The sequence below is a fragment of the Lathyrus oleraceus genome, chromosome 7 (genome assembly GCF_024323335.1).
Source record: "Lathyrus oleraceus cultivar Zhongwan6 chromosome 7, CAAS_Psat_ZW6_1.0, whole genome shotgun sequence".
In the NCBI taxonomy this organism is placed as follows: Eukaryota; Viridiplantae; Streptophyta; class Magnoliopsida; order Fabales; family Fabaceae; genus Lathyrus; species Lathyrus oleraceus.
Window position 1 is genome coordinate 47,313,023 of NC_066585.1, and position 72,089 is coordinate 47,385,111.

The window sequence follows — 72,089 nt, forward strand, 5'->3', positions numbered from 1 at the left end:
CGGCTGGCACCATAGTTCCTAAACCAGAAGCTGGTTGGAATGAGAAAGATGAGAAAAAGTGGTCGTGTGATTGGAAAGCTCGAAATATGCTAATTTCAGCACTTGGCGTTGATGAGTATTATCGAGTATCTCATTGCACGACAGCTAAAGAAATGTGGGATGCTTTAGAAGTTGCCCATGAGGGTACTACTGAAGTAAAACAGTCCCGCATTAACACACTAAATCAAGAGTTTGAGCTCTTTCGCATGAAACAAGGAGAATCTATCTCCAACATGCAAACGAGATTCACTCATCTCACAAATAGGTTGAATGCACTTGGAAAACCTGTTTCCAATGAAATTGCTACTAATAAAATTCTCAAGTGTCTTAGCAGGGAATGGCAACCTAAAGTAACAACAATTAAGGAAGCAAACGATCTAACGAGACTTACGATTACTACTTTGTTTGGAAAGCTGGAAGAACATCAGCAAGCATTGGAAAGTCTTGAAAAATATGAGAACAAAAGTAAGAAGGAAAAGAAGAAGAAAAGAGACAAAGAGGGAGAGAAGAAGCCAATAGCTCTTGTGGCCTCTAGCTCTAAGTCCTCACAAAAAGAGCAAAGTGACAATGATTCTAGTAGTGACAAAGATTCGGATGATGAGGAAATGGGACTGTTTGTAAGGAGATATAATAGATTCATTCGAAAGAATGGAGTCAAGCATTCCGACAAAAACCTCATGAAGTTTCGAAGACAATCTACAGATGCGAAACAGGAAGAGAATAAGAAGAGTAGAGGAAGAGGATCTTGTTTTAATTGTGGTAAATCTGGACATTACAAAACAGACTGTCCTATGAAATATAAGGATCAAAGAAAAGCTTCACCAAAAGGGTACAACAAACAAAGAAGAGCTTACATTGCATGGGAAAGTGATAGTGATTCATCAAGCACACAAAGCTCAAGTGATAGTGATGAAACCGCAAATCTGTGCCTTATGGCTCACACCAAAAATATGTCCTACCACAAGAAGAAAAGCAATGACAAAAAGGTAAAACAAGCCTATTACAATAATTTCTCTTCTATGTCTTTTTCTGAACTGAAAATAGCTTTTGAAAAACTGCATAACGAATTTGTAGGTGCTTTTAAAAGACTATCTTCCGATCAACAAATTTTTTCATTTCTGGAAGGTAAAGTATACAAAGCTAAAAATGATTTAGAAGCGTTAAAAGCTAGTATTGCAGAAAATTCAAAAGATATTGACTTTGATGGATGTAGTAAAGTTAGGTACTGTGACGCTTGTCATATTTGGCAAAAAGAGGTAAACACTCTCAAGGTCAAATTAGAAAAAGCGTTACAACCTAAGGTTACTTATGTCGTTGACTCTAGGTTGTTTAAGAAGTCGTTAAATCCACCATATGCAAAATACTCTTTCATTCCAAAGGATTTAATGAACAAGAATAAACAACCACATCATCATGGTTTATGTCATTATTGTTGTCGTGCTGGCCATACCATTGAGAAATGCAAGTTTAGGAGATTTCTTGTTCCTAAAGGTATTTATCAATGGAAGCCAAAAGGCAACCATGTTAGCACTTACCCACTTGGACCCAATGAAAGTTGGGTACCAACTTCTCTCTTTTGATATTGTAGGATGAGTGCCTTGCTTCCGTAGATAGAAGGTGGTTTCTTGACAGCGGTTGCTCAAGGCACATGACCGGTGACATATCGCTTTTTATAGACTTCAAGGCAAAGAAGAAGGGATATGTTACTTATGGAGACAATAACAAAGGAGCCATACTCGGCAAAGGTAGTGTAGATAATCCCTCTACCACTACTATTTCTAATGTCCATCTAGTAGAGGGACTTAAACACAATTTGTTAAGCATAAGTCAATTGTGTGACAAGGGCTATAAAGTATCTTTCACAAAAACTTGCTGCATAATTGAACATGCTGAACAGAACGTTGTGTTTAAGGGTGTAAGAGTAAACAATATCTATATGCTTGATCTTTTTGATGTATCTTTAACAAGTACTAAATGTCTAGTTACCTTGAATGATGATTCTTGGCTTTGGCATAGACGTTTAGCGCATGTTAATTTCGATTTGCTTAATAAGGTTGTATCTAAGGATCTAGTAGTCAGTCTTCCAAAAATAAAATTTTCAAAAGACCACCTATGTGACGCGTGCCAAATGGGAAAACAAACAAGGGTCTCTTTCAAATCTAAAAATGTAATTTCAACTTCACGACCCCTTGAGCTTCTCCATATGGATCTCTTTGGACCTTCTAGGACAAAGAGCTTAGGTGGAAATTATTATGGTTTTGTAATTGTTGACGACTATTCTAGATTTACTTGGACTATATTCCTTCATAGCAAAGATGAAACTTTTTCTGCTTTTAAGAATTTTGCAAATCTGTCCCAAAACAAAATGAATTCCAAAATAGTTACAATCCGTAGCGATCATGGTGGTGAATTTCAAAACTATCACTTTGATAAGTATTGTGACAAGTATGGTATTGAGCATAACTTTTCAGCCCCTCGAACTCCACAACAAAATGGCGTTGTGGAGCGTAAAAATCGTGTTTTAGAGGAGTTGGCAAGAACAATGTTAAATGAGGGTGGATTACCAAAATACTTTTGGGCTGATGCAGTTAGCACAGCTTATTATGTTGTAAACAGGATCTTAATCCGTCCTATTTTAAACAAAACCCCTTATGAGCTTTTAAAAGGAAGAAAGTCAAACTTGTCACATCTTCACGTGTTCGGTTGTAAATGTTTTGTTTTGAATAATGGTAAGGAAAATATTGGGAAGTTTGATGCAAAAGCGGATGAAGGTATCTTTCTTGGATACTCACTATCAAGTAAAGCATATAGAGTGTATAATAAGCGTTTACTTACTGTAGAAGAATCTGTCCATGTTTCTTTTGATGAGTCTTATCCGAAAAGTGTCGGAAAAGGTATTTCTTTTGATGACGCATGTGTATCTACAGAAGACATACTCAAGGAAGCTGTTGCAGAAACTGATCAGTCCAGAACAGCTGCCCTTGAGAAGGAGGAAGATACTAGTCATGAAGAAGATGAGGAAGAAAGGATAGCTGAAGTAAATGACCTTCCACCAGCTTGGAAATCTTCAAAATACCATCCTATCGACAACATCTTGGGAGATATTTCAAAGGGAGTAATGACTCGTTCTAAGATAAGTAACTTTTGTTCTCACTTCGCTTTTGTTTCCCAAGTAGAACCTAAAAATGCCAAAGAGGCCTTGATTGATGAATTTTGGCTAATGGCCATGCAAGAAGAGCTTAATCAATTTAAAAGAAATGACATTTGGGAATATGTCCCTCGTCCGCGAGATCATCATATCATAGGTACTAAATGGGTTTTTAGAAATAAGCTTGATGAAAACGGAGTGATAACTAGGAACAAGGCACGGTTAGTAGCACAAGGATATAATCAAGAGGAGGGCATAGACTATGAGGAAACTTATGCTCCTGTTGCTCGCCTCGAAGCTATACGTCTTTTGCTTGCCTATGCTTGTTCTCACAATTTTAAGCTTTACCAAATGGACGTAAAGAGTGCTTTCCTAAATGGTGTCATAAATGAAGAGGTATATGTCTCACAACCTCCTGGTTTTGAGAATGCTGAAAATTCAGACTATGTTTACAAATTAAAACGAGCTTTGTATGGTCTCAAACAAGCCCCTCGGGTTTGGTACGAAAGGCTTAGCAAATTTCTAATTGATCATGGATATTCAAGAGGTAAAGTGGATAATACTCTCTTTATTAAACATAAGGGAAAGCACATCCTTTTAGTTCAAGTTTATGTAGACGATATAATTTTTGGTTCAACTAACATACACTTGGTCGAAGAATTTTCTAAGGTTATGCAGGGTGAATTTGAGATGAGTCTCATGGGGGAGCTGAACTACTTCCTAGGACTGCAGATAAAGCAACTTGATGAGGGTACAGCAGTATGTCAAACAAAATACTGCAGAGAACTACTCAAGCGCTTTGGAATGAATGACTCAAAATCAATTGACACCCCTATGCCTACCAACGGAAATCTGGATAAGGATGAGCATGGTAAGTGTGTAGATGTCAAAAAGTTCAGAGGTATGATTGGATCTCTTCTGTATCTTTCTGCTTCTAGACCTGACATCATGTTTAGTGTTTGTATGTGTGCACGATATCAATCAAATCCTAAGGAATCACACATAAAAGCTGTTAAGCGCATATTTAGATATCTTCATGGAACACCTAAATATGGGTTGTGGTACTCCAAAGGAAGTGATTGTAGTTTAGTGGGTTACTCCAATTCTGATTTTGCTGGCTGCAAATCAGATAGGAAAAGCACGAGTGGTACATGTCACCTGTTTTCAAACTCCTTGGTAAGTTGGCATAGCAAAAAGCAGGTATTTGTGGCTTTGTCAACTGCAGAGGCTGAATACGTTGCAGCCGGTAGTTGCTGCGCTCAGATTTTGTGGCTAAAGTAACAACTACAAGACTTTAACATTCAACTCAAACGTATTCCAATAAAATGTGACAACACTAGTGTCATAAACCTTAATAAAAACCCTGTTTTACACTCACGCACTAAACACATAGAGATTAGACATCACTTTCTTCGCGACCATGTTGAAAAAGAAGACGTTGTATTTGAGCATGTTGACTCCAAAAATCAGCTTGCTGATATATTCACTAAATCTTTGGCAACGGAACCGTTCTTCAACATTCGTCGTGAATTAGGGATCTTAGATCTTTCTCAATTGATGTCCTAAGCATGTTGGTTCTTATTTATATTATGCCTCACCTTGGTTGATGAGATTTGTTTTAGCTATCATGTATACGTCACAAGATTACACCAACAGAGGTAATATCACTCCTTTTTACACTTCTTTTACAACTATGTGTATGTTAGAACAAAATTCCTTACTCTCGTTCATGTAAATTTCTTTGCATATATTGTTTGAACATTAAGAAACTGATTTATGAATCATACTTGGGCATAACTACCATGACATACTTCATAATGCATATCCATACTGCATAAAAATTCATTAAAATCTGGTTTGGCATCAGTATGTATCGATCCAACATGTATGCATCGATTCATATCTTCTGCATTTCAAATTTTTCAAAACTGGTTCAGGATGCATCGATCCATCCGTCGCATGTATCGAAATCAACACTCTTGGCACCTAGACTTGGTTAAGTGGCACCAAGTTTTCTACAATGAAATGTCTGGCTTTATGGACGACTGCCGTGAAAATCCTGGTATTATGGACAGATTTAGAAGTATTGAAGTTCAGGACCGGTTTAGGCACTACTCCTTCATGGGCCAAAATCCAGACACAATGCCTCCTCCTCCGCCTCCGCCAAGCTTCAGAGATCCTGATAGAGATGATGAGGAGTCCTGTGGTGGCCACAATCCCCATTAACCAATCATCATTTCATTTCACTGCATTTCATCTCATGTTGCTCAAGTTTTATTTGAATTGTTGCACAATATATGGTTTAGCTTATGTAATTCGTAAACTCGTTCTACTCCTTAAATGCTTTTCACTTTCTGTTTACCTCTATTGTTATTGCCCTTATTTGTCATTCCTTGTGAGTGATTCTTTACTTTGAAGCTTCCTTCTTTGTGATTGCTAGCTTTTTTTATCAATTTTTTGCTATGTCCTGCTACAACATGTTGCCTTGATAAACCTGTTTCTTCCTCTTTTTGATGTTGACAAAGGGGGAGAAATGCAGATATGCACAAACTCAGGGGGAGTATCACACATCTTGCCAAAAATTTGCCATCATCAAAAAGGGGGAGTTTGTGAGCAAATTCTTTACTTTGAATAAATTTTGAATGATAGCAAATTGTGTGATTATCATCCAAATGTTGGTTGTGCATTATCTTACATGATTCATCTGTGTTTTTATCCCATTCTATTGTTGCATGACTGTACATAAAGACCCACATTGATACATATCTTAAAAGAACTCATAAAATCTATTTTGTGTCAGTATGTATCAACACATAATCCTATGCATCGATCCATACAGTATGTTGTAAACCACAAAATTCTTTTGTTCAGTATGTATCGATCCATACGAGTCATGTATCGATACATGGACAGGCAAAATGCTCTATGGATCGATCCATACGAGCCTTGCATCGATCCATGTTAGTTGAAAATGTCCTATGTATCAATACATACGAATTATGCATCGATCCATGTTAGTTGAAAAGTCTTGTGTATCAATACATACGAATTATGCATCGATCCATGCTTACTTAATTTCCCCAAAAACTCATTAATCTTACAGTATGTATCGATGCATAACCTCATGTATCAATACATAAGTCTGTTTTATGTTCTAACAGCTTCTGTTTTTGCATATATAAGAAATGTTGTGACAGCAGTGAACAATAGGAATTCTGCGAGGGAACAACAGTTGAGACACCAATCAAAGGAGTGTTTAGCAGCAATTGTTTGAGCAATTAGAAACCTGAAAGAGACTTCATCTTCTCCATCTTCTCAATCTCTTTTCTTCAAGAACATCAACACATAATCATTCTTGTTCTTTGGATTAAAGAATCAACGAGATTACGTTCAGTGGTACGATCAAGGATCTAGCTGAGGTTTTCAGTGGAACGATCGAGGATCTAGCTGAGTTGAAGATTGAAGGGGGTTTCGAGGAAAAACCTACTGGTTTGTCCTTCAAGAACTGGAGTGTTCTTGCGGGTTTGTTAGTCACGTTTGTAGAACAGATTCAGTCGCAGCGTTGCATTTGGAAATCGGGGGATTTCGCAAACAGGTCGTGGAACCGGTGAATTGTTTGCAATTTCTTGCAGGAAATTCTTGATCGAGCTCAGATCAAGTGAAGGTTTTATACAAGAAGAAGATCTTGGGATTTAGAATTTTGTCTGTGTATTGAAACCTTGTATCAACGAATTCGGCATTATTGATAATTACAGTTCTCAATTTCATTTGAAATTGAGAGGGAGACGTACCCACACGCGAGGACGACGTGGGGAACTTCCTTACAAATCTCTGCGTATCGTATTCTTTCCTTATCTCTCTTTACGTTTTCAACAGTTTCGCAATTTCAGATAGTGTGTTGTGGCTGCACTTTTTGTGATACAATAGTGGCAAGAAAACTTCTTTAACTAAAGTCCATTGTTGTTCATTATTGATCACATACACATCAACTATTTGACAAAACTGTTAGCTGAATTTTATTCATTGGAATTAAGATTTAGTGATAAGTGCATTCAATTTGATAAGATTCCAGTGTTAATAACTTCTATCATTCTAATTCAAATCCAGCAATAAATTCGCGTGTCCGGTTTTCTAGTAGCGGTTCAGAATAGACGGAAGTCGATTCGGGACTGAAATTTTCCGCCAAGTTTAAAAACTCTGATAAAATTTTAAATCCGTTTATTTTCGAAGAGGTGATCTATTCACCCCCCCCCCCCCCCTCTCGATCACTAGCCACACCGTCTAACAAGGCAAGGCAAGCTAGGTAGGTGTGCATTGATGTAGGTTGCATGATGTTGATGTAGAATGACATGGTTCAGAGCTTGTGAACATGATGACTTAAGGATGATGATCTGAGGTAGATAAAGTCATGTTGCATGGCCAAGGTTTTGATGCAGGCAGGGTAAGGTCATGGTTTACCAAGGGAAACATGGGCTGCATTTGTCATGTTTTTTGCTAATTATTTGAATTATTTCTATATGAGCCTGAAATATGTTGAATGCTTGTTCATGTATTCATAATGCAGGATCAATGGCTGGTGAAATTAGGCATGATGGCAAGATGAAACAAGACAATAACTTAAGCATGATTAGGCCAACCAACCAAGTTCAAAACATATTGACCATAACATGAAAAAACCAAGTTCAAATAGCCATCTCAAGGTCAAAAATGGGAATGGTGGATGAAAATAGAGCTAAGACTAGTCATTTAGTGATTAGGGATGAAAGAGGACTTAGGTTGACTTTGGTCAAAGTTGACCAAAAAGTTAAATGTTGACCAAAGTCAACAATTAGTCGACATGTGATTTCCTTTTGGAATTTCTTGATATCTAATGAACATTTATGTGCAATAATGAATGAAATTGACCATTTGAATAAAAACGAATGAATTAAATGTATGAACATGTTTCTTGATTTTGAATTTGAATGAACATGATTTTTAATGAAATGGATTTAAGCATGAATAGGCATGAACATGTTGAAATGACTTGGATAGAATCAAAACAAAGACTACAAAGGATAAATGCAATAAACCATGAAGTTCTTAACAAGGCCAATAGTATGCAATGCATTAGATTATAAACAAAACCATGGACCAAACCATGATGGCATGACCATGACCAGATGGATGAATGGAAATATATGAAGTTTGTAAAGTCAAGAACTTGGTTTAGTACCAAGGGACTCAAGCACAAATGAATAGAACTAAAACCTAATCAACCATGTGAATGAGAAGCTGAGTGAAACACACAACACATTAACTAGGGTTATGAGGCCCACCAATGAAAATAAGGCCACATTAGGGTTTAGATGGCCTGAGGCATGTCATAATAAAGTCTCTTGAATTAAAGATCAAGAAACTAGGGTTTTAAATGTCACCATATGAAATATCAAGTCACACATCACACTAGGACCATACCCTCCCTGATTAGGGTTTCAATGTGGCATATCCCTAAAACAAGGCCTTTGAATGAATCAAGATGCTTTACAAGCAAATCTCCCATGTATGAGCCCCATAAAGTCTCATATAAACATCATCAAGAAACTAGGGTTTAAAAGCCCTGAGGAGTGCCATGATGAGATCTTATTGAATCCATGCTTCTAAGACCAAACAATTAGGGTTTCATATCCCCTATGCTCAGATGAATAGTCATTGTCATGCCTTTGAAGATCTGATCCACACACAAACCCTAGCTTTGCAAGCCAAGAGCTTTGAATCTATAATTATCAACTATCAAGTACTAATGGATGAATGATGCACATGAGTGAAGCATGAAGGTAACATATGATTCCCAAGTCAAGGATTGAATGCGAAGATGAAAAAGGGTAGGGCAAATTTTAGGGTATGAGAACTGCCCCTATTTAATCTACTTAAACCTGAATGGTTAAATTGTGAGAGCTGTTCGGATATTCTAGGTATGAGTGGATAAAATATCGAAGTATCCAAAAAAAATCCCGTTGAGAGTGGTCATATGAAATATAGGGATGGCAACTTGACTTTTAAGGGTTCATCTGCTGGGATTTATTGATAGTCTGTGGGGATATGGAAAATGAGGAACATGATATGTATGTTACATGATGTATGTTTTATTTTCATGATGCATGAATTCTTCATATGGTCATATGGATGTCATTCACAAGGTAGAGTTTATGGAATAGCAAAAACTTCGACTTGTCACTAATTATACCAAAGAAACTGTCATTATGAGAACGATGTACGTTAACACCGTTGCTAGGGATCCCATATGGTCCTGTTGAAAAGCACAAATACATATGATCTAATCGGACAATCACCAAGACATTTCCAGATGTTTAAGCAAAAAACTTTCAAACCACCAATCATCTTTTAGGATTCTTCAGGGGGTTAAAGCAATGCATAAGGTTTTCTTTTAATTTAGCTTTTATTATTCCCCAATTTTATAGCATTAAGTGATAAAAAACAGTTATTTCGCAAACAAAATGTAGGAGAAATGAAAAGCAATTGATAAAATAACTAAATTTTATTGATTGTAAACAAATCTATACATATGATGCGTACAAGGATGAAAAAAAAATCCTTAAAGAGGAAATTGAAAAAAATAAAATAAATGGCAATGAAACATATTTTTGTATTTCTCCATTGATTACAACATTGTCTATCATCCACTGTAGGATCTGAATCCCAATACTTCGCTTCGATTGGAGATGATTGATCAATCTTTGGCCGTTTGAAATCTAGCTTGTAACAGGGTGGGCTCAAGGAACATAGCCAAATGCCTTTATCCCTAACTTTTTCCTGGACCTTTTCTATTTTTTTCATCCATCAAGAAGCTCATTTTTGCCTAAGTCGCACTTTCGGGTTTTCAACTTAGCGAGCTTTATATCTTTATTTGATCCCTAACTTTTGCATGGACAATTCATTTTTTGGTCCATCGGGATAGTCATTCTTGCCTAGATTGATCTTGTGAAGGTCAATCTAGCAGGCCTTTATCACCATTTATTTTTAGGCATAATATTTTTTGACTATGTCAGAATTCACTGGCAACGACAAATCTTCCCCGTCCATTATGGTGAGGATTAGGGTTCCACCCTAGAAGGCCTTCATAATGACAAAAGGTCCTTCATAGTTGGGAGTCCATTTGCCTTGAGGATCCGAGTGAATAGCAGAATAACTTTTGAGCATGCATTCTCCTACGCGGTATTCCCGAGGGAGAACTTTCTTGTCAAAATCCCGTTTGAGGCATCTCTGGTACAACTGACCATGGCATACATACGTCAAACGTTTCTCTTCAATCAGATTCAGCTGATCATACCGAGATTGAACCCATTCAGCTTTATCAAGGCGAGCCTCCATAATAACCCTGAGTGAAGGAATCTCAACTTCGATTGGTAAAACATCCTTCATCCTATACACTAATGAATATGGAGTTGTCCTAGTGGATGTACGAATCGAGGTCCTATAACCCTGTAGAGTGAAGAGGAGCATCTCATGCCAATCCTTATAAGTTCTGACCATTTTCTGGATAATTCTCTTGATGTTCTTATTAGCTGCTTCTACAACACCATTCATCTTGGGTCGATATGGTGAAGAGTTATGGTCATCTATCTTAAATTCTTCGCACAACTTCTTCATCATCTTATTGTTGAGATTACTGCCATTGTCAACGATGATCTTACTAGGGATTCCATGGCGACAAATCATCTCTTTCTTAATAAACCGAGTAACCACCTGTCGAGTGACATTGGCATATGAAATAGCTTCAACCCACTTTGTAAAGTAATCAATAGCAACTAGGATGAATCGATGACCGTTGGAAGCTTTCGATTCTATCATCCCAATCATATTAATACCCCATATAGAAAAGGGCCATGGAGACGTCAAAACATTTAATAGAGTTGGTGGCAAAAAGATCTTGTCACCATATATTTGACATTTGTGGCATCTTTTAACAAAGTTGTAATAGTCAACCTCCATTGTTGTCCAGTAATACCCAGCCCGGAGGATCTTCTTGGCCATAACATGACCTTTCGCATGTACACCCTCACAACCTTCATGTATGGATTTTATGATCGTGCTTGCTTCATGTATATCCACGCATCTGAGTAGCACATAATCATAATTCCTCTTGTCTAACACATCACCATTTAAGAAAAACTTGGAGGAAAGTCTTCTCAAAGCTTTCTTATCGATCATAGATATACCCTCGGGATATTGTTGTTTCTCTAGAAATGTCTTTATATCGTAGAACCAGGGCTTATCATCAGGATCTGCCTTGATTGCTAGACAATGTGTTAGTTCATCCAGGCGATCAATATGGATAGTTGGTACTTGAGTCTTCCATTTGATCTTAAACATGGATGCCAGCATAGCTAGAGCGTATGCCAACTGATTTTCTTCCCTAGGGATATGATGAAAAGAGATTTCATCAAAGTAGGGTATCAGTTTTCTGATATGCTTTTTATAAGGAATCAACTTGCTATCAGAGTCTCTCAATCTCCTTTTACCTGACTGATTACTAGAGCTGAATCTCCATATACTTCAAGAATTTTAATCCTTAAGTCAATGGCCACCTCAATAACATAGATAAACGCCTCATATTCTGCTATATTATTGGTGCAGACAAAGCATAATCTAGCGGTAAATGGAAGGTGGAAGTCAAATGGAGAAGTTATAACTGCGCCTATTCCATGACCACAAGCATTGGAAGCACCGTCGAACATGAGCATCCATCGGGATCCTGGTTTGGGGCCTTCCTTAGGGCCAAGAATAACATAATCTCTGATAAACATGATGTTGTCATCTAGAAAGTCAAATCTCAACGGTTGATAACCCTCCACAGGTAAATGAGCAAGATAGTCAAACAAAATACTCCTCTTTATCGCTTTCTGAGCCACATACTGGATATCATACTCGGTCAACAACATTTTCCAGTGAGCAATTCTACTAGTGACAGCAAGCTTTTCAAATATATACTTTATCGAATCCATTTTAGATATGGCAAACCATATATTGCCTCAGGCGTCGAGCAACCCAAGCCAAAACACAACAAGTCTTCTCTAAAAGTGAGTACCTGGTCTCACATTTAATGAATTTCTTACTGAGATAATATATTGCATGTTCTTTTTTGCCTGTGTCGTCATGCTGACCCAAAATGTATCCCATGGATTCATTAAGTACCGTGAGGTACATAATAAGAGGTCTACCGGGAATAGGTGGTATGAGGATCGGTGGTTCTTGTAAATACTTTTTTATTTTTTCAAATGCCACTTGACAATCATTATCCCACATAATCGATTGATTCTTCCTCAAAAATTTGAAGATTGGATCTTAGATAGCCGTTAAATGTGATATGAATCTCGAAATATAATTAAGCTGACCAAGGAAACCTCAAACTTCTTTTTCCGTTTGGGGAGGTGGCATATCTTGTATTGCTCGAACTTTGTCAGGATCAACCTCAATGTCTTTCTGAATGACTATGAAACCCAATAATTTACCAGATCAGACCCCAAAAGTGCACTTTGCTGGATTTAATCGCAACGTGAACTTTTGGAGTCTGGAAAACAAATTTCTCATATGTTCCAAGTGATCACCTTCAGTTATGGATTTAGAAATCATTTCGTCCACGTAAACCTCAATCTCTTTGTGAATCATATCATGAAAGAGGGTTACCATGGCGCGTTGATATGTTGCCCCTGCATTCTTCAAGTCGGACGTCATTACTTTGTAGCAGTATGTTCCCCAAGGCGTGATAAAAGTTGTCTTCTCCATATCGACGGGCGACATCTTTATCTGGTTATACCCTGAGAAACCACCCATGAAGGAAAAAACAGAAAACTGGGTTGTATTATCCATCAAAACATCAATATGAGGCAAATGGAAATCATCCTTTGGACTCGCTTTATTGAGGTCCTAGTAATATACACACATTCTGACTTTAGCGTCTTCCTTCGGAACTGGAACGACATTAGCAACCTACTACGGATATTCAGAAATAGCTAAAAAGTCAGCATCAAACTGCACCTTAACCTCTTCTCTGATTTTGAGTGCCATGTTGGGTATGGTCCTTCTGAGCTTCTGCTTAATTAGAGGTGTCGCTACGCGAAAAATACAGAGTCGCCATCGGTTTTTATTTATTCCAAAGGAATGGGAAAATATCGAGAAAACCCCAAAATATGGTCGTCGCAACCACTAATAGGTTCGGAAGTCGGTTATGCAAGGGGAAGGTATTATCACCCCTCACATCCATGGTACTCCATGGGAACCATCTAGGATGTTTGCGCTTATGTGTGTATTATCGAATGTTTGCTTGCCAAAGGTTTGCGAAGTGGAGGTAGATTTTAAATTAGTGTGCTCGCCAAGGAATGGATCCTCGTGCCTACGTATGCCCACTTGTTGAAGTGAGAAATCAGAGCCTTCATGGTTCGTGGTTTTGAAATTTTTTGGTTTGTTTTGTTGATTTTATTACCTTGAAGAAAGATTTTTGATTGGTGTCGCCCTAAGGCTCAAACAAAAGGTTTGAATGGGTTGAGTTGTTTTCATGTTTTGAAGAAAGTGTTATTGATTTCGGATTGCACTAAAGACTATGGATAAAGGTGAATACCTCAAACGGTCAAGCCAAACGTCTTGTGTTCGAAGCATTCAGAATGAGTGTAGGAAAGCTCCAGTCTCATCCCTTCTTTATCTCTTAAGGCTCGTGGCGTGCGATCCTAATCGCCATTTATTGTGTTTTTGACTTTGATTTGGAAAAAAGACCGCTTGACGTTGGATCAAGGGTTTGTTTATTGAATTTGATTTGAAAAGACCGCTTGACGTTGGATCAAGGGTTTGATTATTGGTTGCGAAATGGTGAACGTTCTTAATGCCTAAGGAGTATCTAATCAAGCAATAAAAGAAAGCGAGTAAGTGCGTACATGACAAAAGGGGAGGGGGTACATGTAAAGTACAAGGGATTGCAGGAAATAAAAGGTCTCATTGTCAGGTAGCCCAAGAGAAAGCCATGTGCGTGCAATTGTGTCCTAAACTAGAAAGCATGCAAAATTCCTATTTCTAACACTAGGGGTACAATCGTCATTTCACCATTTATGGATTAATATTGAATTATTTCTATTTTATGAAAATCCTAGTTAAAATCAATTAAAATCTAAAATAGATCTAATATTATTTCTAAGAATATTTCTAATATTTCTAATTAAAAGTTTGAACTTAATATTGTTTAATTAACTTCTAAAATATTCTAAATCCTAAAATTATTTCAAATTGTTCTAATATTCTAATTAACTAATTCTAAAATCAATTTTAATATTTCCACAATTAATCTCTAATCCTAAAGTTATTGAATTCTAGTATTTCTAAAATTAATTAACATGTAATTAACACACAATTAACATGAAATGGGCCCTGGTGACTTGTTAGGGCAAAGCCCAACGGTGGGGGGTGTATGTGGATTAGTGGAGGCTCCAAGAGGGAAATGAACGGGCCTAGAGGCCCACATTCCATGCGTGATACTCTGGAGAGGGGTAACGATACCAAGTATCCTTACACACATAAGGTTCAGCACACCGACGGCGGAATCGACGACGAACGACGGTGGAAACGGCGGAGCAAGGACGACACAGCGAATCCTAAACCTCAGTGCTGAAACAACGGCGATATCTCCGTCTCTGGACGCGCAAAGCTTGACCTTCTCCAAATCGTGGCGCATCAAGCGAAGCAACACCAATTCGCAACTCAAAACCATCGTCGAACCTACCTTCTTGCTTCACCAGTTCAGGCAGTAAAGTCTAAATGTGGAGGTTGAATCGGAAAACTCACAAAACAGGTATCGCATATTTCCGCTCTGATTTTCGCTCGATCCTTCTTCTTGAGCTCTTTTGAGAGGGCTTTGCATCGTTGTTGTTCGATGCGTTCTTTTGGTATTGAATCAAGATGAAGCACGTCACGTCGAGCTGCCGAATCGTGATGATTGACGAATCAAGATGGCAATGACGAGTTTGATTTCGTGGAGGATCGCTTCTGCTTTTTCGGTTTCGATCTTCTCTCCTCCCGTCGAGGTTCTGTCTGAATTTTGTGAAGTTGCTTAGATTTTCGCAGGCTATGGAGGATGGCGAATTGAAGACGTTGATGAGAGAGTGGCAGGTTGTGGCTTTACCCCAGTTTCGGTTTCTGTTATGAAAAGTTTGTTAAAGGATGTTGAAGGTGGCTGAAGAATTGAGGTTGAAGGAATGGAAGAGAGGAAGAATCTGGAAGAGAGCCCCCGAGAGAGGGAAGAATTCATGAATTATATAGGGCTGAGTTTGATTAGAAGAAGTTAGGAAGTTTGTTAGATTTGTTATTGGATTGTGAAATTATGCAGGTTAATTTTTTATTTATGCAGTGAATTGGTTATTAGTGCAGTGAATTTGTTTTGGAATGGCTTACATCGCCGACTTTTGCGTTTCTGATGCAGGTTTTGGTGTTGGCTCGCGTTTGGAGCGCCTTTGGCTACTGCATTCTCTTGCTGCATTTTACTTTGCAGGTAGGTTGCTGGCTCAGCTGGTGTGTTTTGCAGCTTGTAGTACTTGGCTGCACTTTTGGTTATAGTTTGCTCTTTGCTGCAGCTTGATGTCGTTTAGATATCTGTTGTTGGTAGCTTGTAATTCCTCACGTGTACCATCAACCTTGCACTTTATTATATTTTTGTCTTATTTAAACCATGGATGTAATGGATATATAAAAAATGGAATTAATATTTGGATAGTTGCTTTGAAATTGGATTGAATGATTGAATATGGATATCAATAGATGGTGGTTCATTTGGATGTTAACATTGGATTGGATATGGTGGTAAAAAATGGATATGGGAGCGGATTTAAAAATTGAAATTGGTTTAAAAGTTTGGATATGAATAATTGTTTTGACAAATGGATATGGGATGGTTGGACTATTGGATTGGATATGATAAAATTCAAATTGGATGGATATTTGGATTGAAAATGGACACTTGAATTGGAATGTAAAAATGGTTAATTGAAATGAATACAAATTGGGATTTTTGGATTTAAAAGTAGATTTAGAAAAGGTTAATGGATTAATAAAGAAATGGATTTGGATTTAACAAAAAAAAGATGGATTTTTAACATAAAAAGGGATGAATGGGCTTTAACAAGTTAACAATCTGAAATCATCGACATCGAAATATCGACTTTCAAAATGACACAATGAATTAATCAGAAACTCATCGATCAATTAAAAGTCCACAAACAAACTTAACCTCGAAAATCAATCCAAACTCCAAAAATTAACTTGAAATTAGAATCGATATGAAATTAGAATTAATTTGCAATTATCGCCATGATTACGAGATGATGACTGCCTATGCCATGGATTATTGAATCCAACCAACACGACTCGTGAATCGAATTGAACCATGCTTATTCAAATGAAAGGAATGAATGAAGATGATATACAAATGTGCGGGGTTAGTGACCTATAAGATCAATGTGAAGGGTGAGGCGAATTTCAGGGTATGACAAGAGGACATTCCTACTTGAATGGTAAGTAGTGCTCAATAATGTTAGTGTCCAACCTTGGCATATCTTGATACAACCAAGCAAAGACGTCAACATGTTCATGCAGAAACTTAACCAACTCGGAGTGTACATGCTCGACGAGAGATGCCCCAAGCTTACCTCTTTTTTATTGATTTTAGAACCCAAGTTAATAACATCCATTGATTCTTTGAATGGCTGAATATATTTTTCCTCGTGCTCAAGGAGTCTTGCTAACTTAGCTGATAATTCACAATCTTCCTCACTATCATCTTCAATTTGGTTAATTGGAAGTCCAGACTTACAATAGATTCTTTCAATGTTTTTATCAATTGTTTTATTTTCTTTGCATGTTATGAGCTTATTTTTAGTATGCTTTTTAATAAAGTGGAAAAAGAAAAAGAAACTTTTTCCATTTCGTTTTTTTTGTTGAGAAAAAGTAAAATAATTGAAAGAAAGGGAACCAAATAATGCGAAAATTTTCTTTATTTAATCATATAATACTTTTAAACAATAGGCCATTACAAGCTATCCTCTTGTCTTGGGCGAAGACAAGGAATTAAGAAAACAAAATGCATTACGTTTTCTCTGAATATACTATAGGAATCACAGAAGTCATCCAGTTGGTGAGCTTGACTCCTGGAGGGTGTATGCGAACGAAACTGAGGGTCTCCTATTTGTTGCCACTAGATTCTCCAACAACTGCCACAATGTGATCGTCTTAGAAACCTGCACTGCTGAACTTGACAGGATTGAACTTCTGCTTCCTAGGGCTTGCTTTGCAGGCTGGTAGGCGATAGCCAATACCGAATATGTCGTGCTTCTCAATCACATTGACGATTTGACCCCAACCAGCTAATAGTCATTTCTCCAGAGTTTTCTTGGCGCTTCTGACTGGAGATAGAATTGTTGCAGACAATTGATCATGATTAGAAGTAGCTGAGCTGACATCTTCAAATTCTAAAAAGTGGAGTGGAATTTCAGCAACCCATTCCTCTATCTCAACATATCTAAATGAAGAAAGCTCAATAACCAATAGGTCCTCGTCAACATAAACTATTACCAATTTGTCATCAATCATGGACTTTAACCTTTGGTGCAACGTAGAAGTGATTGCCTCAGCAATATGAATCCAAGCTCCACCCAACAAACAACTATAGGCCGGATTGATGTCCATGACTTGGAAGGTGATAATAAACTTATGAGGTCCTACACAAATTGGTAGATCCACCTCGCTAATAAACTGCCTCCTAGAGCCATCAAAAGCTCTAACAATCAGGGCACTGACCCTCATCTCGGGTCCCTTAAACTGTAGCTGGCTTATTGTAGCTTTCGGCATCACATTAAGCGAGGAACCAGTATCAACAAGACCTCGAGATAGTAGGGTGTCTACACACATGACCTAAATATGCAATGCCTTATTTTGGCCATTTTCATTAAATCCTAAATACATGTTGATGGTGATATTTGCAACCACGTCATCGAATTGATTGACCGTGATACCCTACATCACGTGAGCAACATTCAAGACTTTCAACAATGCCTTACAATGAGCCTCAGAACTCAAGAGTAAAGACAATATAGAGATTTTAGAGGGAGTTTTACCCAACTGATCAACAATTTTGAAGTTACTCTTTTTGATCAATTTGAGGAATTATTGGCCTTCCTCAACAGAGATACCTTTCTTGTGACCTTCAACCTGTTCATCTTCATTTATTAGCCCTTTACCTTTGGAAATTTCCGCTTCTGCATTCTTATCTGGAATAACATTTGTTATAGTTGGAACAATTATCAAGACTGGAGTGGAAGGTACAAATGCCTCTGCCTATGAAGGAGGAACATGATGAACCTTCTCCTTATGAGGGACAACTATGGATGATTGAGACACACTAGGAATGTACTTTGGATCGAATACATGGCCATTACGAGTCATACCTCCCATTCCAATTATGTTAACAATTTTAGTACCAGGAAATTAAATTTCTTTTCCACCCACGTACGCAGTCGTTTCATACCTCCAAGGCACCGCCTTGGTGTCTTGATATGCGAATAGACCGGGAACACATATATGGACAGGATGAATCCTCTTATGAGGATCTTTGATCTTCTTTTTATGTATATTATGGTTATTAGTTCGATAACAACAATCTCTTCAACTACTCTTGATCTGGAGAACTGTACTAACCCCTGATTCATCAAGTTCTAAACACGCCCCTTTAAAACATCACAACAATCAGGATCTGATTCACACACAACACAATTATCATGAATGCCATTCAAGAACCCATGCTCTTAAAGCTTTCTCACAACTACATACATTAGAGTTTTTACATCAACGACCCTTCTGGCAAATTCTGCAGTATCTTCATCAATCACTGCATTGACCGCTGGCCTATTATAATTCGAAAATGATTTGTCTATACATTAGGTTTTTCTTCTGAAAATGAAAAACCCCTATGGTTAATCAGCTCTTGAGAGTCCAATAGTCTTCAGTTGAATGCCCTATATACCCAGTGTGGTAGGCGTAAGAGGCATTAGGGTTATGCTTGGGATGATAAAGAGGGATGACCTGAGGAAGTTCCTTTGGTACAAGAGCCCCCACATGAATCAGATATGGCACCAATTCAACATATGGTACATGGATCTTGTCAATATGAGGATGTTTACCATAATTGTTCAGGTAGTTCTGGCCCTGACCTTGACCCCTATTATCACGAGCATTTTGTTAAGTTTGAGCAGGCTGAGCTGGTGCGGGTTGTTGATTATGATTTTGTGGTTGATACTGGAAAGGAGGTTGCTGATACTAGGTAGCAGTGATATATGGATAAAGATAATACGACACAGAAGCCATAGGAACCTGATACTTAGGGTGGACACAAAGAGAGATATGTTTTCCTAAGCAACATGGACTTATAAGATAAACACAACTCCAAGGGTTGGATGCAGTGTTGTTTAGTATAATAACTAGTATATCACTATAGGGAACAAACAATTTGAAATCAAATAAGAATGGTATATTGGATCCATGAAGGAATAGAATCTGAATCGAAGAGTAAACAAGTGTCTTAGCCAAAAAATAAGGATTACAGTGTTTGGTTTCATAGCCAAACATCTCTTGGTTCACAAGGTGGACTTCCACTATATCATCCTAAAATGATGTACATGGAATCCAAGGAAAGTGTATTTGATCTCAAAAAGATGGTATTGATTGATGAATTGAGAAATGAGGTAGAAATAAATAAGGTAGAAATAAATAGGGTAGCTCGCGGAGAATCTGAATCCTCGTGCCTACGTATTCTCATCATGCAATGAAAAAGTCAGAGCTTTCGTAGTTCAGCCCACTAGGGCTTACAGTAAGATACTAAGGCAAAAGTGATGATATGATAATGGACGATGAAGAAGACTTGGCAGTCAATGGACATGAACCACACTAAACTCTATGAGTAAATGTGAATACAAGGAGCAATTGGGTCATTTTATCCCGCACCCAAAGATATTCAGAATGAGTTGATAGAATTCTCCACTCTCATGCATTCTTTACTACTTAAGGCTTGTGGCATGTGATTCTCATCAAAACTTTTAAGTTGCTGGAGAAGAATCTTTGTTGCTCCTTATGATGATGAAGACCTTATCAATCATTTGATTCGAATTGCATTAAAGTCTATGAACAAAGGTGAATACCTTGAGCAACTGGGTCATTCGTCCCGTACCCAAGGATACCCTAAACAAGGATAGGAATTATCCACTCTCATCATTCTTTGTTACTTAAGGTGTAAGAACAAATTTAGTTCTACAATCTATCTCTAAGATTTTGATGATAACAAAGGAATGGTACCTTAACGAAATATTTCTAAGTATGCAGGACTCTAATCAAAGCAGTCAGACAGACAATCATCGGATACATAATCAAGCGCTAAGATGCCACTCAGAAGATACGCAACCAGAATCTCTGACTCTGATCAAATGCAAGCGCAGGCTAAACTAAAGAAGTCAGACACCCATAAGTGAAGAATGACTCTAGAATCTAAAGACGTACGCTCTGACATAGTCAAAGTAAAGAGAAACTCTAAAGACAGTCAACAACAAGCATCCTCTGAAGTTGCAACCGCTCAATGAAGACTCTGACGTTAGGATCCTCTGATCCAGAAAACTTAACCTTGAAGAAACTCGCTTATGGAAAGAAGCTATTTTTAGGATGTTATGACACTCCAAATATTGCTTTGGAAAGAACACGGAGATTAATGACTTTAATCATCCATCAATGCTTAATATTCTGACATTAACATCACTCAACGGTCTTCTCACTACTCCTATATAAAGGACGGAACGCCACCCAAAGAAAATACCCGAAACACATGAGAATACAATACTTTCGCCATTCATTATTCTTTCTCTCACGAGCTGCTGCTCTAACATGGGAATATTTCTTGTTCTTATCTTGTGTAATATCTGCTTATTGTTAGAAGAACTATTCATTACTGTAATCATACTATATTGCTAAGATAATTCCTCAAGTGACTTATGAAGTCTGAAAACTTGAGAGGGATAAGGGATTATTTTTCTCTTAGACGGTTGTTTGTGTAATCTTTCAAGATTAGTGAATGAAGTCCTTTTTGTAGGCGAAATCACCTTGAATGGGTGGACGGGAGTAACTTTGAATTTCAAGCGAACCAGTATAAAGTTTTGTGTTAAATTCTTTTATTTCTGCTTGTGTCTAATTTCGAAAAAGTTTTTATTCTTCTAAAAAAATTCAAACCCCCCTTTCTTGTTTTTCTCTACCTTTAATTGGTATCAGAGCTTTAGCTTTGTTATTTATTTTCTAGTCAAACACTTAACAGTGTAGAGAGATCCAGCGTGAGAAAAACAATATGGCCAACACCAATGAAAGAGATAGTTACAATGCTAAACCTCTAATCTTTGATGGAGAAAAATTTGATTACTGGAAAGATAGAATTGAAAGTCTTTCTGGGCTATGATGTTGATCTGTGGGACATAGTTACTATTGGCTACATACCTCCTGTATCTGACGCTGGCGTTGCCATTGCCATTAGCAAGATGACAGATGATCAAAAGCACGACTTCAAAAACCATCACAAAGCCAGAACAATACTGTTGAATGCCATTTCCTACAATGAATATGAAAAGATCACCAACAGGGAAACAGCTAAAGAAATACTTGACTCCCTAAGGATGACTCACGAAGGAAATTCTCAAGTTAAAAAGACAAAGGCTCTGGCTCTAATTCAGAAGTACGGAGCTTTCAAGATGGAGGACGATGAAGCTATAGAGATAATGTTTTCTAGATTTCAAACTTTAATTGTAGGACACAAGGTTCTGGACAAAGGCTACACAACTGCAGATCATGTCAAAAAGATAGTCAGAAGCTTGCCAAAGAAGTGGAGACCCATGTTCACAACATTAAAATTGTCAAAGGATCTGAACAATATCATCCTTGAAGAACTCGTTAGTTCACTCAGAAGTCACGAGATAGAACTTGAGGAAGATGAGCCTCAAACGAAGATCAAATTTGTAGCACTAAAATCCAGATCTGAAAGACGCAAACCAGAAAGGAAGAAAGCCTTTCAAGCTGAAGAGGAAGACAATAACGACTCTGAAAAGGAAGACTCTAGCGATGAAGAAGAGTTATCCCTCTTGACCAGAAGAGTAAAACAACTTTGGAGAAAAAGGAATAATAACTTCAGAAGACCAAGACCCAGGGGAGATCGCTCAGAATCAACTTCCAGAGGTAAATCAAACAAAGAAATAACATGCTATGAATGTAAGGAAACAGGTCATTACAGAAATGAATGCCTAAAGCTGGGGAAAGAAAGCTCCAGAAGAGAAAGTTTCAAGAAAAAACTCCTTTAAAACCAAAAAGGGACTGATCGCTACCTGGGAGGATAGTGGATCTAATTCCTCTGAATCAGACTTTGAAGAACAGACAAATGTTGCATTCATGACTACCACCTCTGGAAACACATCAGATGGAGAATCTGATCCTGAAGAGGTATTTTCTTATCTCTCTCGCTCTGACCTTGAATCATGCCTTTCTGAATCTTTGAACTCATATCGGAAACTTAAACAAAAATTTAAAGCACTAAAAAGGATTCTTGAAGGAACCATCGAAGAATGTGATAAGCTTGAGATGACAGTTTCAGAACTAAAAGATGAAAATTTAACTCTGACAAAATAAAGAGACTCCAAAAATAAAAAATGTTTAAAACTTGAAGAAGCTTTATCTCAAGCCCCACAAACTTCTAACACAACGATATATAAATATGAAAAATCTTTTCAAAAGTTTCTGAAAAAATGGGATAGAAAGAAGCAGAATGACATCCATGATTTATGGAGTCGGTCAAAATAATAAAAGAGGAATAGGGTACGATCCTAGTGAAGATAAATCTTCTACAGATGACAAACCCAAATCTCCTTTTTCTTATCACTACACACATGCACAAGCACAACATTTTGATAATGCTAGAAAACCCAAAGTTCTAAGAAACTCTAGGAAAACTAATCACAAAGGATCCAAAAGATTCTGGGTACCAAAGGATAAGATTGTTTATGTTACAGATATCTTATGCAGCAAAGTTAAGACACCAATCATGGTACCTGGACTCTGGATGCTCGCGACGCATGAAGGGAAGAAAGTATATGTTCCAAAGCCTGGAACTTAAATATGCTGGCTTTGTAGGTTTCAGAGGAAATCAGAAAGGAAGAATCAGAGGCTCCGGAACTATTGGCATTATGTTAGGATACTCAGAACGCTTTAAAGGCTACATAATATACAACACAGAAACCAAAATTGTGGAAGAATCAATACATGTTAGATTTGATGATAAGCTTGACCCTGAAAAGTCAAAGCTAGTTGAGAAACTTTCAGATTTGGAGATAACTCTTGCAGGCTCTGATGTAAAGACTAAAGCATCAGAAGAATCTGAGAAACAAAGTCCATATGTAACTGAAGTTTCAACTATCTAGAAAAAATCAAGAAGTCGCCCCAACATCTCTGAAGAATTGATTCTGGGAAACAAGGATGAACCTATTAGAACTAGGTCAACATTCAAAGTATCTGAATAAACTCCTCTAGGATTAGTATCTCTAATCGAGCCTACTTCCTGTGATGAGGCACTTCAAGACAATGACTGGGTTCTGGCAATGAAAGAAGAACTGGATAAATTCTCAAAGAATGATGTCTGGGATCTTGTCCCAAAGCCTAAAGGAACTCATATTATTGGAACAAGATGGGTATTCAGAAACAAACTGAACGAAAAAGGAGAAGTAGTCAGAAACAAAGCACAATTGGTAGCACAAGGTTACAGTCAACAAGAAGGCATTGACTACAATGAAACCTTTGCTCCAGTTGCCAGGTTAGAATCTATTCGCTTACTTGTTTCGTTTGTTGTAAATCATTCCATCAAACTATATCAGATGGATGTCAAGAGCGCATTCCTTAATGGTTATATATCAGAAGAAGTGTATGTCAATCAACCTCCGGGTTTTGAAAATTCTAAATGTCCAGAACACGTTTTTAAACTAAAGAAATCACTGTATGGACTAAAACAAGCTCCTAGAGCTTGGTATGAAAGACTAAGCAACTTTCTCCTGGAACATGATTTCATTAAAGGAAAGGTTGACTATACACTCTTCTGTAAAAACATTAGAAATGATCTCATGACATGCCAGATATATGTTGATGACATTATTTTTGGTTCAACTAACCCCTCTCTGTGTCAAGAATTCTCTGAGCTAATGCAGGCAGAATTTGAAATGAGCTTAATGCAAGAACTAAAGTTCTTTCTGGGAATTCAAATCAATCAAGCTTCAGAAGCTACTTATGTATATCAAAGTAAGTACATAAAAGACATTCTGAAGAAATTTGAAATGGCAGAATGCAAACCTTCTAAGACACCCATGCACCCAACCTACATTCTGGAGAAAGAAGAAACTAGTCAGAGGGTTTATCAGAAGCTCTATCGTGGTATGATAGGCTCTCTTCTCTATCTGACGGTTACACGCCCTGATATTCTTTTTAGTGCATGTCATTGCGCCGGATTCCAATCAGATCCTAGGGAATCTCAGTTAACAGTTGTTAAAAGAATCCTAAGGTATCTGAAAGGAACCTCTAACCTTGGCCTGATGTATGAGAAAACATCAGAGTATAAGCTCTATGGTTATTGCGATGCAGATTATGCAGAGGGAATGGAACGCAAAAGTACATCTGGGAACTGTCAATTCTTGGGAAATAATCTCATATCGTGGCCCAGCAAAAGACAGTCAACCATCACCTTGTCTAGTGCAGAAGCATAATATATATCAACTTCACTCTGCACTACTCAGATGCTCTGGATGAAAATTCAACTAGAAGACCTTCTGATCTTTGAGAGTAACGTTCCTATCTTCTGTGATAATACTGTTGCCATATGTTTAAGTAAGAATCCTATCTTGTATTCAAGAGCTAAGCACATAGAAATAAAACATCATTTTATCAAAGATTATGTTCAGAAAGGGGAAATATCATTAAAATTTATTGATATAAACCATCAATGGGCTGACATTTTCACTAAACCCCTCGCTGAAGACAAATTCTCTTTTATTCTGAAAATTTTAAAAATTGAAATTTGCCCAGAATAAACCAAATGTGCTTCTCTAAAATAGAAAAATAAGGCTCTGAAATAAACATCTGGTATCTGGATCTGACTCTGATACTTCTACCAGTTAGGAGTTATCTGAATCAGAAATCCTCAGGATCCAATCTTTTGGCATTCCTAAAGATCAGATAAATCAACACGTGGGGTATCATGCGTCTGACTTTGGATCTTCTAGACAACTGTCTAGCAGAAATCAAGAGACAGACCCTTGAAATCTCCTCGATCAATGTGCTGATTTGGGGATTAGACCTCCATCATGGGCTGTAATCATTTCTCCCCTAAGCGTGTAGACTTGGATAACGTGCATCATTAATTTCATAACTTCTAAACTTCCTCTAACACTGTCATTTTGCATGCATCTATTTGGGTATTTATACTTTTCACTCATCATAAACTCATACTTTTACACTCACGCCCTACACAAACCTCTCTCTCTCTCTCTCTCTCTCTCTCTTAGTTCATCATCTTCATCAAATTCTTCATCATCTTTAAGCAAGTTCTTCATCCTTCAAACCATTTCAACAATTTCTACATGAATGCTCAACAACAATTTGTCTACAACTACTCACAGCAGTTGGAATCAACTAATCAAACACCCATTTCTACTCAACAAACAACTACAACCACTAGTGTCGTTTCAACCCCAATCTACAGAGAACCACACATTCTTGACCGTGAACCTCACATTCATCTTGCAACGCCATTTGAGAAGCTTAAGGTACTGTACGAATCACTGGTAGACTTTGAAAATATGAAGCGAAATGGCATAGACCTCACTGAGGAGTTAAGAATGCAAGGGAGGGAAACCTACTTTCAGAGACTCTACGGTCCAGTGTACACCTATCTGGTAAAGGAGTTCTGGCGCTTCGTAGACTCAGATGATCACTATATTGTCTCTCATGTTCTGGGAGTCAAAATAGTCATCATTGAGAAATCAATAGCCTCCCTTCTGAACATGGAAAAGACTGGGGGAAGAAGAATCTACAACATCAATCCTAGGGCAAAGTACTTGTCCCAGGAAATAGCCCCCACCATTTTTCAACAGAACACTAAGGGCAAACACTCCAAGAACAAAGAACTTCATCAGAATCTCCGTGTTTGGCTGAAGATCATTCTGGGCACCATCCATCACTGCCCTGCCTCAAACTCTTCTGACTATATCAACACGGATCAGAAGTGCATCCTTTACTGCATCCACAAAGGGCTGAAACTGAATTTTCCAGCGCTGCTCTTCAAGTATCTCAGAGATTCTGTCAAAGATACCAGAAACAATATGGAGCCTAGAACCTACATTTCTCTAGGAAGACTTATCTCGAATGTTCTGATCGAAAGTGGATTGGTGGATCACATGATCCGTCATAATCTGATGGAGGATGTCACTGTTGACATTGGAAGACCTTTGAATACTCGAAATCTGAAGAGTATGAGGGTAATTGAGCAAGTCAGAGCTAAACCGACTCTAGACACTTCCTGGGAAGCACTCAAGGATCAGAGGAAGATTCCCAACGGTCTCTATCTTTTCTCCAAGATTGACCCTCCAGAAGTGGTGGCTCACTATCTAAAAGACCTTGCAAGCCAAGGGGTGAATATTTCTGAGTTCTCTATGGACTGGATACCTGAGCGCCCACCCAATTTCATGAAGAGACAATGGGATCCATCTGAGAAGTCCAAGAAGGCAAAGTTAGAAGAAACCTCCGGGTCAAGACCTCCATTCCCTCTGGATGATTCTCCAAGTAATTCTATGCCTCCTTCTTGCTCTGTTAAATTAAAGCCTATTGCTTCATCTCTCCCACAAAACACTCTCATCTACACCCCATCAGAAACACCTCCTTCCACCACCAGAACTTCTAACCCACCATCTCTTAAATTTAATCTCGCAACCACTACCCTACCTGTTTCTGAAGCAGAAATGCTGAACGAAACCACCTCACCATCATCTTCCTCACCTTCATCCCCACCATACTACATTCTCTCATCAAACAACGAACCCTCTGAACCCCAATCCCCCACTCTAGCTCAACTTCAGGCACGTGCTCTGGCCTCACAGCAACCTTCATAACCTGAACCGAACCTGAAGTCACCTCTCCATCCTCTGAACAAAATTGATGAGCATGTAATCCAAGACATAAATGATACAATGCAAAGCTTAGGAGGTCCTATGACAAGGGCACGTGCAAGAAGAGTCAATGATGCCTTAGTTCACTTCATGATCAAGTCAATAGAATGCATGGGCCAGATTGAAGAAAAAGAGCCCAAGTTTATTCTTATCATCCAAGCATGTGATAAAAGGCCCAATAATGCATAAATAAATAAAAATAAAGGAAATACCAATAACCATACTATAATGGACGAAAATTGCAAGAGAAGTGGTAAATAAAGAATTGCCATTATTCTGCCCTTTCAAGAACCCCACTATCTCTTCTTTATTTTGCACTTTCTTTGTAATAACTCAACCCACTATCATGATAATTAGTGGCTGAAACCCTTTTGTTTTCTTAGGAGTTAATTTTTACTTATTTCATCATCTTAAGCCATTCCTATATAAAGGAGGCATGTATCTTCTTTTTGGATCAAGGAATTTTGTCAACTTTACACATTGTGTAAGTGAGAGTATTTGCTCTTAGATTCTGGATTGGACCAAAATTGATCTTATCAAGAAATCCTTTTCTTGTGGTGATCCTCATCCATAGGCTTATCATTCTCTCTTGGATTAGAAAGAGTGTGGTGCCCCTTATACTTAATTCCATTTCTTATTTCTCATTTATTTCATATCAGTCTCGTTTATTTTATATGCATGTATCAAATTCTGTCATTCTTTCAATTATAAGGCAGATTACTTCCTCTGAGTCACAAAAGAATTAATATTCCAAAAGTTAACAAAGTTGTTTCAGGAATTTTGAAGGAAATGCATAATTCTCAAAAGTTAGTGCATATTCCAAAAAAAAAGGGCCGAAATGTGGTAAATTGTCTATATTCTTGTTCTTCATTATTATCCATTTATCATTATAAAAAAAATTAGAAAAAAAAGGGTATAAGAAAAAATTGAAAAAAAGGGATATGAAATTGATCATCTGAAATTGATTTCTTTGTGTTGATTCATTTTGGTTTCTCTAAAGAACTAAAAGAGTAAATTGAGTGGTAAAAGGCAGAGTGTTTTTATTATTAAAAAAAAAGCCAAAAAAATAATTGAGTGAAACACGAGTGATTGAGTGTAAACATGTGAGTAGAGTGGTGAGGTCCATTTTTAAACACTTGTTCCTAATTTCACAAGTATGTCTAGTCCACCTTCACCTAGAACAACAACTTTAACTGTTCAGATCGCAACCATGAGTGACAATTTTGAAAGATTGTTAAGAGAACAAGGTGAACAACTTCAACAAAGAATTGATGAGTTGGAAAGGAGGCCCCAAAATTCTAATGATGGTAGTGGTGATGAGGAGGAAAGAAGACGTAGAAGGAGACAAGGGGGAGATAATTTGAGGGGCATAAAAATTAAAGTTCCATCTTTTGTTGGGAAGAGTGACCCGGAGGCATATCTAGAATGGGAGACTAAACTTGAACAAATTTTTAATTGTCACAATTATTCTAATCTTGAAAAAGTGCAGGTTGCTTCTATTGAGTTCAAGGAGTATGCCTTAGTTTGGTGGGATCAATTGACCAAAGATAGAAGGAGGTATGCAAAACGACCAATTGATACTTGGGAAGAGATTAAAACAATCATGAGGAGAAGGTTTGTTCCTTCCTATTATCATGGGGAATTGCACAACAAATTGCAAAGACTCACTCAAGGTTATAAAAGTGTTGAAGAATATTTCAAGGAGATGGAAGTTCTCAAAATTAGAGCTAATGTAGAGGAGGACGATGAAGCAACTATGGCTAGGTTTCTTCATGGTCTAAATCATGACATTAGTGACATAGTGGAACTTCATCACTATGTTGAAATGGATGAATTGGTACACCAAGCTATCAAAGTGGAACAACAACTCAAAAGAAAGAGCCAAGCAAGGAGAAATTCCACCACTTTCAATTCTCAAAGTTGGAAGGACAAAACAAAGAAGGAGGGTGCTTCATCATCTAAGGAAGCCACGGTTGAAAACAAAGGTAAAACTATTACATCTTCTTCTTCAAGTGTTTCAACTAACAAAAGTGTTACGTGTTTCAAGTGTCAAGGCCAAGGACATATTGCATCTCAATGTCCAACAAAGAGAACTATGCTTATGGAAGAAAATGAAGAAATTGTTGAAGAGGAGGATGGTGATTATGATGAGGAGTTTGAAGAAGAAATACCTAGTGGAGATTTACTCATGGTGAGAAGAATGTTGGGAAGCCAAATAAAGGAGGAGGATACAAGTCAAAGAGAAAACCTTTTTCATACAAGATGCTTTGTGCAAGGAAAGGTTTGTTCTTCAATAATTGATGGAGGAAGTTGTACAAATGTTGCAAGCACGCGTCTGGTTTCTAAACTAAAATTGGAAACAAAACCTCACCCTAAGACTTACAAACTCCAATGGCTTAATGAAAGTGTAGAAATGCTTGTTAATAAATAAGTTGAGATTTGTTTTAAAATTGGAAAATATGAGGATGTAGTGTTGTGTGATGTAGTACCAATGGAAGCTAGTCATTTGTTATTAGGTAGGCCTTGGCAATTTGATAGAAAAGCCAATCATGATGAGTACTCCAATAAATACTCTTTTATGTATCATGATCAAAAGACCAATCTTGTACTGTTAAATCCTAGTGAGGTGAGAGAAGATCAAAGAAAAATGAGAGAAAAATATGATCAAGAAAGAAAAGAAAAAGAAAAAGAAAAGAATGAAAAGAAAAAGAATGATAAAAGAGAAAAGAAACAAAGTTTAATTGCAAAAAAAAGAGATGTGAAAAAAGCCATTGTGTCACACCAGCCTTTGTACTTGATCTTTTGCAAGGAGGTGCCTTTGCTAACCACTATTTCTAATGAAAAAAAATTGCCAAATTGTATTGAGTCTCTTTTGCAGGAATTTCAAGAATTGTTTCCGAAAGAGGTGCCAAGTGGTTTACCACCTATAAGAGGAATTGGACATCATATTGATCTCAATCCAGGAGCATCTTTGCCTAATAGGCCAGTATATAGAAGCAATCCACAACAAACTCAAGAGATACAAAGGCAAGTTGATGAATTGATAAGTAAAGGATGGGTAAGAGAAAGTTTAAGTCCTTGTGCTGTCCCTATTATTCTAGTCCCTAAAAAGGATGGTAGTTGGAGGATGTGCACTGATTGTAGGGCCATTAACAATATTACCATTAAATATAGGCATCCTATTCCTAAACTAGATGATTTGCTTGATGAATTGTTTGGTGCATGCTTATTTTCTAAAATTGATTTGAAAAGTGGATATCACCAAATTAGAATAAGGGAAGGGGGTGAATGGAAAACTGCTTTTAAAACAAAATTTGGTTTGTATGAGTGGATGGTTATGCCTTTTGGATTAACTAATGCACCTAGTACTTTCATGAGACTAATGAACCATGTGTTAAGGGAGTTCTTGGGTAAGTTTGTTGTTGTGTATTTTGATGATATTTTGATTTATAGCAAGAACTTAGATGATCATTGCATTCATTTAAGGGTTGTTTTGCAAGTGCTAAGATATGAAAATTTGTATGCCAACCTAGAAAAATGTGTCTTTTGCACCGATCATGTGATTTTTTTAGGTTTCATTATGAGCTCTAAAGGGGTCCACGTTGATGAGGAAAAGGTGAAAGCCATTCGAGAGTGGTCTCCTCCCAAAAATGTAAGTGAGGTAAGAAGCTTTCATGGTTTGGCTAGTTTTTATAGGAGGTTTGTGAAGGACTTTAGTACCTTGGCAGCACCCCTCAATGAAATTGTTAAAAAGGATGTTGGTTTTAAATGGGGTGAAAAACAAGAGCAAGCCTTTGCTGCCCTAAAGGAAAAGCTCACCCAAGCACCAATTCTTGCATTGCCTAATTTTTCTAAATCTTTTGAAATTGAATGTGATGCATCTAATGTGGGAATTGGAGATGTTTTGTTGCAGGAAGGTCATCCACTTGCTTATTTTAGTGAAAAGCTAAAAGGGGCTGCCCTTAATTATTCTACATATGATAAGGAATTGTATTCCTTGGTGAGAGCTCTACAAACTTGGCAACATTACTTGCTGCCCAAAGAGTTTGTCATTCATAATGATCACGAATCCTTGAAACATTTGAAGGGACAAGGTAAGTTGAATAAGAGGTATGCCAAGTGGGTTGAGTTTCTTGAACAATTTCCTTATGTAATCAAGCATAAGAAAGGTAAATCTAATGTTGTGGCAGATGCACTCTCAAGAAGACATGTCTTGCTTTCTACTCTTGAAACAAAAGTTTTTGGTCTTGAGCATATTAAAGATTTGTATAAAAGTGACCTTGAATTTTCTTCAAAATTTTTAGCTTGTGAGCGTACTGCCTTCAATGGGTATTTTAGGCACAATGGCTATTTATTTAAAGAAAAAAAATTATGTGTGCCTAAAGGTTCCATTAGAGAATTACTTGTAAAAGAGGCGCATGAGGGAGGACTAATGGGTCATTTTGGGGTTTCTAAAACTCTAGAATTCTTAAAAGAACATTTTTATTGGCCTCACATGAAAATTGATGTCCAAAAGCTTTGTGAAAGATGCATTGTATGTAAAAAGGCTAAATCAAAAGTTATGCCTCATGGTTTATATACTCCTTTTCCTGTACCTGAATTTCCTTGGATTGACATTTCCATGGACTTTGTTTTGGGGCTGCCTAGAACAAAGAATGGCAAAGATTCTATTTTTGTAGTTGTGGACAGGTTTTGAAAAATGACACATTTTATTCCATGTAAAAAGGTGGATGATGCGTGTCATGTAACTGATTTGTTCTTTAAGGAAGTGGTGTGCCTACATGGCTTACCAAGGAGCATTGTCTCTGATCGTGACTCCGAGTTCTTAAGCCATTTTTGGAGGACTTTATGGGGAAAGGTGGGTACAAAGTTATTATTTTCCACTACTTGTCATCCCCAAACAGATGGACAAACTGAAGTAGGAAATAGAACTCTTTCTACTCTTCTTAGGGTTGTTCTTAAAAAGAATTTAAAAATGTGGGAGGAATGGTTACCTCATGTAGAGTTTGCTTACAATAGGGCTGTCCATAGCACTACACAACATTCACCTTTCGAGATTGTGTATGGTTTTAATCCTTTAACACCTCTTGATTTGTTACCATTGCCTAACACATCTATTTTGAAGCATAAAGATGGGAAAGCTAAGGCTGAATTTGTGAGAAAATTGCATGAACAAGTAAAATTGCAAATTGAAAAGAAAAATAAAAGTTATGCAAAAAGTGAAAACAAAGGGCGAAAGAAAGTTATTTTTGAACCCGGGGATTGGGTTTGGATACATATGAGAAAAGGGAGATTCCCATCACAAAGGAAGTCCAAACTTCAACCTAGGGGAGATGGACCATTTCAAGTACTTTCAAGGATCAATGACAATGCCTACAAAATAGAACTTCCAGGTGAGTATGGGGTAAGTACTACTTTTAATGTGGCTGATTTATCTCCTTTTGATGTAGGTGATGATGGTCTAAATTCGAAGTCGAATTCTTTTCAAGAAGGAAGGAATGATGAGCATGTAATCCAAGACATAAATGATACAATGCAAAGCTTAGGAGGTCCTATGACAAGGGCACGTGCAAGAAGAGTCAATGATGCCTTAGTTCACTTCATGATCAAGTCAATAGAATGCATGGGCCAGATTGAAGAAAAAGAGCCCAAGTTTATTCTTATCATCCAAGCATGTGATAAAAGGCCCAATAATGTATAAATAAATAAAAATAAAGGAAATACCAATAACCACACTATAATGGATGAAAATTGCAAGAGAAGTGGTAAATAAAGAATTGACATTATTCTGCCCTTTCAAGAACCCCACTATCTCTTCTTTATTTTGCACTTTCTTTGTAATAACTCAACCCACTATCATGATAATTAGTGGCTGAAACCCTTTTGTTTTCTTAGGAGTTAATTTTTACTTATTTCATCATCTTAAGCCATTCCTATATAAAGGAGGCATGTATCTTATTTTTGGATCAAGGAATTTTGTCAAGTTTACACATTGTGTAAGTGAGAGTATTTGCTCTTAGGTTCTGGATTGGACCAAAATTGATCTTATCAAGAAATCCTTTTCTTGTGGTGATCCTCATCCATAGGTTTATCATTCTCTCTTGGATTAGAAAGAGTGTGGTGCCCCTTCTACTTAATTCCATTTCTTATTTCTCATTTATTTCATATCAGTCTCGTTTATTTTATATGCATGTATCAAATTCTGTCATTCTTTCAATTATAAGGCAGATTACTTCCTCTGAGTCACAAAAGAATTAATATTCCAAAAGTTAACAAAGGATGCCTCTGCCCCCAAACCCTTAGGCACTTAGGCTCTTTGCTTGTTGTTTTTCTTCTGATGTTTTTTCTTATGCCTTCTGATATATGATTTCATTGCTGCTTATCTGTATCAGTTTTTTCTCTTATAAAATATCCATTTCCTGCCTAAGTTTCTATGTCTTTTTGATTCTGACAAAAAGGGGGAGAACTAAAACAGCTCTGATGAAAATACATATCTAAACCTCTTAATGCACTGCGAACATTAATATCTTAATGACTTATGAGAACTAAAGTTATGCAGGATAACAACTAAAGTACGAAACTGACTACCACACAAGGAAGATCCGGTAAGAACTTCTGTTAAATCTGATGATCCAACTCAGGGGGAGTCCATTGTATTTATCTAATTTTGAGATATTATTTACTGTTTCATCATCACTCTGACTTGTTTTGTCATCATAAAAAAGGGGGAGATTGTAAGAACAAATTTAGTTCTACAATGTATCTCTAAGATTTTGATGATAACAAAGGATGAAACAAAAATGGTACCCTAACGAAATATTTCTAAGTATGCAGAACTCTAATAAAAGAAGTCAGACAAACAATCATTAGATAAATAATCAAGCGCTAAGATGCCACTCAGAAGATACGCAACCAGAAGCTCTGACTCTGATCAAACGCAAGTGCAAGCTAAACTAAAGAAGTCAGACACTCTGAAGTGAAGAATGACTCTAGAATCTGAAGACGTATGCTCTGACATAGTCAAAGTAAAGAGAAACTCTGAAGACAGTCAGCAATAAGCATCCTCTGAAGTTGCAATCGCTCAATGAAGACTCTGACGTTAGGATCTTCTGATCCAGAAAACTTAACCTTGAAGAAACTCGCTTATGGAAAGAAGCTATTTTTAGGATGTTATGACGCTCCAAATATTGCTTTGGAAAGAACATGGAGATTAATGACTTTAATCATCCATTAATGCTCAAGATTCTGACATTAACATCACTCAACAATCTTCTCACTACTCCTATATAAAGGAAGAAACGCCACCCAAAGAAAATACCTGAAACACACGAGAATACAATACTTCTGCCATTCATTATTCTTCCTCTCACGAGTTGCTGCTCTAATGTGGGAATATTTCTTGTTCTTATCTTGTGTAATATCTGCTTATTGTTAGAAGCACTATTCATTATTGTAATCATACTATATTGCTAACATAATTCCTCAAGTGACTTGTGAAGTCTGAAAACATGAGAGGGCTAAGGGATCATTTTTCTCTTAGACGATTGTTTGTGTAATCTTTCAAGATTAGTGGATTAAGTCCTTTTTGAAGGCGAAATCACCTTGGCCGGGTGGACTGGAGTAGCTTTGAATTTCAAGCGAACCAATATAAAATTTTGTGTTGAATTCTTTTGTTTCTGCGTATGTCTAATTTTGAAAAAATTTTTATTCTTCTAAAACAATTCAAACCCCATTTCTTGTTTTTCTCTACCTTCATAAGGCTCATGACATACAACTTGAATCCTGATTTATAATTTGTTGGTAGAGACTTCTGCTAGTCACACTGTTGCTTTATGAAGGGAGACTTGACAATCATTTGATTTGAATCATGCTGAAATCTATGAATAGAGGTGAATACGATGAGCAACTAGGTCATTCGTCCCGTACCCAAAGATATTCAGAATGAGTTAATGGAATTTTCCACTCTCATTCATTCCTTATTTCTTATGGCTCATGTCACACAATTTGATCTTGATTGACAAGCTCTTGAAGAAACACCTTTGATATGCCCTGTATAATCCACTGCTTGATTTGTCTGGGATGCCTTGCGTGAAAGTCTAAACTTGAGGCCTTGAGATCCATAACTTTGTAGAAATAGTCTTATCAAGTGATCAATGGACTTTTGATCACTTGACTAGACTGTGGGATTATACATGAGTCAAAGGATTTAGTTAATCAAGATTTCTTTTGATCAATTTGAATCAAATGGATTAAATTAATGGTTAATTATGTACAATATGTGCAAGGATCAATCAATTAATCAGGTGGTTCCCAAATCCTAAGCTAAGAGATCATACAAAGATTAGGATCAAATTAATCATCTAACATGAAAAACAATTGATTTAAATGGTCAATTAAATCTAAATCAAGACCCTAATCTAAGGGAGCATGAAATTCCATGACTTTTCTAAAGCCTAGGGGTAAAAAAAGTCAATATACATGAATGTGGATTAATTTCTAAATCAACTTCTAATTACAAATTCAACTAAGATCTAACTAAATTCTAATTAAACCCTAATTAAATCTAATCACAAATTAAATTAAAAAACAATTATATTCTAATTAAATCCTAATTAGGCTATACAAATCAAACAATTGATTCCACAAATTGATTTTTATGTCAAAATATAAAATCAGCAATTAAATCAAGTTAAAAAAATGGATTATAAAAGAAAAGAAAACAAAATGGAATTATGTTGCAAGGGTGCATGGGCCAGAATGTGGTTCAATAAGAAAATTTGCATGGGATTTCAGCCACAAGCCCAAAGAATCAATGTCCTGAACCGAAAGGGTGTGTGTGCGTGGCATATGGTGATGCTGGCAGTGAAATGTCCATAGGCCCAGTCATTGAGGCCTAATCCGGAGTATAGGGGACACACACAAAAAAGATCAGATTATCAAAAAACACATGCATCACGTTTTTCATGTTTTCCACGTGATGGCTCAGTTCAAATGGATTTTATCTCCCTCCTTCCCTCCACCGCGCCGGAGCTCACTGTCGGCGGTGGTTGAGCAACAACTCATGAAAAATAAACAGAAACATTCCAAATTTCATGCCGAGTCCAAATCCATAAACGAATTCAAATAATTACTCGTGACGAATCTAGATCGAAAAAAAGATCCAAGAACCCTAGAACTAAGAACATAAATTAAATGGTGGATATCAGGAATCAAAGCCCTAGAGGTTAGGGCTTTGATTCAGCTCAACAAGCTCTACATGATGGTAACTTATTTGGGGCAAAATGATGAATAATGAAGGATTCACTCACTAGAGCAGTCGCTGGGAATTCAATGAACTCTTCTTTACAACATTCGAAGCTCTTGATTCTTCGATCTTAGGCTTTTCAATCTTTTTCTTCTCTCTTCTTCTTTCTCTGTGTGTTGATGTTTTCTATTGTGCGTGAGAGTGGTTAGGTTCTAGCTCTTATTGTTTCAGAACTTCAAGGTGAGGCTCTAAGCAACAATGGAGGGAGATAACTTTTCAGTGAGGGTGAGAGAGAGAAATGAGAGTGATTTTGTGCATCAAAAAGATTAGTTCCCCTGAAAATGATGATGGAACCAATATATAGAACTCAATTTCAGTTAGAAACTCAAATGAAATTCATGCTGAAATTCATTTGTTAGTTAGAAATTAATAAGTTTGTTATAGTGAAATGAGGTGGTTAGTGGTGAAATACAAATTGAAATGAAATGAATGCTTAAGTGAATTTTTTGTTGAAATTACATTGGAATTCAAATTAAATTTAGATGATTTTTTAGATAATTCGCTGCATTGCTTGGTATGCTGTTATTGTTGTAGGTCAGTTATGTTAGCTTGGCCAATTGAGTGTCAGTAGTAATATAGAATTGTGACTTGATAAGCTGGTGGTTTCGAGCTGCAAGTTTTAACCTAGGTTTAGTGTGACTCAGCTGCAAGATGCTTTTGTCATGGATCAACCGACTGCAATAGGTTTTGGTGTAAGGCTATGCAATCTTAAGAGCAAGACAAAGCTTATTCAGGAACTTCAAACTGCAGTTGACCTGCTGGACTTGGTGAAATCAAGATCCTCCATCCATTTTCCTGCATGATCATTGTTGTTATATGTTGGTACAAGTATGTATTATGATTCATATCTTTTTAATCCCATCCTCTTTCCTGTTGGGCTCATGGCTGCTTATTTGGATGAAATGTTATCTGTTAGTGCATGATGTTGAACTTGTCTAATATTGCCATAGCCAGGTGGTGCTGCTAGATATGATGTTGCATTGTAGTGGATGCACCTGCTGCTTCTTGTTTATTGTATGTGCTTGGCATGCTAGGTCTGGCATATGGTATGTTGTGATCTGACTATGGTGATAATGCAAGGCAAGCTAGGCAGGTATGCATTGATGTAGGCTGCATGATGCTGATGTAAAACGACATGGTTCAGGGCTTGTGAACATGATGACTTGAGGATGATGATCTGAGGTAGATCAAGTCATGTTGCATGGCCAAGGTTTTGATGCAGGTAGGGTAAGGTCATGGTTTACTAAAGGAAACATGGGCTGCATTTGTCATGTTTTTGTCTAATTGTTTGAATGATTTCTGTATGAGTCTGAAATGTGTTGAATGCTTGTTCATGTATTCATAATGCAGGATCAATGGCTGGTGAAATTAGGCATGATGGCAAGATGAAACAAGGCAACAACCTAAGCATGATTAGGCCAACCAACCAAGTCCAAAACATATTGACTATAACATGAAAAACCAAGTTCAAATAGCCATCTCAAGGTAAAAAATGGGAATGGTGGATGAAAAATAGAGCTAGGACTAGTCATTTAGTGATAAGGGATGAAAAATGACCTATGTTGACTTTGGTCAAAGTTGACCAAAAAGTCAATTGTTGACCAAAGTCAACAATTGGTCAACATGTGTTTTTTTAACTTCTTGATATATAATGAACATTTATGTGTGATAATGAATGAAATTGACCATTTGAATGAAAAATGGATGAATTAAATGTATGAACATGTTTCTTGATTTTGAATTTGAATGAACATTATTTGTAATGAAATGGATTTAAGCATAAATAAGCATGAACATGTTGAAATGACTTGGATAGAATCAAAACAAAGGCTACAAAGGACAAATGCAAGAGAACTATGAAGTTCTTAGCAAGGCCAATAATATGCAATGCATTAGATCATAAACAAAATCACATACCAAACCATGATGGCATGACCATGACCAGATGGATAAATGGAAATAGATGAATTTTATAAAGTTAAGAACTTGGGCTAGCACCAAGGCACTCAAGCACAAATGAATAAAACCAAAACCCAGGCAACCATGTGAATGAGAAGTTGGGTGAAACACATAACACATTAACTAGGGTCTAATGGAGTAATCTAGACCCCTAAAGACCCTTTCGACCAATTCATATTCAGGCACTTGGGTAAAGCACCTTGCCTTCAACATCCTGAACTTATTTAGATAGTCATCAATTGACTCAGGCGCTTTACGCCTTACACTAGCCAATTCCTTGAGGCTAATCTTCAACTGTCCCATATAAAACTGTTCATGGAACACCATCTCCAATTGATTTCAATTTTGTATGGAGTGGGGAGGGAGTGTTGTGAACCATGTAAAGGAGTTTTTTGTTAGGGAGTTTGGGGAAAATCTCACTTTCAAATTCTCATTATTTGCTATATCGCCTTCTTCAGTTTGGTATCGAGCAATATGTTCGACATTCGATTCACTTGTGTCTTCTACAAACTTGGTGAATTTAGGAACTTTCCAGACTCTAGGGAGTTCATCTTGCAACACATATTCAGACAAATGAGGCACACAATTTGGCATATGTAGTCCTACACTAAGGCCATTATGGGCTCAATTATTTCCCCCCCTTAGGATATCTTATCGAACATTCCTGACTACATCATCAACATCTTGGTCCCTATTTACCATAACTACTCTTGGGTTAACTTAGCCTATATATTATTCTTTTCCCCCACACACAGGAGGTCCGACAGGTCGAATAACCTATTATTGTTATTGCCCTTGGTTAATAGAGGCAACCCATTGTCAGACACCCCTATTGCACTGACTTGCATAATTTGAGGAATTGGTTGTGCCTGGGCCTGAGTGGCCCTGAATTTTTTTGGCTATTTTACCCATTTGATTGGCCAATAATTGATAACTTTGATTAGTGTTCTGAATTCGAGAATTAAACATTGTACTGATTTGTTGAGTAAGCATGTTAACCATCTCGTGGTTAATTTCATCCATTTGTTGTCTTATGGATAACATGGAATTTAGTGTTAGAGCAGACATATTTGGGATGGCAAATTCAATCCCTCCAGATTGTGTTATTCGACCAGGGTTGCTAATAGTAGACCGTGATACCACATATGGATTCAAAGGAGACGCTATTGTTGCATTATTATATGCATACATTGATGTGTTACTAGGTAATCATGTCATTATCGCAGTTGGCATACCATAAGGGAAATCCCTAGAAACCAATGGCATTGTAAAACCTGGCACATATGAAGGCTTATGATCTCTTATAGCAGTGTGTGTGGCCTTAGGAATGGTTGAAATACTTGTTGCCGTAGGAAATGAAACCATCACTCTTGGTAACGACGTTGCACTCATTATTGGGGGTAAGGATAACTTCATTAGTTCCTACGGGATTTGAATTCCCTGTCGTTTTAATTGTCGATCTGACAGGTTATTCAGTGTTTGGAATATCATTTTGGGGAAGTGAAGTGTTCTTAGGGCGAACCATTTCGGCTAGAGATTTACCACTCCTCAAGCGGATAAAAGTCCAGACGCAAAAAATATTTTTCAACACAAGAAAAGTTCGACAACAAAGAAATAAAAATACAACCTTTTTTTAAAGGAGAAAATTCAAAAATTTGCACAGACAAGTCCCATTGGACGTGCCAATTTGTTCGTCGGTGAGTTTGGTAAACAATCACTTAATTTTAAATTTATTGCTCGAAGGACCAAACTAGTAAATCCCAAGGCATTTTGTGCAAAATTTCTGAGAAAAGAAGTGCGCATTAATTTTGTCGAGTATTTGTGTTGACTAATTTGAAAAAAAGATCAAGTTTGAAAGTAAATGTAACAACAACTTCGACTAAGTCAAAATGGTAACTTGAATGAAAATATAAACAAGTAAATGTAGATTAAATGAAAAAAAATGTATTTGCACAAGTAAAAGTTGGTAGGCAAGTACATTTTTTGCAGAGACTCATTTCTCGCTTACGTATGAATACTTTGAGTTTGTATTGAAGTTTACAATGATTTTGCCACCCCGAATCCTAACGCTAGATTCCCTATTTATAGTACTATGAAACGAATTGTCTTCAACGTTCAACTGACACGTGACCTCTACATGCTTCGCTCGCCTTTGATTGATCTCCACGTGTCTTTGGCATTTTGGATAAGACCAAAAATAATTATTTTGTTTGATTTTGAATTTGCTTTGGCCGAATTTCCTTCGATTTCTCGAATTGGTCAACAATTAACTTTTGAAGATTTCGCTAAATATCATACCAAATCCTCAATATGTCGAACATCGATGTTTCCCAAACCATCTTTGATCGAAAGGCATGAAATCTTGTCATACGTTTTGTACAAAAATTTCAACTAACTCCCTTGTCGAGTTAGTATATTGGAATTTCTTGCCTAACAAATTATCCTGTTCCTGATCACTTCAAAAACATCTTGATAGCCAAACAACACATTCATTTGTTTGCACCACTTATAAAAAGAATTTAGTAGAAAATAACAAAAAGTTATTTTAATTTTTTAAAGTGATAAATAATTTAAGAAAAATAAATAAATCAAAAGGAGCATTTTATAACGAAACAAACGGGGTATAAAAGAGCTTAGCTGGCTCTTGTAGACTGCTATTACTCTGGTTGGTGACTGGTACAATCGCCCATTGACGAAGTAGTTTCTGTTTCCCGGTGAATCTTCTCCCAAAATGAACGAGGATGATGTATCCCGTCAAATCCACCAGATGGTGAGGTTTATCCAACAAGAAGCTGAAGAAAAAGCCACCGAGATCTCAGCTTCTGCCGAAGAGGTAACGCCATTTCTCCGATCAATTTCTTTTCTCGATCGCAATTCGTAATCACATTCATCCTGTCTTCAATTTATCTTAACTCTGATTTTTCTTCACGTAGGAATTCAATATCGAGAAGCTTCAGTTGGTTGAAGCCGAGAAGAAGAAGATCAGACAAGAATACGAACGCAAAGAGCGCCAAGTTGAAATTCGAAAGAAAATGTAATTTTCGATTTAATTTTTTTTTTCTGTTTTTCTTACTGATAATTCGAATTTCCAATGGTTTTTAATTTTTATTATGTTTTCTGAAATGTAACTTTTGTTTGCTGAAATGGTTGAATTTGAATTCTGGTGATCTTTTGGGATCAATCGCTATTTTTTTTTCAATTGCATATATTCAGATATTAAATCTATTGGTTAGATCTTGTAATTTGATCCTGGCATTTGCATCTGATTTTTGCTTGATTTCTGAATTCTGATTAAGGTGTGTTCAGGTTCCGTATCACTGCTGACAGCGCCATTGACGGTTGTGATTAATTTATTCATTTTTTTAAAAATTATTACTGGTGTTCACGTGGCATTGTCGGTATCGTGTTTCTGGTGTCCCTGATTCATAGATTCATATCATTCTAGTGTATCCTTGGCATAATCTTCGGTTAAATTTATAACTAATAATCAGTGTTAGCTTCTTAGCTTCATTGAGCTTTAGCTGAATGTAGCTAGAAGTTTAATAGTTTTCTCTCTATATTTTCATTTTGGTTTTTGGTTTTGAACTAACTCAGTTTAATGTTCAAACCATTGATAAGTATCTGCTGCTAATTACTTGAAGTTAGGGTTATATGTTGCGAAAATATGATGAGTGAAACTCTTCTTTTTTTGAGGATTAATTTGTTTCATGATGTGAATACTGTTCATTTCTGTATTGTTATGCTAACTTACAAAAATATATTTGAATTTTTTGGGCACAATTGTTTGGTGCAGTGAGTACTCGATGCAGCTGAATGCTTCTCGGATCAAAGTTCTTCAAGCTCAAGATGACATTGTTAATTCCATGAAAGAAGTTGCAGCTAAGGAACTTTTGAATGTGAGCCATCATCACCTTGTGGAGGATATTTTGCATGTGGGTCATCATGAGTACAGAAACCTTCTTAAAGATCTCATTGTTCAGGTTAGTTAAATTTTCAATATTTTACACCTAAGTATTGTTTGAACTTGCATTTTGCCAAGTATCTCTATCATATATGTATCATTGTTTGCACTTTTTGGTAGTGTTGCTGATAGGCAACCGGCATTGCTGTTATTTATTCACTTTGTCTCAATTTTGTATTACATGTAATGATAGCATTTTGTAGATATAATATAACAAGTATATTCATGGAAATTTGCAATGACCTGGTAACTTTGATGAACCGTTCTCAGTGTTTGTTTCAAATAATAGTTATATGCTGTCATGAGAAGCAACCTTGGTTTTTAAGGTGGCACGTTTGATGTTACGGGTTCAATCCCTACCTACCCTTTCCCTCTTCTGATATTATTTTATGGACCACCTTCTATGCACAAGCATGTGGACTTTGAGTATAATGTAATAGTAAGATTTGTACATTACAGAGTTTGCTAAGACTGAAAGAACCTTCTGTCTTGTTGAGATGTCGGAAACGTGACGTGCACATGGTAGAACATGTGCTGGAAGCAGCTGCAGAGGAGTATGCTGAAAAAGCAGGTGTTATTCCACCAGAGATCGTTGTTGACCATGATGTATATCTTCCACCTGCACCCAAGCATCACCATCCTCATGATCCCTACTGGTAATGTTTATATTTTAGACTTATAAAATATTTAGCAACTGTGGATTTTGTTAATCAGGTCCTTGCTTCTTTATGTTGTACATTCTTTCTCTTGATTAATCACACTAAATTTGGTCAGAATTAATCAAGGGTTTCAAACCTAAGGTTACCATGTTTTTGGTGTTTTTAGTTGATTGAGGATACTGCCTAAATTTGTCTAGCCAACTCTACAATTGTTAGCTTCTATATTTTCACGGTAGAAATGCATTGGAACGCGAAAATTGACAGGAAAATGTGCATACAAACATACATGTAGTGTGTTTGGGGAGACTTATAAATCAAGGCTACTCTACAATTTGTTGCTTCTGTATTGACGTGAGAAAGCTTTCTCCAATGTCCATCCAAACATGCCATTAGTTGTGTTAGGTGCTTTAATAATAGATACCAGTTTCAGCATACCTGATTATTTGTATGGATATTCAGCTCTGGTGGGGTGGTGTTGGCTTCTCGCGATGGAAAGATTGTGTGTGAAAATACTCTTGATGCACGGCTGGATGTAGTGTTCCGCAAAAAGCTTCCAGAGGTAAAGTTTCTGGTGCATAGCTATTATCATGTTATGTGACTTATTTCTCTTCATTATATACTTTCTGCTTCATTGTTTGTATTGTTGACTTTCACATTATGTTCAGCTACAAAGGCAGTTATTTTTAAGGATATTTGAACTTTGAAATTGAAACGTAACATCTGGTGACTAATGAAGATTCTCGTTGTCGCAGATTCGAAAACAACTATTTGGACAAGTTGCTGTTTGAAGACATAGATTGCATTCGTTGCCCCTGGAATATTTGTATTCTGCACGGATGCCATTGCTTATGTAAACTTGTTCTGAGAAACAACATTTTTTTAGGGCCAATTGTTCTCATATTGCATGTGATGATGTGGTCATGTGGCGGTCAATTTCTATTTACTTAATTTAATTGATGAAAACCTTGATGGTGTTTGCCCCGACTAGTTGCAAATAAAATATTGGACATTGCTGCCAACAATATTGAAATAGATACTGTTCTCCAATGGTGTGTCTGGTGCTAGTATAAAGTTGTTTTCTATCGGATATTATAGAATAATAAACCATAATATTTATCTCTTCAATTTAGTGGATAAAGTATATAAATATTATTAGCATTTAAAGTATATTAAACCTGTCAATTTGGTCTCTAATTCATATTAAAATCCATCCGTTTAGAGCTTCTAAAATCCTTAGGATTAAATTTGACAAATTTTATATAAACTCAGAACACATTAGTCTCAGATACATAATAGTATTGACATTTCACTTAAGTTAAGTCTTACGGAGTATATAAAACTAAATTAAAAAGAATGATAACTTCATATATAAATTTATTTATGAATTATTCATTTAAATAAGGATTAAGCATTGACTAAATTTATGATTACTATTTATGAATTATTCATTTAAATAAGGATTAAGCATTGACTAAATTTATGATTACTATTTATGAGACGTCCAATATATATATATATATATATATATATATATATATATATATATATATATATATATTTTTAAATTGTTTGTCTTTTAAAAAAAAAAACCTATCATCGACCTTTTAAGCTATTTTGGTCTGGTCTCACGTATAACTTCTAATTAAATTTATTTAAATTAAAAAAATATTTATAAAATAATTTTTTTGACATAAATTTAATAGTTATAAAATCTAAAAAATTATATAAATTTATTTGATTAAATAACACTTTTAAATAAAATTCTAACTTACAAACATAACAATTTGTTGATACTTATAAATTAATAAAAATCAAAAAAATAATTATATGATATAGTTTTACCATAAACTAATAAACTAATATAGAACATAAACAAATATTATCATTATATAAATAAATAAAAATTGAATTTATAATTAAGCTCTATTTAAATAAATATAATTTAATTTCTAAACATAATTTCACTTTTTTAACATTATTATAATTAAACTAATAATTGGATTTTTTCAAAACTTTTGTTGTTAAAATTGAATTTTAAAACAAGGCGATAAAATTTAAGAAAAATAAAAATAGAATAATCAAAATTATAATTAGATTAAAAAATAAATATAAAAGATTCATTGAATCAAGAAATCCACTTATTCATCTGTCTGATTAATAAATAGACAAAATTATATTGATTTCATCGAATCAATTATAACTATGATTCATCAAAATTATAATTAGATTAAAAAATAAATATAAAAGATTCATTGAATCAAAAAATCCACTTATTCATCGGTTCAACTAATAAACCGATTTCACCGAATCAATTATAACTATGATTCAACTGACTTTACCAAAAAAAAAGACCGCCCTCCATCAAATACTAGGGATTCCCACAACAGCCGTCAGGAAATTGTGAATATGCGCTGAATTCTAAAGAGCATGGCACACCTAATAAATTGGAGCCACCTGCCCCAAATTTTCCTACTAAAGAAAATGAGTTACACACTAAAAATTACAGGATTGAATTATTTACTTGAAGAGAATTAAATACAATAATTTGAGCCATGAATTATTGAAAATGTTTATTCAATTAATTACAAAATACTCCCTATAGTTTTTAATAAAAATAAGTTTGTTTTGTAAATTCATTAAATAATCAATATATCTATCTAATTTATATAATATATTAATTACTTAATAAATATAAAAATAAATCTTTTCTTATATTAAATATCAGAGGAAATAAATATATATTTTTAGTAGTATTGAATGTTAGAGAAGTTCAAGCTCAAGCCATAATAAGACTTTGAGCAACTAACTGAGTTGGTTGTTATCTTGTTAACAGTTAGGATTATAGTTAGCTGTTTGTTACAACAAAGTTAGTTAGTACTCTCTAGAGCTTTTGTAATCTCGAAGCTTCCTTGTTTAGCTAGTATATTATATAAGCACATTCAATGATATTATTGTAATTGTTAACTAAATGTATGAAATGTATATTAGCTTCTTTGCATATCTCCATATGCTTCATAATACATTATAGTTGATTTTACAACTCTATCGTGGAATCAATAGTTGGTTTCTATCATCCATGCTTCCCCGGTCAGTCTTCATTACTTCATCTTCTTCCCTAAAGATTCAATTTCAGTTTCATCATAAACACAATGTATTTGTCAAGTCAAATAGTAGCAAAGGAATCCGCAGAAAATCAAGATTCGTTTGTCAAAGATCCAACTCAATCACAAGTAATTTCGTCTATTTGTTACTACATACAATTCCATCAAATTGTTTGGACCAAAACTATCAATCAAGTTGCAAGATAACAATTATTTGATTTGGAATCAACAAGTGGAATGAGTAATTTTAACACAGGAAATGCATAAGCTGGTTGTAAATCCCCAAATTCCTCTAAAGTTCAAGACAATGCAAGATCATCTAACAAGTATGATCTTTTGTGAATATGAATCTTGGATTGTCCAAGAATAACTTGTGATGATATGTTTGTTATAGACAACTTCCGAGTATGTTTTGCCTAGAGTTCTTTACTACAAACATGCCTTTGAAGTTTGGGATAAAATCCACAAATATTTCTACGCTCAAATGAAAAGTAGGGTTCATCAATTATGTGTTACGCTGAAATCAACAAAGAAAGAAAAATGTTCTATCATTGGATTTGTCATACGAATCAAAGCTATTGTTAATTCCCTCTTATTAATCTCTCCTCAAGTGTGAGTCCATCCATTATACCACTTCTCAAAGAAAAAATCTTTCATCCACACACTTGTACTGTCATTGACACCCTTACCGCATCACAAACACTTCAACAATACAGACCGCCTGACCACCATCATATCAGGAAAACTTTCGATACAAGGAGTCAAACCCTTATTTGAACAGTCAACTTCGATACCACTAATGGGTCATGAGGGGAGCAACGACATTGGGTTAAGAGTAATACATTGATGAGAGAAACAACACATATTCATCCAAAACCTTAAAGCATTAGGTATATGTGTTATCTCACTAATAAAATACCCAACCTCCATTTTTTCAAGCAATGTGAGACTTCCAACTCACACTTGTATCTCAATAGAGACAACGTCATAGGTCAAACAATATGACTCGTGATCGATTTGAAGTGGTCGATAAGGCGAGTTTGTCTTTATAACTTAGCAAGTGCACACCGATTAAAGTTTAGTTTTAAAGGGGCAAGGTCGTTAAATCTAACATTGTACTCAAGGTATTCTCAATTTTTATTGGCTTTCTTATTTATTAGCGTTATGTCAGAGGTGAACATACCCTCTTGTTGTTTTCTCTTTTTTTGGACGACCTAACTTCGTAGGCGATCTACCCTTTATGGACTTGACTGATAATACCCAATAAGGAGTTATATGTAGGCGCAAGTATACCCTTTAGGATTCTGGCAATAATACACCGTAGAGAGTCGCGTTAGGCGTAAGATACCTTTCAGGGTTCCAACAATGATACTCCATAGGGATTCACACGTAGATGCAAAGATACCCTGTAGGGTTCCAGCAATGATACCCCCATATAGAATCACCTTTAGGTGCAAGGATACCCAGTAGGGTTTCAGCATGATACCCCATAGGGAGTCGCTCGTAGGCGTATGTATACTCTATAGGGTCTCAAAATGATACTTTGTATGGAGTCTCTCGTGGACGTAAACACACTTGATAGGCTTCCAGCATGATACCCCTTAAGGTGAAGATGCTACCGAGTCTTGTAACAAATTCATCACACTTTTAAGATCACTTTGTTTGACTTTTTCCTCTTTTGTTAGTGATGTTAGCTTAGTTATTTTTTGATTGTTTTATGCTTCACCAAATCTTTTCATAACCTGCATTACAATCAACCTGATACTAGTTTTAGTAAAATCAACATATCATGAAGAAAATATGCACTTATACTTGTAATATGGAAAAAAGTATCCCACAATCAATGTATTTCATGACACAATATTATTAGCCTCAGAATTTTTCCAAAATACATTCAAAGTCGTGCCCATATTTTCCCCTAAAACAAGTAATAACCATTACATTATTTGAAACCCATCCACCACTTAATGTTCTTAATGTTGGACTCAGAGAGTAAAAAAAGGATAAAACAATGGTTCCAGCTTATTCAAACATATTTGATTACAATTATGGCCCAAATTTTAATTATCATAAAATATATGAATCATAAATAGGAGTGGCAAAACAGGTCCTAATAGTCGAGCATGCCTATTTTGCGCGTCAATTTTTGTGGTCGAACCTAAATTTTGAACCCGCACATTCAAGTAGGTATGTCCCACCCCTAAAAAAATGGGGTAAATGCAAGCAACCCGTACATATAAGTAAAAAAAATGGAATTCATATGTTTGGTGGGCCATGACCAGACCAACCCATTTATTTACAACTAAAATTATGATTAATTTACTACTTTTCTTTTTCCTTGTCTCTTTCATTCATGTTCCTCTTTCCTTCCCTGTTAACAAATTGTTGTTACTTCCTCAATGTTCACAAATGCGCCGCTACTTCCATCCTTCACGAATCATGTTTGCATAAATCACTAACTTCTGATTACTTTCTCTTTATCCATAGATTGTTGCACCACTGCAAAGAATCTGGGTTCATCTTTTGTGTGCTTATCATCCACGCCTACACACTACAAAGAATAATAGGTAAATATGAAACATGACCGTGTTTTCATTTTCTTTCATTTATGTGTGCTTATTTATGTGCTTGGTTCAATTTTTTGCCTTTTTTATGGATTCTTATGCACTCCCTTATTTTCCTAATAAACTTTATTATTCAATAAATACATAGGTTTAATGGAAGAAATGATCCTCAATCGTTATTACTTCTTTTAACTATAAATTATGCTTTTAAGTTTGATTCCTATTAGTACGAGTATCCAAGTATCCAAGTTTGATTCCTATTAGTATGAATATGTTGCATCATATATTTGCGTTTTATACTTTTTGCATTTTTTATTAATATAGGATTGTCAATCTGTTATTTTTATGTTCAATGTTTTATATGTTTTGGCGAAATCATATATCAAACGCATGACTCGTATCGATTACTGACCATAACCTTACGAATTGGATTTAAAGTATATGTTCACCTTAGTAATCGATTAGGAATAAAATATTAAAAGTTGTGACTTATTATTTAACATTATGAAATTTGTTTGTTTTAACTATTTAGCTGACCTAAGATATTAGAGAGTTGTAGTCTAGAAGAGTGAGTTATACACCAAAGAATTGGGTATAACAATTATGTTAAATCATCGTATTCGTTGAAAAATTAATATAAATCAATTAGACACCAACATCAACAGTGGCGTATAAGGAATTCGAAATAAGGCCTAATCACGTTTAATCTGATCAAGTTTTCCAACAATTTATTTGTACAATTTATTTCTCAAATCAAACCCGAAAATCTTCTAACTTTACTTTCTATAGCACTTAAATCGCTTTGCTAAAATAAAACAATCTCTGTGGATACAAATTTATTTTATTACTTCGATAATATTTAGTACCCTTGCTAAATTGTCATCAAGTTTTTGGCTCTGTTGCCAGAGATGTTGAATTATTTTAGGCTTAATGTATCTTTTGATCCCTTAACTTAATTTAAGATTTCAGTTTAGTCCTTTATAATTTTTTTTTTATATTTTAGTCCCTTAAAAACCATTTTGTTAGTCAAGTTAGTCCTTTTCGTCAATTTTTTTTGAAAAAACGCTTAGTCGTGCATATGTGGCATGAGAACATGACATTATATTATCTTACATTGCTTTTTAAGTTTATTTTAAAGTTATTATTATTTGTTATAAGACACTTGAAACACCTTAACCCTAGTTTCATAACATTTGGTTACCATATTCAATTCAGTGTCACTTTCATTCTCTCCTAAAATTTGATTTTTTAGCTAACATTTTCTTTGTAGACTCTTTGGAACCCTAACCGTAAGAAATCTTCACTTCAAAACCTTTATCCTATTGGAACAAGATTGTTCATATCCCTTGGGTTTTGATGATAACAAAGTACTTAAATAATAAGTGGGTATATTAACATATGTTCAAGTGTGCAGGATCACAAGTTTAGTATTCAACTCTAAATAGACCCTGTTAAAAACATATGTGGAGAAGAAAAGAATATAAGATTCTAGAAGAATAAAACCTGATGACTCTGAAGGATCAAATTTTGAATGAGGTGGTTCTACCTCTGAAGGTTCAGACTCTGATCATAGTGTTCCATCCTCTGATGACAACTCAAAATCTGAAGGATAAAGGTGTCTTTGATTCGTACTCTATACCAAAAACATACCAGTCTTGTCAAAGTGCCATATTTCTGGAAATAGTCAACTAGGGTTTCATTTTTCAAGGCTCAAAGAATGGTGATGTGACCTATTTAGTCTATTCTACCTTTTGGTAGATACCTAGTACTTCGAAAGATGCTGCAAATAATGCTTTTATTCAGTGGACAATGTGTCTAACCAGATACATCCTCCAATGTCTCTTTTGGCATGCTTCTTCATGAAGTTAGTTCTTGCATAAACAACTTTCCAACAACTCTTTTATATGCCTCTATAAAAATAAGCTGAAGATTTGAAGAAAGGTTACAACACTATAACACAACTACTACATAAGCTACTAGAACACATTGAGTCCAAACTTTGAGTTAAAGCTTGATCAATTCATTTATGCAAGCCCTTGAGTTTTCTTATCTTTGTATATCTTAGAAATATTAAGTGTTAAAATCTTTATGTGTATTGTAATACTTATATACTTCTGATTGTGTATCAAAGTATAGTTGTAACTTGTTCTACTTAACTATTTGTTTAAAGTAGAAGAATTCTCTTGCTAGTTTGTTTGATCAAAGGAAGTCTCTTGCATGTGTGCTTGAGCAATGAAGTCTCTTATGTGTGCTTAAGCAGTTGTAATCAGGATTGATTATAGTGTAAACCTCTTGTTGAGGTAAGGAGACTGAACTACTCTTAGTTGAGGAGAGGAATCAGGATAAATCTTTGTGTGTTAATTTACTTATCGTTTTTTATACATAATATTTTTGCTGCCATTATCAACTCTGACATTAAACTCTGAACTTTGTTCAAATTTTGAAGTTGTTCTTATCAGAAGCGAAACATTTTCTGAAATACACAATTCAACTCCCCCTTCTTGTGTATTTTTTCACCTTCATATCCAACGTTTTACTCGAAATAATACCTTCTATGGAGTTTAAGAATCGATTCATTTTTATTTCTCTCTCTCAATCATCAATTTTTTTTCCAATGGATGTTGACTATATTCACCTTTCTTCTCTTCAAAGAGTATTCAAAGTTTAAATTTTTATACTGTTTTGAGTTACTACTCCTACATCAATTGAATGAAGTAGTTTTTGCTGGCATACTATTCAACTATGATGTATTTTCTAAGTTCTATTTGACTGCTTGAAATAAGAAAAAAATGCTTGATTGTTTGGAAATGTGCTTTTGATGCACAAACATCTTATTTGGGTAAGTTTGTATTTTAGGCAAACTAATATGTAAGATATTGTTCCATAGTTTGCTACATGTATAAATTTACTCCATGAATGATTTGTAAATGTATTTTAGAGTAGATTAGAAATTGGTTTTGTTGATCATCGTAATTACTCGTGATGCTGGAACTAGATATTTTGAATATGAAACTTATTATTTATATAAAAATATAACCATTGAACACCCTTTACTTTCTCATCATATTTATCACTAACATTGTAATCTCTGTAGAATACATTGTACTTGAGAAAATTTAACTCATAGTTTTTTATGTAGACATTTCCCCCCCAATTGATGGAGTTGGTGGAATCAAGAAGAAACTTAGATGAGAAAGAATGATCATCTTCTGTTTATCATTTTTTATAACATCTTAAAGATGAGCAAGTCGAGTCCTAGAATTTACTGTATCTACTATTAAAATATATAGGCATATATTGTTCTTCACCAACAATTAACTTTTTATATATTAAATTTAGATATTAGTACCATATTTAGATAAGAAATTTATTTATGTCTTTATGACAATAGATATATGATGATAATCTTAATATCAAAATGGTTGCCCTAAACTCACTTTACTTATGATAATGACCATATAAGGTGTGTTTGTGTGTAGAGTGAGACTAACTCTAAGTTTTGAGTAATTTTCAAATTGCAATTAGCATGTTTATTTTAATTTTGTAATATTTTGTTGTACTATTGTGTTAGTATGAATAGTAATAAAATGATTTATTCTCTGGTTTTATTTTATTTGCGGAAAATCATCTTTGATAAGTTCATATGTTGTTGTTGTTGGAATTATGAAGGACCAGTGATGCAATAAAATATTTTAATGGTGAAAGATGAGACACAATTGAAGCCGATAAAATTTGGAATCAAGTGGAGTAGGTGTTATATGGATAGACACAACAAGTTATGTGCAAATTATGTTTATCTTTTGTGTATATTTTTGTAGTAATATTCTTATACACCTTATAGTTCTCTTTGGATACATCTTAGGTCATTTTGGAACATATTTAAAGCCATTTTGATTTAACACATTTGATTTGAATCAAAGAATATAATAACATTCTAGTTTAATGTCATTAAATTCAATATATTTTTTTATATGAAAGCTTTCAATATATTAATCCAAAATGCTATAAAATTTTGGTCTAATTAATACCAGGTTACAAATGCACTTTAATCATACTTTGGTTAACTGTCATGGTTTAGTCCCTTAACTAATTAGAAGGTTTTAATTATTCCTTTAACAAAATTGATGATTTATTATTTTGATTTTTGTTATGTTAGCATGCCACATGTGAATGAATAAGTTAATGTTTTTTCACAAAATTTAATAGAAAAGATCAACTTGACTAACAAAATGGTTTTTAAGCGACTAATATTTAACATTTATTAGATAATGGACTAAAGTAAAAGTTAAGGGACCTTGACTGATTACGCCATTATTTTAACAAACAATTTTTGATCTTCGTTTGTTATTTTTAAAAACTTTAGGTTTAGTTTTAAATTTTCTTTGTTTCTATTTATTTGCTTTTTTATTGTTATTTTAGGAAATTTTTGTGTTTGGTATGTTATTTTTATTTTTTTTATTTTTAAATTTTTTTAGTTTCTATTTATACGCTATTTAATTGTTATTCTTGTTTTATTTTAATTTTTAATTTTTTGTTTTTATTTTTTGTTTTTATTTATTATTTTTTTATTATTATTTTTTATATTATTATTTTTAATTTTTAGTTTTTTGCTATTGTTAATTAGTGCAATGCCATTAAGGTATTTTTATTGAATGTGTATGCGAGGTAAAGGAAGACATGTATGATGAAACTTGATTTTCAACTTGTGTTAGCACAATTTGAAGCATTATCAAAGCGATTGCTGCCTCAACTCTTATTCCAACAAATGTTAATCCAATTCGGGCATTCCAATATGATTTTCATGGTGAAGCTCGCGTCGATGGTCATTGTGTATTAGAGGGATACATTGCAGACGCACACTATGCGGAAAATTATCAAGAGACAGATCCCTACTTCAACACCTATAACCCATGGTGGAAGTATCATCCAAATCTTAATTAGAGTAACAATCAATGCCAAAATAATAACCAAGAAGCTCCTTAAGATCCACTACCTAGGAAGTCATCCCTTTTAGAAGAGAATTTGAACGAATTCAAAAAGTTTACTCAACACTGTTGAATTGTAATTCCTTATGTTGAAGCAGGTTGCTCGACAGAAGCAATGAAGTGTCGAATCACCTAGTGTGTTGAGTTGTATTAGTGTGTCGAAGTGTCGAAGCATGTTGTTTCACACAGGATTTCAACTTAGGCCTATTTTAGTAGTGTTATTTATTTTGAGCTTTTATAGTTTTAGGCTTTGACTTAGGGAGCAAGCTAGCCTAAATCTATAAATAGAGAGTAATCCTTATTCTTGTAAGAGAGAAGTCATAACATTGTATTCACAGAATTTTGCAGTTGCAAAGTGAATAAAGAAGTTTTCCACAAGTTGCGGGCATAGAGAAAACTCTGCAGAAAATATTCTTCTTCTCCAACATTCTTTCTTTTCTTTCTCAATTGTCCTTTTCTTTTCATTGTCATTGTGTGTGTGATAACAATCTTGTTCATCAAGATTGATAGAAATTCTCCATAGATTGTGGTGGATTTCCAACATCTAGTATCAAGAGCTCCGGTTGAAGCGATTTGTGGGAAAAAAATCACGATGGCAATGAATCATCCAAACAGGCATTTTCCAGCAAATCTTCTGATTCTCAAGAATAATAATTATGATAATTGGTGTAAGCAGATGAAGGTTGTGTTTTGTTATCAAGATCTTTGGGATCTTGTGAAGGAATGAGTAACAACGCTTGCCGAAAATGCGACGAATCAAAAAAGGGCTTCACATAAAGAATTGAAAAGGAAAGATTATAAAGCTTTCTTTATAATTCATCAATATGTTGATTCAGATAACTTTGAAAAGGTTAGTGATGTAGAGTCAACGAAAGAAGCATGGGAAATTCTAGAGAATTCGTTTGGAGGCGCGAAGAAGGTGAAAGAGGTGAGGTTACAAACTCACAAAAAGACGTATGAATTGCTTCAAACGGAAGATAATGAAAGCATAACTGATTTCGTCACTAAGATTAGAAAACTGGTGAATCAAATCAAGGTATATGGAGAAGTGTTGACATCAAGATCTGTTGTTGGAAAGATCTTGAGGTCGTTGGCTTCAAAGTTCGAGCATGTGGTAGTAGTCAGAGAAGAGTCGAAAGATTTGTCAAAACTGACAAAGGAAGAGCTTCAAGGGACGCTTGAATCTCATGAACAAAGAATGGCTGAAAGAGCTGCAGGAAATTCGAAGAGTGATATGGCTTTGCAGGCGCAATCAGAAAAAGAAAGGAAAGGCAAAGGAAGTTGGAATGAAAACAAAGGCAGAGGAGGCTACAAAGTTCGACTGGTCGAAATCAGCAAGAAAGAAACTGGTCAAATCAGAGAAAACCCTGGAACCAAGGCAACCAGAGAGGTGGTGGTGCAGGTAAAGGAAGAGGTGGTGGTCAAAATCCAGACAAGAGTCACATTCAGTGTTACAATTGTCAGAAGCATAGTCACAATTCTAGTGATTGTCCAAAAAAGCAGAAGAATCAAGAAACTTATGCAAAGCTGGAGAAACATGAAGAAGAAAAGATGTTGCTGATGGTTACAACGAGAGATGAAGAGAGATTCAAGGACCAGTGGTACTTGGACTTAGGATGCTCATCCCACATGTCTGGAAGGAAAGATTGGTTTGTCAACATAAATCCCTCAATAAAGAACATGGTGGAATTTGCAAATGCACTACTTTAGCAACTGAAGGTGTTCGTGATGTTCTGATTATGAGGAAAGATGGCAAGAGGTCAGTAATTTCAAATGTGTTGTACATACCAGGCATGAAAAGCAATTTTCCCAGCATAAGGCAATTAGTCGAAAAGAACTACAAGGTGTCGATCAAAGACAAGATGATGAGAGTTCTCGACTCAAATGGAAGGTTGATCTTGAAGGCTCCAATGTCTCAGAATAGAACCTTTAAGATTGAGCTTAATATGATGGAGCATAAGTGTCTTGCAATAGCAACCATCAGAGATGAATGAATATGGAATTATAGACTTGGCCATCTCAATTTCAAAGACATCAGAGATTTGAAGAGAAGAAATATGGTTTCGGGATTACCAGAAATCGATATTCTAAACGAAGTGTGTGAAGAAAATGTGCAGGCGAAACAACACAAGAACAACTTTAGTAAGGATGCAAGAAGTAGGTCGAAGGCAATTCTTGAATTCATATACTCTGATGTATGTAGTCCTATCCAGGTGGATTCGATTGGAGGTAACAAATACTTTGTTACATTCATAGATGATTTCAGTCGAAAACTGTGGGCTTACCTAATCAAGAAGAAAAGTGAAGTGATCGATGTATTTGCCAAGTTTAAATCTATGGTCGAAAGACAAAGCGGTCAAAAGATCAAGATTTTGAGGACTGATGGTGGTTGAGAATATGTGTCGAAATTTTTTGAAGCATTATGTGGGAAAGAATAGATTGTGCATGAGGTGGTGCCACCCTACACTCTGTTGGTGTAAGCCATAAAGGCCAATACTTTTGGTACTTGTATCGAATTATTTATTAATAATAAAAGGCTTTTTCTTTATTATGTTTGTTTAATAAAGTCCATAGAATAGTTAGTCCGTTTAATGTATCAAGTGTGACTTAATCATGAGATCACATTAAACATAAGGACACTATTCTTAAAGTATTTGTAGTCGAGCTTTATTGTGAAGTGGAATAACATTAAAGCATTGAGACTATTATGTATATAGATTGATGATCACATCTCATGGATCATGGATAAGGAGTTATCAAGACTTAAACATAGGTATGAATATTAAGAGTAATATTTATACTGGATTGACCCGCTATGAGAATACTAATGGTGTATACCACCCTTTGACCTGAAACCACTATGGATCCTAGACGTAGAGTCGAGTGCCTTATTGTTGATCAAACGTTTTCCGTAACTGGATGACCATAAAGACAGTTGATGGGTACTCCACGAAGCATGCTGAGGGACATAAGTGACCTAGATGGAATTTGCCCATCTTGCGTAACAGGATAAATGTCTATGGGCCCAATATTGAACTTGACAAGGATGACACAGTCTATGCCTTGTGTTCAATATAGACATAAGGGAAAAAGGGTAATTGCACACATAAGTATTATCACAAAAGGATTTGTCATATCACATGACATTTTCGTGTCTTGGGTAGCAGTGATATGTTGTTAGATACCACTCATTGTTTATTATGTTAAATACGTGATTTAATATAATTGCCAATGCCGCGAAAACCTACAGGGTCACACACAAAAGAACGGATTGATGAGAGATAGAGTAACTAAGGAACACCGTAAGGTACGATGCACTTAAGTGAATTGTAGAACATCGTAAGGTACATTGTACTTAAGTATAATATGAAATAACAACTGCACAAATACTTCTGCACAGGGGTTCTATTTATAGAACCACTTGTGTGGGCTGAAAGCTAAAAAGCCCACTTAAGTGTATGTGGCCCATATCTTATATTATGCCAAAATCACTTAAGCGCGTGGTACCTTACCATATTTCGTTTCTCTCTCTCTCTCTCTCTCTCTCTCTCTCTCTCTCTCTCACACACACACACACACACACACACACACACACACACACACTCAAAGCCTTCATTCGTAGCAGCTAGCACTGAGATTGAAGGAATCCATTTGTGTGGACTGAGTAGAGGCGTTGTCACCATTCAACGTTCATGATTGCTCCGTAGATCTGCATCAAAGGTTTCAATCGCCACAAGAGGTAATAATTATATCACTGATCATGCCCATTCGTAAGGATCACTAAAGGAGAAAAATTTTAAATTTTGTTGCATTTTGGATCGCTTTTCTCCTTCACTCAATACTAGAATGGAGTCGCATAAAGGAAGAATAGAACCATCATGAATATGGTGAGAAGTATGTTGAAAGGCAAACATCTACCCAAAGAATCGTGGGGAGAAGTTGTGTCGACTGCAACATGTATCCTAAATAGATATCCAACAAAGAAGCTTGAAGGAATCATGCTAGAAGAATGTTGGTCTGGTGTCAAGCCTAGCTTGAGTCATCTAAAGGTCTTTGGATCTATAGCACATAGACATGTGCCAGATCAATTGAGAAGAAAACTTGATGACAAGTCGAGTCAGATGATCCTGATAGGGTATCATTTGACTAGAGGATACAAGTTATTTGACCCAGTGAACAAGCAAGTGGTGATCAACAAGGACATTATCATAGATGAGCTTAAGGAATGGGATTGGACTGAGAATGTTAAGAAGGATTCAGTGAGAATCTTATATGATGAACCAGCTAGTGAAGTCGAAAGAGAAGTTCAACAAGAAGTCAGAGGTGAAGCAGGCCCAAGCAGACCTCAAAGAACAAGACACATGCCTACAAGGTTGTAAGAATGTGTGATTACATCAGATGATGTGTTCAATGAAAAAGGTGAGCTGGTAAACTATGCTTTCTACGCAGATGTCGAACCAATCAATGCAACTGAGGAATTGAAAGATTCGAAATGGGTGAAAGTAATGAATGAAGAACTGAAGTCAATCAAAGTCAACAACACTTGGTCACTTGTCGAATTGCCCCAAGACAAGAAGGCAATCTATATGAAGTGGGTATATAAGGTGAAATTGAATCTCGAAGGAGAAGTGACTCGAGACAAGGATATAATTATGGCGAAAGTATTTCTTTAGAAAGAAGGAATCGACTTCAAAAAAAGTTTTTGCACCTGTTGCTAGGATCGAAACAATCAGGTTGGTTGTTGGTCTAGCAAACATGAAAACTGGCAGATGTGTCAGATGGATGTGAAATGTGCATTTCTGAATGGCCCCTTAAAAGAAGAAGTTTATGTTGCACAACCAGTTGGGTTTATGAAACAAGGCGAAGAAAGAAAGGTGTACAGGCTGCATAAAGCCCTGTACGGACTTAAACAAGCTCCAAGAGCTTGGAACAAGAAGATACATGGCTTTCTAAGGGATAAGGAATTTGTGAAGTGCACAACTGAACATGGAGTATACGTAAGAAGAAGCAAGAGTGAATTTATTATACTATGTCTCTATGTCGATGACTTGTTGATAACAAGTAGCTGCAAGAAGGAGACCGAAGACTTCAAAGGTGATCTCAACAAGGAATTCAAAATGTCAGATCCGGGTGACATTTCATATTTTATTCGTATCGAATTCTATAAGAGTGGTAGAGGTTTGATGATGCATCAAAGAAGGTATGCAGGCAAAATACTCAAGAGATTTGAGATGCAAGATTGCAACCTAACTTCGACTCCAGCTGAGCCCATATTACAACTATCGAAAGATTCAGATGAAGATGATGTAGATGCAACCCAATATAGAAGAATTATTGGGTCATTTTAATACACTTGTCACACAAGGCCTGACTTAGCATACAATGTAGATATGGTGAGTAGATTCATGCAGAAGCCAAAGGTATCACATCTAGTAGCGATGGAGAGGATACTAAGGTATCTGAAAGGAACTCTCGACTATGGCATTTTGTTTCCTGTAGCTGATGAAGGAAAACAATGCAAACTAGTGAGATACACCGACTCAAGTTGGTGTAGTGATGTTAAGGATCGAAAATCCACAGCTGGCTATGTGTTTATGCTAGGTGGTGCACTTGTTGCTTAAAGTTCGAGAAAGGAGCCAGTAGTGGCATTATCATTGTGCGAAGAAGAATACATAGTTGCTTTCCTTTGTGCATGTCAAGCAATGTGAATGGTGAATCCGTCGAAGAGATAACAACAAAGAGTCATGGAGAAATTACCATGAAGATCGACAACATGCCAACTATCAATCTAGAGAAGAATCCGATAACACATGGTCGAAGCAAACACATCAAAATGAGGTTCCATTATCTTCAAGATCAGGTAGCAGATGGGAAGATGAATGTGGAACACTACAAAACTGAGAATCAGATTGCAGACATCATGACAAAGGGAGTGCAAGTCGAAGTGTTCAGAAGACTAAGAGTTATGATGAATGTAGATAGCTTAGACACAATAAATTAGGTGGCGTGTTGAATTGTAATTCCTTGTGTCGAAGCAGGTTGCTCGACAAAAGCAAGGAAGTTTCGAATCACATAGTATGTTGAGTTGTATTAATGTGTCGAAGTGTCGAAGCATGTTGCTTCATACATGATTTCGACTTATGCCTATTTTAGTAGTGTTATCTATTTTGGGCTTTTATAGTTTTAGGCTTTGGCTTAGGGAGCAAGCTAACCTAAATCTATAAATAGAGGGAGTAACCTTTATTCTTGTAAGAGAGAAATCATAACATTGTATTCACAAAATTTTATAGTTGCAAAGTGAATAAAGAAGTTTTTCATAGGCTGTGGGCAGAGAGAAAACTCTGCAGAAAATTTTCTTCTTCTCCAACGTTCTTTCTTTTCTTTCTCAATTGTTCTTTTCTTTTCATTGTCATTATGTGGATGATAACAATCTTGTTCATCAAGATTGATAGAAATTCTCCATAGATTGTGGTGGATTTCCAACATGAACACAACCTCAAATTATTAAAGGTCAATCAAGAAATATCCAACAAGAATTGTGAAACTTTCATTAAGAATCTTGATCAAATTGGGCAGTTATATAAACAAGTGGCAACTCAATCGAGTGGATGTTTTAATGGAATATGTTGGATAATCTTAAGAATGAGGAAGTTGAGAGACAAGTCGAAGAGGGGTGGGAAGTAGTCAATGAAGAATGAGTTGAAAAAGAACAAGAAGAAGAAAAAAACATGTCATCACATGAAAAAACTGAATCAAGAATAGAAGAATATGAGGTGGAAAATAGATATGAGAAAAGAAAAAGAATGCAAAGTGTCGCATCCGCGAAAAACAACCGGCGGGCTAAAACAAAACAACACAGAGCCGCCACCGTGCGTTATTTATCCCAAAAGAGGGAAAGGAAACGCTCAGAGTAAACCTGGGAAAAGCATGGTCTCGCGACCAAAGAGAAAGGGTACGGGAGTCGGTTACGCAAGGGGAAGGTATTAGCACCCCTCACGTCCGTCGTACTCGACGGGATCCACGCTCTAAAAGAAAGAAAAGGTTGCTAAACAAACATCACACACACACACACCGAAGACAACACAGGTGGGGGGAAGAGGAAGAGGGCTCGTTAGGACATCGCATCCTATGCCTACGTATCTCGACTGGAACGAGAATCAGAGCTGCCGTAGTTCGGCTCACGCACGCCAAACAAGACACACACAAACACGGGCAAACATAGAACCCGAATGCCAATTGCTGGACTTACATCGGCTTCCGAACCAAACAAACACAATCAGGATACGGACAGCCAATCGTCGGGCTTACATCCATATCCTGACACACAAGAGGATTAACAAGCAAACACACACAAAAAGAAAAAAAAGTGCCCGGAGAGACCTCGCACGGTCTCCTGCCTACGTACCTCATCTGGTATGAGGATCAAGGCGACGTAGTTCCCCTGAACGGGAAAGAAATTCTAACCAGATACAAAGGGAGACACACTACTAGGGAGCTGTACTCGAGCCTAGTGTTATCATGCATCATTGCCCTATGTTATGGTTTCTATCTATTTGCACCACAGCAAGCTAATCCTAACCAGGAAAAACAAGCATGCAATCATCAATCAAAATAAAGCAAACATTCACATAGCACACACTATATCCAGTCAAGTGAGGCTCAAACAAGGGTGGACTGCCGAGGCAAGTCAACTGTACAGGGTAGTGTTCGCTCTTAACCCTGACATTGAGAGTCAGGGTGAAGCGGATGAAAGGTGAGTGAAGATTAGACTTCACAGCTCTTATCCCTGGCCAGGGAGAGCTTCAGACAAAGGAGCGTGGGTCCAGAAAGAGGGAACCCTTCTACACTCAAGACTCTGACTCGACTGTACAAATGTACAAGATCTTGGGTTAATGTCCCAATGCATCAACACAGTGGTGTGAGCAGAGGGACGACTCAACAGAATAGCGGGGGATAGATTGCATATCCCTTGGATCCGCCAATTGCCTCATAGAGGTCTTTACCTGTTTGGGGACAAAAGTAAACAATCACAAACATCGCCTCTTAAGGAGGACTTCAGACAGTTGCCTGGCTAAATAACAAGCCAGGTCTTCCAGACTACATGGAGACAAGAGAGTCTACCTCAACTGGTTTATACAACCAAGCAGCAGCACAGCAAGTTCTTAAAGAACTAAAGCGACTATGGTACCTGAAATCAATCTAATACAGTCAGTATACCAGACAAACCAACATTAAACAGCAAAAGTCAAACAGTTAATCTGTACAGTCAACCAATGCAATGTGCAAAGCACAATCAACTCAATTGAGTCAAGCATCCTACAAAACATACAATGTTAGTTTACAACAAGCAACCAAACTCAATTAACTTGCATCATTCTCCTTTAATGCATTTGCATCTCAACCTGAAACACAATTCAAAAGTGAGAAACAAGACCACTAGGACAAGCCTAGGGTCCAAAGGAGATGAAAAATCCAAAACAGCAAGTGAAAATTATCCAAAATCACAATCAAACAATTTAGAAACAAATGCAGTTGGTCCCATGCTCATATCCATCACCATTATCATTTCATGCATAAAAAGGCACCAAACATGCAATTTGCAACCTCAAAGGACCAAACAGAATGATCATCATCAAATCCATACCAAAACACCTCAATAAATTCCACAAAAATTCAAGTCTAAACAGAACACATTCAATGAATAGCATATCAAATTTCAGCTCAATTGGACAAGAGGAAGTAGGTCAATGAAAATCAAAAAGTTCAGACAAGTTCAAGCAAGCCAACACATGGTATCCAAACAATCATCAACTTCCAATAATCATAAAACAGTGACAATTCATGATAAATGAATGGGATCAAAACCACAATGACCTATAATGTGTCTACAATGCTCATGTCAAATTTCACATTCATCCAATTAATGACCAGCATTTCACAAATCAAATGGTAACATGTGTCACAAAAAATCACAAAATGAGCCAACAGAAGAGAAAATTCCAATCAATTAGGAAATGCCATCAATAAATCCAGAAAATTCACATGTAATCTCAACATACATATTCTCATTCATGCAAAATTTTGGCTCAATTCAACATCCCTAAGCACATCAAATAAAATCATGAAATTCATCAAGCTTGGTGTGACACAAATTGTCACACCTCCATTCAAAAATTCATATCTCATCAACCAGGTATCCAAAAATTACAAACTACACATCAAAATCACCATCAAAGAGTCCAGAATATGCACACAAAATTTCATGAATTTATTTGGAAGCAACATCATTTCATGAGTGATATGGCAAAACATGTACAAATGTGACACATTCAATCAATCTCTAGACAAATTAATTTTCCACATGTGCACAAAAATAATAAAAATCACCATTAAATTCTACACATTACAAGGAGCATGGTGAAAAAAACCTCACAAATTTTGGACAAAGGATGAATTATTTATGACTTTCTAAAGATCATGGATGAAATTGAAATAGAAAATGAAAAAGAAATTGAAATAATGAAATAATAATGCTGAAAATGGCAAAAGCGTAATTCTTAAACGCATGACCAAAACGGCGCCGTTTCAATTTAATTCAATGGCGCTTCCTCATTGGCTTGGAGGCGCGGGAAACAACTATTCAAACGCAGGCAAAGGAAATGAAGATCAAACATGGCCTGGCACGCGTTCTTGCTCAAGAACACCATCAGAATTTCCAGAAAATGATGAACATCAAATCTCAACCAAAATGAGCAAACTATACATCATTGGAACCAGCAAAGCACGCACATCATGAATATCCAATTATTTTAACCTAATTCTAAACATGTTAACCGGATCGATCAAAAAAAGAAATGAGCATCAAACTTCAATCTCAGATCTCTCTCACAATTCTCAACCAAATCAAAAACTATGAGCATCATGTTAATCTACAATCAAAGACCTACACAAGCCATATAACAATTTGAGCAATGAAGAATTTCGAAAAATCACCTTGTGAATGAAGCAGATGAGAATTCGTGTGTTTTTGGCTCCAAGAAGGTGAAACAGATGGAGATCCTTGCTATGGAAGGTGATTGCAACACGTGCTTTAGCTCAAAGATGCTTCAGGTGCAAGAATCATGGAATTGCCATTGTTGTGCAAGCTTTGGACAGTCCAAGTTCTTGAAGCTTTTGGTACGGATTCAGCAAAACAGTTCTTCCTCAAGGTATATGGAGCATGGATCCACGAAGAATGAACAAGATTGATGAAGATTTGGATCAGAATTGTGAAAAATGTGTGATGAAGTTTTGAAGAATTTGAGAGGTTTTGATGAAAAAGTTTGTTGCAATCTTGGAGAATGTGATTGTGATTAGCAATTCTGTTACAGTTAAGGCTTTATACCAACTTCTTAATCCATCTCTTAATCAGAATTAACAAAATTGGATGAATTAGTGTTAATGTGATTTTAAGTGAAAGTCCAAAAATGACCTTTTCAAATTGGCAATGTAACAGTACCATGACAGTTCCAACAAGTCATATTTGCTATTTGGAGTGTGTTGGAAGTGGTTTCATATGCATAGGCCTTGTAAATCTCAAATTCACATGTTCACACCAAAAATTCAAAAGAAGTCACTTAAAAAATGACTTTTTGCCTTGACCATTTTTGATGAATTTTGATTATGCATCATGAAAGTACATGTGAAATGGGGTTTGCTCAAAGAAAGATCATCCATTTTGGCCATTCCATGTGAAAGTTATGCCACTTTGATTTTAGGCATTTTTGGGAAATGATTGGACCATATCTTGCTAACCACACATGGGAATTTCAAGTTCTTGGACTTTTTGTAAAGGTGAGAGCAAGATCTAAAACTTTCATGTTGAACAAAATTTCATTTGAAGCATTTTTGGACATGTAATTTTGAGGTGAAAAACTTTCCATTTTTGGAAACTTCCATTACAAGTCACTTTCCATTTTTGGAAAGTTTTCTCCTGACTTTATTTTCTTCATTCTTGATGTTTGAAATGTCAAATGAAACTTGTTGAGACATGAATGAAGTGTATCCAACTCTCTCCCACCTCCAAATCCATAAAATCAAGCACAGTTGACCACAGTTGACTTTTCTGATTGATAGATGAATTTGGCAATGCACTGATCAAGTTGAGCCCCAAACTCCTGATGAAATGGCTCAAGGATGAAACCCTAGCCTCCATAAGCTCAATATAATCACATGATGATCCCCATATCCATTGTAGACCCCATCTCCTTGCCAAGCCCTGATTGGCCCAATACAACTGATTAGGGTTGACCAGTGGTCAAAACCCTAATCTCAAGGTATCTGATCAAACACTTGGATCTCCTGGATGATATCAAGACCATGATGATGATAATGTATCATTGCAACCAAGATCAAGCTCAACCCCCTTGAGAAATCATGAAACCCTAACTTGGACCCCACATCCTCAGATGATTAGTGATCCAGTCCATCAATGAAACCCTAGCTTGCATCATGACCTCTTCATCTTCCGACCAAGACTTAGGAGGATGATTTGCACAATGTAACCACATGATATGCAATATGCAATGCCTAATGACCTAAAAATGATATGCAATATGTTAAGCTAGTCCCAAGAGAGGAGGGCAAATTTTGAGGTGTTACAGCTGCCCCTATTCAATCCACTGTGAATCTGTCAATATGAATAGCCTCGGCTTTCAGATGATCAGGATGAAGAGTGATTGAATACCAAGAACAGACGACAATTTGCACTCTGACGGGAAAACAATTAACAACGCCTGTCAGAATCGGCGAAGAAACAATCTTGAAGAAAAATCCGTCTGATACGGAGAAAGTCGGCCTAATCACCGAAACATCAACGTCGACCTGGATACCAAAATAAATGGTAACGCAGGGATAACCATGTCCTGAACACCACACATCCGCTGGGGATTATTATTTCTCTTGCTTTTCTTGAACCCCGAAATTTTCTCATGATTTCTCTCTTTTCTATTTTCTTGAACCCCAAAATTTTCTTCGCAAATGATCCCAGATCATTGCATTTGAACCCCGACACCTTGTTTGCCAACATAATGAACCCCATTCTCCAGAAAACACCTCGCGTCTCCTTTTCTCCATTTGAACCCCAGTCGCCTGACGATATCTTGCGATCGCCATTGTGAACCCCGATCTCCAGAAAATGCCGCAACATTTCCCTTTCTCCATGTGAACCCCGCTCTCCAGAAAATGCCTCAACATTTCCCTTTCTCCATGTGAACCCCACTCTCCAGAAAATGTCTCAACATTTCCCCTTCTCCATGTGAACCCCGTTCTCCAGAAAATGTCTCAACATTTCCCTTTCTCCATTTGAACCCCGTTCTCCCATCTCTCGTGATAATTCCGCTGGCAACGTCGGAAATAACACCAAAATACCACTCTGAGGGCGACATATCAGAGGGTAAACCTTCACAAAAGGAAGGTAACATGTGCATCTCTTCTTCAGAAGACACCCATAACGACCTCCATTGGCATCCGCCAAAGTCTAAGGTGACACATGAACAGAAGATAATCCTTAGGACCTCATCCTGGATATAATCTTCATCTCCAATCTCTATTTGAACCCCGATAGTCGCGCTGATCACGTAACATCCTTTGTTTTCACTTCCATCTCCGCTCGACGGAGAAGTTTCCTCCAGTATCGCACTACTGGGGGAATACTGCTGATCTGACATTATGATGCTAACCTTATCCGAGTGACATCTTCACCATCCGGTGACACCAAATCTCAAGCGGTAACCACGGCTTGAGTCACGCTGATTGCGGAATAATTCCATCTCCGTCCGACAGAAAATTTCCTCCAGTATCGCACTACTAGGGAATACCTTTGATTCGAAACCATGATGCTGAACTCCTCGGAGTAACATCCTCACCTTTGGGCAAACCACCTCTCAAACGATAACCACGGTCTGAGACTAGCCTATGCTTGCAATATGATGCATGATTGATTTTTTCTGCGTAATGCTCCATAATCATGGAAATGCTACGCGATTTATTATGCAATATGCCATGCTATTTTTCATGATGAATGCATAAAAAGGCATCCCCCTCAAGGGACTCTTCTGGGGAGCTCGAGGTACTCTGCTGAGGAACTTGCCAATACTCCGATCTCCACCCGACTGGGGAATAGCACTGCTGCTGGGAAAAAGCAACCCTTGCTGGGGAAAACCTCCTTTGCACCCGATCCGCTTAGGGATATGCTGGGGATAGAACCACCAATGCACTCTGTGGGGATACAACAGTCTTTGACTTGCTGGGGATATCAATCCCGACTCTGCTTGAGACACTACCACACACAGATACTTCCGCTGGGGAAATTGCAACCTTCAGGCCTGGCGACTGGGAAAGCATTGATCTGACCCTGCTGGGGAAACCACAGACCTTGAATCTGCTGGGGGGTTTGTCCTCATAACTCTGCTTGGGGAGGAGGACAGCCTGGTATCGAACACTCGTCGACTCGTCGAACCATGTATATTCATATCTAACTCCCATGTCAGCTTTCCAATTTTGAGAACTCCCAGACTCATCTGGACTTTTCTGCTCCATCATCTTGTATTCCAAACCGCTCCGTACTCGACGGAGAGTGAACTCCTGGGATTTATACAGACTTTTCAATCTTCCGACTTTGAAGAGTCTTCTTGATTAATATCCAGGATCGTCGTACGTCTCGTCGTCGTCTTTTCACCGTTCTTCCATTCATTCGCTCGTCCCTGATCGGACTCCATGGGGATTTGTTTTGTCAAAAGCTTCCACATCACAACCTGCAAGTGAGTGAAAAATACCTAACAGCACCTGCAAAAGAGATCGTTAGATAAAACCGTCCCCCGGGCGTGTCAAGATTTCAACACTTGGGTCACTCAACCTTCCGAATAAGATTTCAAACTTTCAATCTTATAAACATGCATTGGAAGGGACCTGTATGTCTTAAAAATGCAAAATTCTTTATCACAAACAACTGGACGTTTTTGCAATCAAAGCGGTAATGAAAAACAAAAACAAAATTATTTGACTGAATATGCATTTTATTGATTGAAAAGTGTGTGGCTCAAATTGAGCAATACAAAGAAAGCAATTCCTGAAAAGAGGTAATTGCGCACAAAAGGAAAAATCTATCCTAATGGCAATGTGAAACCCGTGATCTCATCGAGTTCCAACTCGGTTACACCCCATTTGTCCTCAGACTCTCCGTGCCTTCTGCCTTCTGAACAAGACGTTTCTGATTGATCCCTACCGGGTATTATCCATGATGCTTTAACCAAAGCAAAAACGATCATGCTAGACGCAGTTGTTCGTTTCAATCCCTCTTTTGCCTGGACCGCCCTTTCGGGTTTTCAGTCCACCGGGATACCCTTTTTTGCCCAAGTCGCCTTTTCAGGTTTTCGACTTGCCGGGTGTAAAAATTTTCATTTTATCCCTAATTTTTGCCCGAACCCTTTCTTTCTGTTTTTTGGTTCGCCGGGATGCCCATTTTTGCCTGAACTATTTTATTCTTTTCGTCCAGCGGGTCTCTTTATACGAAGTATTTTTTAACTGCGTCCGCATTCACAGGGGATGGAAAATCCTCGCCATCCATGGTCGTTAGCAATAAGGCTCCGCCAGAGAAAACCTTCTTGACCACGAACGGACCTTCATAATTGGGTGTCCATTTGCCCCTTCGATCGTTTTGAGGAGGAAGGATCCTTTTCAGCACCATATCACCCACGTGATATACCCGAGGTCGTACCTTTTTGTCAAAAGCACGCTTCATCCGCTGCTGGTATAACTGCCCATGACAAATGGCTGCCAGCCTCTTCTCTTCTATCAGGCTTAACTCTTCGTACCGGGTCCTTACCCATTCAGCCTCTTGCAATTTCACGTCCATCAGGACTCTCAAAGAGGGAATCTGAACCTCAACCGGTAACACGGCCTCCATCCCATATACCAATGAGAAAGGAGTTGCCCCAGTAGATGTACGCACCGACGTTCGATACCCATGCAATGCAAACGGCAACATCTCATGCCAGTCTTTATAGGTTACCACCATTTTTTGCACAATCTTCTTAATATTCTTATTGGCTGCCTCAACCGCCCCATTCATCTTCGGACGATAGGGAGAAGAATTGTGATGTTCAATCCTGAATTCCCGGCACAGCTCTGCCATCATCTTGTTGTTCAGATTAGAACCATTATCAGTAATGATTCTCTCGGGAACCCCATATCTGCAAATGATGTCTCTCTTGAGAAACCTGGCAACGACCTGCTTCGTCACGTTCGTATAAGAGGCTGCTTCCACCCACTTGATGAAGTAATCAATAGCCACCAAGATGAACCTGTGCCCATTCGAAGCTGTAGGCTCAATCTTTCCAATCATATCAATGCCCCACATAGCGAACGGCCACGGAGACGACATTAAGCTCAACGGATTAGGAGGCACGTGCACCTTGTCAGCATAAATCTGGCATTTATGACACTTCCGCACGAAATTGAAACATTGGGCCTCCATTGTCATCCAATAATAACCTGCCCTCAGCAGCTTCTTCACCATTGCATTCCCACTGGCATGGGTACCGAACGATCCCTCGTGAACCTCTTTCATCAATTGGCTTGCTTCTCTATCATCAACACATCTGAGCAAGACCCAATCGAAATTCCTTTTATACAGAACCCCATCCTTATTCAGATAGAACACCATGGCCAACCTCCGCAGAGTCTTTCGGTCCTTCTTCGATGCTCCCTCAGGATATTCTTGAGTCTCCAGATAGCGCTTGATGTCGTAATACCACGGCTTCTCATCATCAGGCGCTGTATCAACAGCAAACACATAAGCCGGTCTATCCAGACGACCTACTTCAACACTGGGGAACTGATTCCACCACTGCACCTTAATCAAGGCGGCCAACATAGCCAAAGCATCTGCCAAAGGATTCTCCTCTCTAGGCACATGATGCATCTTCACCTTGGTAAAAAACGTCAACAATCTCCTAGTATAATCCCGATATGGAACTAAATGAGACTGATGCGTATACCATTTTCCGTTAACTTGATTTATCACCAGAGCTGAATCTCCATATATGACAAGGTTCTTGATTCTCAAATCAATCGCCTCTTCAATCCCCAATATGCAAGCTTCGTATTCAGCCACGTTGTTGGTGCATTCAAATGTTAGCCGGGCAGCAAAAGGAATGTGGGATCCTTTCGGCGTAACCAAAACAGCACCAACACCGCTACCATTCACGTTAACGGCCCCATCAAACATCAGAATCCATTCGGATTCAGGGTCAGGCCCCTCCTCTGGGATTGGTTCCTCACAATCTTTCGATTTGAGAAACATGATGTCCTCATCAGGGAATTCAAACTTCATCGGTTGATAATCATCAATGGGTTGCTGGGCGAGGTAATCAGACAATACACTCCCCTTAATGGCTTTCTGAGAGGTATACTGTATATCATATTCTGTCAAAATCATTTGCCACCTCGCAACCCGTCCGGTCAATGCTGGCTTCTCAAAAATGTACTTGATTGGATCCATCTTGGAAATCAATAAAGTGGTATGAACCAGCATATACTGCCTCAGTCGGCGAGCAGCCCAGACCAAAGCACAACAAGTTTTCTCGAGCAGTGAATATCTTTTTTCACAGTCGGTAAACTTTTTGCTAAGGTAGTATATGGCATGCTCTTTTCGACCAGACTCGTCATGCTGCCCCAATACACACCCCATAGACCCCTCGAGGATCGTCAAGTACAGAATTAACGGTCTTCCCTCCACAGGAGGCATCAGAATCGGAGGCTCCTGCAAATACTCTTTTATTTTTTCAAATGCCGCTTGGCAATCATTAGTCCACCTGACCGTTTGATCTTTTCTCAACAACTTGAATATTGGTTCACACGTGGCTGTTAGGTGAGATATGAACCGTGAAATGTAGTTCAATCTACCTAAGAAACCACAAACCTCCTTCTCCATTCTCGGTTCAGGCATTTCTCTTATTGCTTTTACTTTAGCAGGATCAACCTCGATTCCTTTCTCACTTACAATAAACCCCAGCAATTTACCGGACCGCACTCCCAATGTGCACTTATTCGGATTCAACCTCAGTCTGAACTGTCTCAGCCGGTCGAACAACTTGGCCAGATCTACCAAATGCCCCTTTTCTGTTTGGGACTTTGCTATCATGTCATCAACATAGCATTCAATTTCATGATGAATCATATCATGAAACAAAGTCACCATGGCCCTCTGATAAGTAGCACCGGCGTTCTTGATACCGAATGGCATCACCTTGTAACAAAAGGTGCCCCACGGTGTGATGAACGTTGTTTTCTCCATATCATCTGGCGACATTTTGATTTGATTATAGCCAGAAAAGCCATCCATGAAGGAAAACACCGAGAATTGAGCTGTATTATCTACCAACACATCAATGTGAGGTAATGGGAAATCATCTTTCGGACTAGCTCTGTTCAGATCTCGGTAGTCCACACACATTCTCACCTTCCCATCTTTCTTCGGGACTGGCACGATATTTGCGACCCATGGCGGATAATTAGTGACAGCAAGGAAACCAGCATCCCACTGCTTCTGCACTTCCTCTTTGATTTTCATCGCCATGTCAGGTCGCGTTCTGCGCAACTTCTGCTTCACAGGAGGACAATCTGCTCTCAACGGTAGCTTGTGCACAACAATATCGGTATCCAACCCTAGCATATCTGTCGCATCCGCGAAAAAACAACCGGCGGGCTAAAACAAAAACACAACACAGAGCCGCCACTGCGCGTTATTTATCCCAAGATAGGGAAAGGAAACGCTCAGAGAAACCTGGAAAGGAAATGGTCTCGCGACCAAAGAGAAAGGGTAAGGGAGTCGGTTACGCAAGGGGAAGGTATTAGCACCCCTCACGTCCGTCGTACTCGACGGGATCCACGTTCTAAAATAAAGAAAAGGTTGTTAAAACACCACATACACACACGCACCGAAGACAACACAAGTGGGGTTAAGGGGGAGAGAGCTCGATAGGACGTCGCATCCTATGCCTACGTATCTCGTCTGGAA

The 72,089-nt window shown here is 36.9% G+C and overlaps 1 protein-coding gene and 2 long non-coding RNA genes across 5 annotated transcripts; all 3 read left to right on the plus strand.

Moving 5' to 3' along the window:
• Positions 1–14,595: 14,595 nt before the first annotated feature.
• LOC127106700 (uncharacterized) lies at positions 14,596–15,940 on the plus strand. Its single transcript, XR_007795459.1, has 2 exons — positions 14,596–15,557; positions 15,651–15,940. It is a non-coding gene; the product is annotated as an uncharacterized LOC127106700 (long non-coding RNA).
• A 20,495-nt stretch (positions 15,941–36,435) lies between these two features.
• Positions 36,436–38,520, plus strand: LOC127107466 (uncharacterized). 3 transcript variants are annotated; one of them, XR_007795726.1, is made up of 3 exons: positions 36,436–37,630; positions 37,753–38,024; positions 38,153–38,520. It is a non-coding gene; the product is annotated as an uncharacterized LOC127107466 (long non-coding RNA). The 3 variants fall into 3 exon arrangements; XR_007795727.1 differs by having other exon boundaries at positions 37,757–38,024; XR_007795725.1 differs by having other exon boundaries at positions 36,436–38,024.
• Positions 38,521–41,361: 2,841 nt separating this feature from the next.
• LOC127101627 (V-type proton ATPase subunit E) lies at positions 41,362–44,428 on the plus strand. The gene is made up of 6 exons (XM_051039086.1): positions 41,362–41,594; positions 41,695–41,795; positions 42,555–42,741; positions 43,182–43,378; positions 43,841–43,940; positions 44,134–44,428. Exons 1-6 carry the CDS (start codon positions 41,493–41,495, stop codon positions 44,167–44,169), a joined length of 723 nt encoding a protein of 240 aa, XP_050895043.1. The 5' UTR covers positions 41,362–41,492; the 3' UTR covers positions 44,170–44,428.
• Positions 44,429–72,089: the final 27,661 nt, after the last annotated feature.

Excerpts from the sequence above, each read along its gene's own strand:
- LOC127101627 (XM_051039086.1), top strand. The coding sequence starts at position 41,493 with ATGAACGAGGATGATGTATCCCGTCAAATCCACCAGATGGTGAGGTTT. Across the intron at positions 42,742-43,181 it reads TTAAAGATCTCATTGTTCAG|AGTTTGCTAAGACTGAAAGA; the intron begins GTTAGTTAAATT and ends TGTACATTACAG. Across the intron at positions 43,379-43,840 it reads CATCCTCATGATCCCTACTG|CTCTGGTGGGGTGGTGTTGG; the intron begins GTAATGTTTATA and ends ATGGATATTCAG.